At 37.8% G+C, this 71809-nt stretch overlaps 4 protein-coding genes and 1 pseudogene across 7 annotated transcripts; 3 read left to right on the top strand and 2 right to left on the bottom strand.

Moving 5' to 3' along the window:
• Window positions 1-13863: 13863 nt before the first annotated feature.
• On the top strand, window positions 13864-22497 carry LOC146141653 (ATP-binding cassette sub-family C member 12-like). Its single transcript, XM_083390446.1, has 15 exons — window positions 13864-14017; window positions 14848-15000; window positions 15364-15508; window positions 15765-15907; window positions 15973-16063; window positions 16313-16486; window positions 17095-17239; window positions 17570-17721; window positions 18270-18350; window positions 18847-18966; window positions 20040-20194; window positions 21306-21508; window positions 21734-21854; window positions 22009-22263; window positions 22395-22497. Exons 1-15 carry the CDS (start codon window positions 13917-13919, stop codon window positions 22495-22497), a joined length of 2142 nt encoding a protein of 713 aa, XP_083246572.1. The 5' UTR covers window positions 13864-13916.
• Window positions 22498-22658: 161 nt separating this feature from the next.
• Window positions 22659-37579, top strand: LOC146141651 (ATP-binding cassette sub-family C member 5-like). Of its 4 annotated transcripts, none has more exons than XR_014498746.1 (6): window positions 22659-22919; window positions 23138-23240; window positions 23489-23584; window positions 23857-24027; window positions 25116-25182; window positions 35822-35903. XR_014498746.1 is itself a non-coding variant. In XM_083390389.1 (6 exons), the coding sequence occupies exons 2-6, from the start codon at window positions 23972-23974 to the stop codon at window positions 36999-37001; spliced, it is 591 nt and encodes a 196-aa protein (XP_083246515.1). In that variant the 5' UTR covers window positions 23369-23584; window positions 23857-23971; the 3' UTR covers window positions 37002-37579. The 4 variants fall into 4 exon arrangements, 2 of the variants coding, with proteins under 2 accessions (XP_083246516.1, XP_083246515.1); XR_014498745.1 differs by having other exon boundaries at window positions 23123-23240; XM_083390389.1 differs by lacking the exons at window positions 22659-22919; window positions 23138-23240 and adding exons at window positions 36382-36468; window positions 36773-37579 and having other exon boundaries at window positions 23369-23584; window positions 35822-35973.
• Window positions 26294-27127, top strand: LOC146141652 (uncharacterized; annotated as a pseudogene).
• An 808-nt stretch (window positions 37580-38387) lies between the features above and the next one.
• On the bottom strand, window positions 38388-46073 carry LOC146141650 (uncharacterized). The gene is made up of 13 exons (XM_083390445.1): window positions 45244-46073; window positions 44686-44930; window positions 44016-44241; window positions 42920-43160; window positions 42119-42276; window positions 41664-41745; window positions 41284-41440; window positions 41049-41202; window positions 40099-40246; window positions 39836-40000; window positions 39425-39592; window positions 38972-39202; window positions 38388-38534 (listed from the first exon to the last, which is right to left on the bottom strand). The coding sequence occupies exons 1-13, from the start codon at window positions 46071-46073 to the stop codon at window positions 38388-38390; spliced, it is 2952 nt and encodes a 983-aa protein (XP_083246571.1).
• Window positions 46074-46206: 133 nt separating this feature from the next.
• Window positions 46207-64529, bottom strand: LOC146141649 (ketimine reductase mu-crystallin-like). Its single transcript, XM_083390444.1, has 9 exons — window positions 64375-64529; window positions 64089-64239; window positions 63775-63837; window positions 63530-63631; window positions 62684-62876; window positions 62041-62162; window positions 47832-47887; window positions 47202-47314; window positions 46207-46349 (listed from the first exon to the last, which is right to left on the bottom strand). The coding sequence occupies exons 1-9, from the start codon at window positions 64527-64529 to the stop codon at window positions 46207-46209; spliced, it is 1098 nt and encodes a 365-aa protein (XP_083246570.1).
• Between the last annotated feature and the right edge of the window lie 7280 nt (window positions 64530-71809).

Genomic DNA, 71809 nt, shown 5'->3' with positions numbered 1-71809 from the left:
TCCGGTTACGGCTCAGCATTTAGGTGAATTAATTAGAGACAGTTTGCCAGAGTTGCTTATACTTAAGTCTAGAAACCTGTGACCTTATGTCCTTAGCAACCTTACCCGCAGCGAGGAATATTATCCAACGAGAAAGTTTATGCTGTGATTGGTCCTGGTTTTGCTGGGGAAAGCAATTATCTGCCATCAGGTGCAACTGTGAACTTGTAATACGGTAATACCAACTATAACATAATGCTGCTACAACACATGTCTTTGACAAAGAACTTTTAGGCCGGATTGTATTTCACCTCATTGATATGAAGAAAATCGTTGTTGGACAAAATCCAGATATTAAGAAATATACCTTGATCTCAACTCAAAACAAATAAGTAATTATCACATTAGATTATAAGTATGTCGCTCTAATTCGTCGTAGTGTGCGTCAATGACCACCAACGTTATTTGCGAAAAGACCCGCAACTTAGCAAGGCTCTGTGGTACGTCCACGACAATATTCTTAGCCACGTTCATCGAAGAAGCAGACACAGTGAAAAAGAATCGGACGATGACGTAACAGGAGCTGTAGTGGAGTTGAAGAAAGATGGGATTACGGTGGGTGGTCGCCGGTATTTTATCAGTCTGGACGAAGTGCGGAGAGTCTATTAGTTGTCAGAAGTCGACAGGAAATTTATGTTCATATTTCTCATTAGCAAAAACTTGTAAACTTCCACGTTTAACATAAATGGCCCGAAAAATAACTATATATAAATCATCGCAAAGCAACGTTACAACGGCCATTCCACAAACTCGTTTTTTAAATGTGTAACTAACGGCTTCCATCTGACGCGATTCGTTTGTTTATTTACCTTGTCCCAATGATGAGGACGAATGATGTTTTAGTTTAAGAACGATCCAGCTTACAACAATTAACGATAGAATATTATAAAAAATTAAGGATGGAATATTTTTCCAGATACCTAATTCCTGCGTTAGTCAATCTCGACGACAAAAATTTCCTTTAATACAGGGGCTCTTAAACTGGGGTCCACGGACCATTTTTTTTGGAGAATTTCTTACCTTCCGGGGTCCATGCAAAACAAAAAAAAATTTTAGGGGTCCGCGGTAAAAAAAGTTTAAGAACCCCTGCTTTAATAGAATGTTATATACATTTATACATTCAACCGACTCATAGAAAATGAATTACTGTCGGTGGCAACATTTGACCTGTGTGATGCTATTGGCGTCACAGTCACACATAAAAACATAATTTGCACTTATTTTGGCATCGACGTAGTTAGTTTTAACGTAGGCATCAAAAATTGATAAAAAAACACATACATATGTATTTTGTGAATAAATATATCTTTTGAAACACCAATCAAGATGATTTACAACAGTGCACATAACGTCGATGACAATAATGCCTAGGATATATATGTGCTTACAAAGTTTTGTACATCTTCTATCAACTTTGCGGCACATCTATCTTTTGGTGAAGAACTAGACTACATAAGGGAGGAAACAATGGACATTTGTGCACCAAACAGATTCTTTACACCAGTCACTTCAGATAAAGACGTTTGTAACGCATTTTATCATTTTTTTGCTGTTCTGTAGACATATGCATACATGTCACATGTTTTCTTTGACATTGAAGCATGGAGAGTTTAAGTCTCGGAAATGACTTTGTTTTGAATTTTATCATAGTATATCTGCAAAATGTGCAAGATAGGATCTACATATATCCGCGTAAAACGTGGTTAAACTAAAGTGTTTAGCACAATTGAAAAATTAAATAACAAAACTACGTCGGGTTGATGCAAGGTAAATTTACCTGACATCTTCAGTAGAGCAACATATACACGAGCAGGCGGAATTAGCCTCGTAGGCCTAGTTCAGGGGTCGGCAACCCCTGGCACGCGTGCCACTTTTGGCACGCCGATACACACCAGCACTAACTTAATGGTTGCACACATTTTCCAGTTCTGCAGTGTTCGTGTCACAAATAAATGTATTCAATTGTTGTATTTAATATTATTTTCTGTTGGCTTAATTGTTGCTGACGACTTCACAATGCCCCGAAAGTGGCGTGATGTTTTTTACTAGAGATCAGTGGTTAATCATCAGGGCACTAATTAAAAGTAAGCACGTGTGCCGAAACTGATAACAGTTCGTTTTTTTCAGCAGGTTTAGGGTGTATTCACAGAATTCAACTTGTGAAATTAGGTTTAAAGGCGTTTCCCAAGATACATATATAAATTAGATTTCAGATCAAGTGGCATAGCTAGCCGAACATTTTGGGTGGCAAAAAGCTTGAACGTTTTTGTTTAGCTTTTGCCATTGTATGCACTGCGTAGCGAACACAAATAAATATACTAGCAAACCGTTTCGAGTAGCATCTGACTGAGTGTTTAACGCAATACTCAAAAAACATTTCGAGCAAAACTAAGATGACTAAAAAGTGGTAAAACTACATTATTACGTAAAGCAAACGTAATAATTAATACATCGTTTGTGACGTAACAGTGCATGACAACTGAAGGTGTGGCATACCCGTGATCGACTGTTGTGGACTGCTCATAAATGCCACAAAAAAAATTATTAAGAGTACAATATTTATCAATTTGGTGGGGCACGGCCCGTGTGGCCCCCCTTGCTACGCCTATGGTCAGATCACTCGTAAATTACAGCAGGGCTGCGGAGTCGGACTCAAAATTTGAGTAATACTATAGGTAAAACCACCCGAAGTGCGCATGTAAATTTTGAAACTCATAAGGCAGAATAATAGCACATGGTGACATGTTTTTGCCCTATTAGTGGATTGCTAAACTATCTTACTTTAGTTACCTGAAAGGATAACATGCAGGCTATAGAGTCGGGATCGAACATTTGGCCGGACTCGGACTCGGACTCGGGTTGTTTTTAACCAACTCCACAGTCCTGGTTGCCAATGCAAAACTAATCTAAATCGCAGAAAAATGTTTGGCACGCGAGTTGTTGGCACACTGCATACGAAAGGTTGCCGACCCCTGCCCAAGACCAACTCCTGGAGGTAGAGACCATCGGAAAGCCACCTCCAGAGAACGTACACAAAGATATTGGCTGGTCATCTCCAACGATACGTCACAATCAATCCTCGGCAGAAAGCCTTTCCCCCGGTTGAAGGATGTGCAGAAAATACTACCTCGTCGTGACTTTTCTTTCTTGTTTTTCTCGGGATTGAAGAAACACACCTCCCATCCCAATAGAAGAGACGTTCTAGATGAGTTGCCTCAAGACCAAGTAATACACCATTCAAGCTGTCAAAATAAATGTGACTACTACCTCGTCGTGACTTTTCTTGTTTTTCTCGGGATTGAAGAAACACACCTCCCATCCCAATAGAAGAGACGTTCTAGATGAGTTGCCTCAAGACCAAGTAATACACCATTCACGCTGTCAAAGTAAATGCTCTATCGGACAGACTTCAGAAGGAACACATGATTAACTCCTACATATATCACTCGGCAGAGGTGTTATTCGGCTCCCTCGGTAGAACTTTTTGTTTAGCAAAAAACGAGATTGTTCATTCTGGCTGAAAATCGTAGAATGGTATGGCGCAGAAGCCGAGATTCCAAACTCGGCACACTTCAGCAAAAACTCAAACAGACGCTCAAAACCCGAGAATCATTAACCAGACAAAGAGAAAAAGCTACTCCAAAATGCAGAAATTGCGGATTAACGAGACGCTGTCTCATTTACCACAGAACTGCGCAGAAATGGACTGTGAAACTTGAACGAATAATTTCCACTCCGTCAGGCAGCGCGCCCTAAAGCCGGATCTTTATTACACATAACATCTGGTATGCTGCTATTACAGCCAAGGGAAGTGAAGAAGTCCCTGTTTAGCTTGACTTTAGTCCGTCTGCAGGGATTTCTGGCTTGTGGCACCCAAGTCTTTTTCAACTTAAATATGTACTTTTTTCAATATAGCTTATGTAGATTTCAATTTTTTACCTTCGTATGTTTTTCACACAAATAACAAGTTTCTAATGAATTTTGTTTTATTCTAAATAACGCGTGCGTTTTAACATAAAGACTATCTTTTAAATAGGGCTTCTGTGTAGACTTCAACTTGTCACCGTTGAAGTTTCCAATGAACTGAACGTCAATTAAAGTTTTGTTTTATTTTCAATAACGCCCGGCACAACACACTAACGTTTAAATACAATGCTTCTTTTCCGGAGTCGAAGATAAATTTCCGGTTGGCTGGTTGCAAACAAGCTTTGGCTGCCCACTTGCGAAGATTCCTGTCGTCTTTGTGTAATAATTTCTCGCAACGACGGTCTCCGAGTAACTTGTGGTGACAAACCTGTAATCCTTGAACTGACGTCTTTTTGGGCAGCCTCAGAATACGACGACATATCTTTGTCATTCTTGAACTTGATTAGGTTGGGGTTGTCTTTGGATTGTTCCGCAACTGCAGGCAAGTTGCACAACATCGCCTTGCCAATCTTCATATGGATTCCCATGAGGTACAACGAAGCACCCACTTCAATCGCCTGGTTAATGTAGGCTTCGCTTGTTTCGCTTAAATTTGAAAATTCCCGCGAAATCGCCGTCAGTTCTTCGAATGCTTTGGTGACACTGAGATGATTTTCTTCACCTTTCCTGAAATGACTGCTATGCTTTATTAAAGCGCTGACCGACGTGCCTACCTCGGCAAGATTCTCTTCTTCGGATAGCAAAGTTAGGTCTTCTTGGATCCGTTTCCAATTTGTTTCGAGTGTTTCGTGCATTTCTGAAACGGCAATTCCTGGCCTAGCAAGCCACTCCGTTGTGAATGGCTTGATGTGGTTGAAAATGTATTCATCCGTCATGTTTATTGCTGGTATGGTTGCAATGCCGTATGGTTTAAGGAAGTCCTTAGGAAAATGACTAAAGTAATTAATTCCAGTTTGTTTTTTTGGTGAAGTAGTCATATTTAATTTTTTTAACAGCTTCTGTAAAAAGAAAATTTTCACTGTTGGTAAAACGGCACACATTAGTTACAGAATAACGGAAAGCCTTAAAACCTTTGTGCACGCTAGTTGATTTTCTAGACCAGGTTGGTCCAAGGTTGACAGCATCGCGGGCCACATAAAGTGCTACTTGCGTGCCAGGGGAGGATCAACCATTTTTGTTTGGTAGTGGTATGAAATATTTAAAGATGACGCCCTAAGCATCATCAAAAAGTAACGTCGAATAACATATAAGCTAAAAAACTGGTGCTCTCGTCGGGCTTTTGCACAAATGAAATCGCGAGTGATAACGAGACGGGCAAAAATGTGCGCGCGAAGCGCGAAAAATTTGCGTATTTAACAAAGTTTTTAATTTAGAATACTGCATTTTATAAGCATAGAATGTTTTTTTTAAACTAGATCAATTTTGTCAGGCGTTAGCCTTTAGTCTCAGTGAAAACCTGTATAATAATACTTTCTAGAAGGGCGATATATTTTATCGTTTGTTTACTTAAAGTTGCAAAAATAGTAATATGGTCGCACTTTTTATGTTATATTTAGTGGTCCATTGAAAAGACGGAAAACAAAACGCAGCTATAGCTAATAAGTTCGCAAATCAGCCATTTAAAACAAATTCCACATAGGATGTACTGCGACTTTCTTCAATCCGGGCTACAACATTCCAAAAATTAGGCATTCTTGACACGACCCTTAATCCGAACTTTAGCCAACCGCTGGATTAAACCCTTAAGGTACGTATTGCAATGGTTCAACAGTGCTCGCGGGAAACAAAAAATGATGTCGTGGGCCACATATGGCCAGCGGGCCTTACTGGCTTTTCCGCCAGATTTCACTTAGCCTGGTAGCTCAGTCGGTAGAGCAACGATTTCCGTTTGGCCATATTTGCACAAGAAAACCCTGGTTTGGCGACTAGTTTCAGTGAGCCTTCCGAAAACATAGTGTGTTTAAAAAAAGACCGTAATTTAAAAATATTGTCTGCTAATAGTATCTTTAGTCTCTGAATTCAGAAAATATTAGGTGAAACAGGCAAATATTGTCATAACTTATGACTTTGCATTAATCAATATAAAAACAAAATTGAGTTACCCAATACCCAAATAGAAAAAGTGACCGATTTACAACAACAACGTATAGTTTGGAGATGTGACATTATAGATATTACGCATTGCTTTTGTAAACTACTTACACTCTTTCTATTTGGAACTACACAAAGTCAATTAGTCTGGAAAAATACATTAAAAAATTCTCAATGTGTACGAAATCTCGACAAAACAGTCAAGTAAAAACGCTTCTCGATTGTTGGCAGCCAAAATGCAATATTACTTTTAAACGATAAATCAACAACGACTGGAGGTTCAATTTCTGCGTCCATGTAAACGATTTAACAGAGTCCTGGATTGCACGTTTTTTAGCCAATAAGTTGCTTGCTTTTCTAAAAAATTCAATTTGTGCAACAGCTGCAAATGCTCTGACTGTACCCTGTGTGCTTGTAAAATGATGAATCTGTCTTTTTAAAGATTTTAGTTGAACAATGACGATAATGCAGTTTTTAACGTATTTTTACTACACAATGATATCCAATAGAGTCGTTATGTTATCGCAGTCTGCAAGAGTGACCGATTTTCAACAATAGCGGCTGGCGCGGAAGTGATGTGATATCGTCGATAACACGCAGCACTTCCTTCTGTTTTGTCTGGCGTCTATCAGGAATCTCGTGATGTCCCAAATATCATCTGAATGAATTTAACTTTGAAATATAACACAAATGAGCATAGAGATTCGTTAAGTTTATTGATCGCAGTTATGAGACTTCCAGCGGTTCTATCGATATCAAATTATTTGCTATTGGTTTCTATGTTATGATCAAAAGCCAAATGTAACTTGTTGAATTTGAAAATGACTTAAATCTCAGTCAAGTCTTTTGAAATTTAGTCATTACAATTACAACACTGGGCTTTAACATTAAAACACTCTTTTGAGTAGGCTAATCTATTTCCAAATCGTAAGTGGCGTTCTGGATGCAGCGAATTCTGGCACACCAGCTAGTTTCCTGTCGAGTTGTTTTCGCCATTACTGTTGATTCCCATTTTTAAGGCGCAAAATAAAATTGTCAACACACGTGTGTGGTCGGGGTAAGAGCTGATAACAACGAATTCTGGCACACCGGTTAGTAGTCCTGTCGAATAGTAGGACGCCGAGTCGTGCTTTTCACTTCTAGTTTGACGAAATGTTGCCGTGTGTTTAATCCATTGTATTTTTAGGGTGTGGTTCTTTCAGGCGCAAACAAAGAAGTTGACAACACGCGTGTGGGATATTGCAGCGTTCGATAGGGTAAGACCTAATAACAAAGAATTCTGGCACACACCAGTGGACGCCGAGTCGTGCACTTCTAGTTTGACGAAATTTTGCTTTGTGTTTAATCCATTGTATTTTTAGGGCGTAGTTCTTTCAGGCGCGAACAAAGGAGTTGACAACACGCGTTTGGGATATATAGGGAAAGACGTGACGAATTCTGACACAACAGTTTCCTTTCGGGGTTATTTGCATGCTAAACAATAAGACGCCGAGTCGTTTTTTGCAATTACTGTTGATTGACAAATATTTGGCAACACTTGTGTAGTCAGTGCTTGCTTGGGAAACTTCAACGCCTCTTTATTTTGAATTTCAATTTACAAATTTTAGGTAAAACTTCGTCACGACACATAATATTTTTTGTAAACCGACAATTTGGCACATGCATATCCTCTCAACAGGGAAGTTATTTATTACAAAAGGCTTTATTTATTATACCCCCTCTTGTAATATAATAGGTCTACCGCAAATGCATAGCCTCGTAGAGGGAGTGAAGCGCAAGTTATCCTGAAGTAATAACCTCAGCCCTCAATAAAAATATTTTATGTTTTGAACTAAAAAGACAGGATTGCAATCTCGTGTTTAAATCAATGAGTAACTAAGAATTGTCACCAGGATACGGACAATGTTTATGGTAACAAGATAGATTGATGTAAACTATTTAAGTCTCATTGATATATTTAAGTCTCATTGATGAGTTCAACGGAGCCTAATAATTTGTTGCTTGATAAAAACTAAAGGGGTTACCGTTTATCTTAATGTTGTTTAACAACGAAGCTTTTGATGAACAACTTTTGTCAAATCCGACTTTGTTTATTATCATTGTTTATGGCCGGGTGGTCCAAGGTTGACTGCACCGCGGGCCACAATATTTATTGCATATCCTTTGCAGGCCACATGTGTGCCAGAAGCCGATCAACGATTTCCGTTTGAACGGGGCATAAAAAATTTAAAAATACGTCACAAAAGTAACTTAAAAGACATATAAGCTCAAGAAACTTGCTTCTACCGTCAAAGCTGTGCGCAAATGAAATCGAATGTAATGAAACTGGGGAAAATGGTTTGCGCGAAGCGCGAAAAATTTGCGTATTTAACAAACATTGTAATTTAGAAGACTGCATTTTATAAGCGTAAAATATTCGCGTAAACCGTGTGCGGCGTATCTTACTAAAAGGAGAGATGTTGCATACTTCACAATCGCTAAATTACATAGACGTTATCGTTTTGCGCAAAAAAGGTTTTATTAACCATTTCGATTTGGTTTAAATTGCATCTTGGAGAGGGTCAGGGCGTTCAGCCTAAAGTCACAGTGAAAACTTGTAAAACAAAACTTTCGAGCAGCGCGATATCTATAACTTATAAGTTCGCAAAAAAACACTTTCGAAAGGTTCATAGGACGCACTGCGGCTTCTCTCAAACCGGTCTAACACATACCAAAAATTAAGCGCTCTTGCCATACCCTGGATCGGAATTTGGTGAGCGATAGGAAACTGTTTTTTACATGGTATAACTGGAAAAATGTAATCATAACAAAACAATTGCAGTATGCTTACTTTTCGTTGGTTATAGCTTTCTTTAAATAACCCTAAACCAGACCTGGGCATAGGCCAAGCGAAAATCAGGACAAGTTTACGGATTTAGTCAAGGCCCACCAAATTCGATTTTTAGCCTGTTTTAAATACCAAAACGGAAATTCGTTTCGCGCTTAGCGCGAATTTCTTCGGTCTTTCTCGTGTGTTCCACGCGATTGTTGGCAACTTTACAGACAAATAGCGTCCTCTGCACTGTGGCACGCTCTCCAACGAAAGTTTAACAAACTTAACCTAATATTTGTACATTTTTGCGCGTCAAGTGTATTTCTACCGATCTATATCTTTCCAATATGGCCGTTATACTGCAAGTAACACATCGGTAAATTAAAGCTTTAAAAAAGAAGAAAAAAACATGTATATGCTTTTGTATGAAATTTTCACATATTTTCAACGCGCCCCACAACTTGACGCCAATATATCAAGCAATGTATATTTTGTGTCGGTGCTCTTCACGTCCCCTCTAAATCTAAATTAAAGTTTGCATTTTCAAACAAACATAGTCGCAAATTTTTCGCGCTTCGCTCGACGTTTAGTGGCTTTTTTTGAATTCGACTTAAATAGCACTTTTCCGCACAACTTTTTAAACGTAATAACAAATTCGTTAGCTTATTTGTTTTATACCGTTAGATTGAGTACGACGTTATATTGCGTGTATTTGAGATGCAATATTTGACCCGGCCCGCCACAACATTTTAGAGTTCTCATGCGGCCCGCGGCTAAAAATAATTGCCCACCCCTGCCCTAAACGGTACGCATTGCAATAATTCAACAGTGCTTCGCGGGCCACTAAAAATGATGTCGCGGGCCTGGGTTTGGACCACCCTGGTTTATGGAATGCCTGAAATGCCAATTTAATTAAAGAAACATATTTTATTTGCTGTGTGTATTTTGTCGATTGTTTTCTTTTGCCAAAATTGTCCCACTCCGAGATGGGAGGAGAAACGCCAACAAGCGGAAGAATGGATTTCAAGCAGAATGACCTCGAGAAAGCGAAAAATCATTAACAAGTGAATTACTGTTTACGCTGAACTTCGGTAAGGTGAAATATATAATAAGTACAATTTTAAATATTTGGTCCTCTTGTGGTGTGGAGATCACCACACACTAATTACAAAATTAATTTCCTTCCTCTCAGGTGCGCAAACTAAACAACGAAATTATTCCAGTTCCTATATGTGAATCTCAAGATGGAAACAGTTAGTAATTTTTAAAAGTGCATGTTTATATTAAAACAAATTAGGTATTTTTTTTCAGTTTCAACTCTGCTAGTGTAATACTAAACGAAAGTCATTTTAGTTTTCTTTAATGTTTATAAAAATTTTTTTTCTAAAGGTTTGTAGAAAAACTCGCCCAAGTCACTAAGTTTTCTTTAGTTATTAGAAAAATAATATTATGAATGTTGACTTTTTTACATAAAATTAATATTTAAATAACAGTATTTGACCGCTACAAAACTATTCCTATTGAATAGATTCTTAAAATACTCTTCTAAGGCGATGACAAGTCTTTTAATGTTTTTGTGTTGGACGAACTCAGAAGTTAACGAAACTACAACACCATCGTAGGCATGAATTACAGACCAAGCAATTCAGGTCATATAATACGAGGAAAATCTAAAAAAATGTTGTTTGGTGAACGCTTGCTGTCTGGTTAGCAACTCGTTGTGGTCCATAAAAAAAATATGTTTGGGCCAACCAACAATTGTGGCAAAGATAATATAAGAAATCAATCGTTAAACAAACATATTTGAAGGACAGCGCAGCACTACAAATGTCATGTAATTTTAGCGGCGATACGTGTTGAAAAGTGTGAACTTTGTATTAAACAAACAAATCTTATTACCTTATGATCCGTATTAAATTAATAATAACAAGCGTAAGTTGCGTAAACCTGATCTTGCAAAAAAATAGCTGCTGTAGTAAGGTTTTATAAAAAACGTTACGATGAGAAACTAATTTAATACTAAAGAACTACCTAACGATATTTAAAAAAAATGTAAAAAAATATTTGCATTATGCACAATATAAAAATATTTATTCTCTTAATTTCTCAGATTTCATTCTTCCATGACCATGTGGTTTTGATGCACAATTCTGCATGATATATCCCAACTGATTTTCCTTCCTCACGCAAAGGGAAAGACATATAATGACATTCGGGCTTACTTTAAATAAAATATATATTGTAATTAACCACGTGAACTGCAAGCATATACAATATGGAGAAAAAGAATGGAAATTCAAGTGTTCGACATTTTTAGCAAAATTATGTCAATGTTTGCGCTTCCTTTGTTACTGCTAAAACGGTCTGAATAATGCTTCAAGGGTCCTCGTTAAGTTTTATATTTTATTAAAAGCACAACTTATGTTTTATTAAATTTGTTGATCGCTGCCGTTTTCACTTTTTATTAGTGTAACATTGTGAAATTTAATCGCAATATTGGTAATGGAAAATTAAGAAAATAACAAATGTTAGATATACTTTAAATCTGTTTGTTTACGATCAGGTTACAGAACTATATTCGCCAGAATATTCTTCTAATATTTGATGGAATCTCAATAGTCGGAGTAAGGATTAAATGGCCTAAATAACGCATCAAACTGTAAAGGAGGGAACGGGACGTAGACGCTAGGGCGTCGATGTTTTGAAACCGGATTACTTGCCCCGGTTTGGGGCTGGCTAGTGGTAGGATAATGCGTGGGGTTAGAAATTGGGTTAACTTTGAAATAATTAGGGGTATAGTAGTGGGGTTTAATATTAGGTAAAAGTTGTATAGATCTTATTATGGCCATTTACGGCGGGTTAAGAACTTATATAAGGTATTATCGAGTAAACACAAAAAATAATTGATTTGTAGTAGTAAAACATCAAAAACAAGTGACTGACGACGACAAGACATGTAGGTAGTTCATAGGGCAGTGCGTTGTTTAAATGATTGTATTTATAATAGGTTACAATTTTGAAAAAAAAATCTATTTTTTACGTCAAAAATACTCGACCTATTCATTTGACCTAAATCTAGGGTCGGCAACCATTTTTTCAATGCGGGCCGGTTTAAAACTGAAATTTTGTCGCGGACCGGCGGCCGTGAAACAAAAACAAACGCTCAGTGAAGGAAATGTATTACAACTTTTGTCAATGCGAAGAACCTTTAGCTTGTTTTGCCGCAAAGAGATGTTCCCATTTGGGAATTATTGAAATTAATGAAACCCGCGGGCTACATCTGGCACACCAAGCTATTTAATTTAACCCAGCCTGCGGCCCATTTTAATAAAACTTTTATGCCTTTACGTTTTTTCTCAAATTACACTCGTATACCAATATTACATATTCTTACTCTCACCAGCTTGTCAAAATAAGGATATTTGAAGCATTCCTTTGTAAGAAGTCAGTCACACTTTGTACTATATATAATAATGTATTTCTGATCCCTTTTTTAACCATGTCCTACACGACACATTTTTTATAATACCCTTTAACCATAGAATAGAGTACCCTATATTTAAACAAAAGTTAATGTTTTTTAATCTAAAAATACATTTAATTGTTTTTGTATTTTTTTCGAGGTTTTTACGAATCTGGCAAACCGGTAGCAAATATGTACTCGATCGTATACTTTGTATGTTTTTGTACTTAATAGGCAAAAAAAGATTTCCTTTTTTGACAAAAGTGCTTTAATGACAAATTTAGCCAGTGTTTTTTACACTAGATCAGAGCTGGGTAAAATACAGACCCGCCAACCCGCAGCTCATTTTTATCGCATTCTGCACTGTGACACTTTTTCAAACGAAAGTTTGTCAAACTTAGCCTAATATTTATAAATGGAATTTTGCGCTTCTATTAAAAGTATTTTCCTTTCGTTTATAAAGTATGAACGAAAATTAGTATAATGGCCGTTCCCAACCTCTTAAACATTCTTAAACGCATTCACATTTTGTCTACCTAACGTTTTGCATTTTAAAGCAAATAGCCGCGATTTTTTCGCGTTTCACGCGATGACTTGTCCATTTTAAAACGACTTCAGCTCTCCAGATGTAAAAACAGTTTTTTCAGCTGAATTGTTTTATAGTGTCATAGTAAGAGGTAAGAGACAAAAAAACTATTTGCCAACTTCAACGAGAAGTTATGCCAAAGGCTACTCGTTTCAGTCTGATGCATATTTCGCGCTCGCTGCCACAAACTATTTCTATAGACTTGGTTAACTTACATCTCAGTTGTTTGACTAGCTTTGATGCAGAACCAGGTTACAGCTTAGCAAAAGTTTTCAATCAGTCGGTGAGTTTCGTACAGGTAGTCAGTGATTTTATTTGTGTTGGAAATGAAACACTTACTGTGTTCACTTATTTGTAAGATATGATACTTCGTTTGTTGGGACAATGAGAATTCGTACTGTTAATAAACGCTAAAGGTTCGAATGATTAGCACCTTTGCAAATTAATGTTTAGTTTGTGAAGAGAATATTATTACCTGTTAAACGTAACTAGTATAAGGTTTGTTTGAAACTTATTTAGTTAAAGCGATTTTAAGAAGTAGACAACACGTTATGTAAGTTGGCCCAATCTTTCAATCTAAGCAGTAAGGTTTCTGCGATCTAGATTCTAGATATACCTTTTTTGTAACACAATAAAAATGTTGGTTTTCAAACATTTTTTATACTTTTTCTTTAGAATGATTATATTATCTAAAATCAGAATTTGTTTTATCACTTAACTTAAAACTATTCAAATTTAATGCGCTGTCGTACAGGATGTTTAATTGTTTATAAGCGTGCTATTGCTTAGTCAAATTGGCAGACAACGCCAATCAAATCTGAAAAACACAAGTTTTGGGCTCTTGCATACTTCGCACAATACATCATTATTTCATTGTTGAGTTTCACTGCGCACTTTTTCAAGCAAAATAAATCGAATGATATTTGTTCCTTTTAAGGAGTCGCGACAAGATGGTGGAAACCACTGTTTTTTTGTAACTATAGTTTGACGGAAGAGACATGGATGGATCAAGCGAGTTTTATAATTCCTCCTATGAGGAAAACAAATCACAAAGATACAAACCAGCATTGAAGACCTTCAAACCATTTCGAAGAAAAGGGTAAACACAGGCGTTTTGCATTTTTTTTTATGGAGAACATACAAACACAGAACAATCTATATAGTGCTATAGTATCATAAATAGGCAGTATTATCTATGAAAAAGAAGATCTCAAATCAACACTTAAATTCATCAGCCTAAGGCCCAAGTAGACAGGATAACGCCTGAAACTGTAGAGAAATAGTATGGGACGACCGGGGACTTTTTTTCGGTGTCGGCCTTTGGGTACTCTAGTTTGAACGTCAATTTTGACACCGGATTGTTTGCCCCTGTTAGGGGTAAGTGCTCGGAAATGGTTGGGTTTACAAAATGGGTTTGGGTTTAAATTAGTAGGGGTGTTACTGGTGACGTTAGGACGGATGGATGGACTTATTCCGATTTATATATCATTACGTCTACTATATATTAGTCCTATTTTGGTCTTATTCAGAACTGTTTATTTCCAACGTTGATGTTGTTCTAGTCTCGATCTGTCATGTCTGGAGTCCAAGATAACACCATAATTTGATCCGGCATTTATTAATAGAAGGACGCTCTTCCATTTGTAAAGTACTGTAAACTGCTCTACTTTGGTTTGCCGTCAGTAGGATAAATTTCCGTACATTGATCATTTTTTTAAATCCCCCTTTTAAGCTACGAGTTCAAACGTCATGCTACTTGTCCACTGCTGCTGGAGGTTATTTTTTCTCATACATTAGACCTTCCAAGCACCTTTTTTAGTTAATTCTAATGTTTGAAATTTTCTATATTCCGTATAGAATTATTTTCAAAACCTTGATTTATATCGTATGTATTTATGTAGTGGCTTTAAACATGTTCGTACGTTTCAGCGGTGACAATGCTCCCATCGACAATGCTGGGCTGTTCTCATACGTGACTATATCTTGGCTAAGCAGTGCTATTTACAAAGCAAAGAACAATTTGTGCTTTAATGACCTACCAGCTTTATCCAACTTTGACTCTGTTGGGCTTACTGGACCAAGGTGAAAAACTATTCAAAGGCATGATTTTGATCTCTAGAAAAGAGATACGAAAGCTCTTAGTTTAGGTGCATACATTTGTTTGTTTAGTAAACAGTGCTAATATTTGTAGGTGTTTAGTGCTTGAGCCTCGAAGGTGTTCAGTTGCATTATTGCACACTAGTTCGTCTGAGAATATCATGCTTCTTAGGATTACTTAAATACGACGTAACTTATGGTGACATAGCTCGAAATTATTGTTATGGCCAACCCCCAAACAAAAATCCAACATACGCTCCTGGTCATGAGGCCATGCATAAATCGAGTAAATGCAGAGGAAACAGGTGGATAATCTTTTGTGACATTAAATCTATTTCTCTTTCATAGATTTCACCTAATTTACACAGAGGAGCGAAATAAGCAAGGACACAGCGCAGTAGTTGGGAGGGCTCTATTCCGATTTATCCGATCGCGTTTCTGGTTCGCCGTCCTTCTTAGCTCATTGTCCTTCGTCGCAGCTTTAGTGGGACCGGTTTGTAATACCAATATGTTGTTCTGTAGAGACTACCCTAAATATTATTATTTGACTTAAAATTAATTTTCCGTTATTCCGCAAATTATGCTCGTCTTTGATTCTACTATATTAATGAAATTAAACGTTAAATATAGTATGAATCATGCACTTATGTTTGTAATTAGCAAAACTTTAGTGGACTTAATGTGTGTATCAAATACCTGGAAATCCCTTTTCAAAACTTTCACCATAAACTATCACTGGTATTTAATAGCCGATCGTGGTCAACCGACTGGTGTCGTATGCAACGGATGATGGATTGTCGGTCTGGTACGGTGTCGGCTTGTGCTTCGCTTTGCTTGCAACAGACATTTCGAGGCTACTTTTGTACAGCGCATCGTTTGCTGTTTCAATTAGGTAACAAGTCACGAGTCAACATTCGAAACTTAAAGTTACGTTTTCGAACCCAAATTTTGTTTCAGAACGCTTGTCCGAGCACGTAGCGGTTTAGCTCATCTCATTTACTGGAAACTGATTCGAATTAGGAACTTTAAGCAGAAATCAGCGGGCGAGGTATGGTTTATGAATTCGTTTAAAAGGTTATTCATGAGTTTCATTTTCTAATAATTTATTAGCGTCAAGATTGCTCTTCGCCCCAAGTCGCTTGTTTAACGTATTTATTAGCCTAATCTCGAAAAGGAAGGTAAGGCCGTCGCGGTTGTAACAGGAAATATCATTCTATCTATAACGATAAACACAGCAAAGTACACTATCCACTTAGCAAACACAAAACCAGAAGAAAAAAATTACATCGGATTTCAGATGACCAACTGGCTGGTCAATGACCTTCAGCGCGTCAATGACATGCTCCTATTTTCATCTTTCGCGTGCGGCGCACCACTGGGCATCATAGCTGGGACTGTGTACGCCTGGTTTATTCTCGGTTGGACGGCTGCAATTGCTCTCGTCAGCTACATTTTGCTGGTCCCTCTACAGGTATGCCAACTTCCACTCATTCGTTTGTCTTCTCATCAGTTTGAGAGATAAGGTAAACGAAACTTTGTTATTTCAAACAAAGGTGTGATTTTGCTTATTTTACCACTAAAAAAATACTATCGGTCTAGAAAGCAGGTGTGCCCTTCAAAGGGCGAGTCAAAATTCACCTGATAAATGCCATCTTTTATGCAGTGTACAAAAAAGAATTTTACGAATTTCAAACGAATAGATTCAGTCTTTTCGCGGTTTGCACGACCATTGCACACCTTCAGTTTTACATTTTTTCCTAAAATCACCTGTTTATGACGCAACGTTGCGACGTAACTTTGTTACCGTCTTCAACATTTTCATATTTAATCCAAAATAAAAATCCTAAATTAGACCCTCAATTTCCACTCTTAAATGCTTAAACTCAAAATATCTAGTTACCATACAATACAAAGCACGTGAAAAATCGATTTATTTTTTGCTTTTGTGATGATGCATGTTTAATATATGAGGAGTGCAAGGCAAATGACAATAACAGAAGATAAGTTTGATGTGCAACGGTTATTGCAATTTGCTAAAACACAAAGATTTTTTCGCGTACCATCTTGTGTGTTTTTTAGGTATTCCTGGCGAGGTTTGGAGTTTCATTTCGCAAAAAATCGATTAATTTGACCGACCAAAGAGTCTGCGTAATTACGGAGGTGCTAAGATCCATCAAGACGATCAAGTTGTGCGTCTTGGAACAATCTTTTATTAACAAAATAGGTGCGTTTATTTTTTAACCATTGCAATTTTTGCATTGGCCATTGAATGATTATTTTATGATAAGGGTTCTCAAACTCTTTTTAGCTGCACACCCTTAAAATAATGAATCGAAAATACAAAGGTTGTGTTTTCAGGGTTATCCACAACGTTGCAAAACCGAACGTTTGTTACCTCAATATAGCCTACTTTGTTCGATTTTATGAGACTAAATTTAGAAGTAGCTTTTTGGTAAAAGTAAATTTGATATGGTGCAAAGCCACGCATACGCTTAGATTTGAAAGCCTTAATGAAAGGTAAGCTATCCATAATCAATTTTGTTGCTTGCTATAGGTAACTTACGAAAAAGCGAAGTGCGTTGGTTGTTTAAAAGCGGAGCCTTTCAAATCCTGCTTTCCGGAATTACCCCATCGATTCCAGTTTACGTGACAGTTGTTACACTGCTTGTACACACTGGACTTGGTTATTCACTTACGGCCGATCAAGTAAGCAATATACCTTTTATAATTAGGTACACTATGTACGGATGTAGCTTGATAATAAATTGCAAAGCCAATAAGGTCGAGTAGATCGACATCATCTTTAGTTAATGTCGACATTCGTATCGCAACGTCTTATTAATCAAGATGTGTCGATCTACTAGACCTATTTGGCTAAGCTACTTTTTACAGATGTTTTAAAATATGGTAAAAAGCGAAAGCATTTTATTAGGACCACTGATTAGATAAATGTCTTGAGATTAGCTTGGCCAACGCACCACGGTGACTTTAAACAGTTAGATATTTTGTGCTACCATTAAATACAAACAAAACCATCCAACTTGCACCTGCGCAAGCGTAATTTGCCACACATTTTGGAACTTACAAAACCGGGTATTGAAATAACGGTTTGTAAAATTATTGTGCTTGATATGGAAGAATGACCTACACTTCAATGGCTGATTTTGTTTGTTTTTTAAACGTATTTTTTTAAATAACATTTTACAATTGTATTATGAATTATAAATAACAAAAATTTTAATATATTTGTCTAGGCTTATACAGCTATAGTGATATTCACTTCCATGCGTCTTGCTGTTGGACTATTGCCAAATGCTCTCAAGGCCTTTGTTGAGGTAGTGTTGTATTAGTATTTAAAGTATAAGTTTTTAATCTCCACCCTCAATGTCGTAATATGCTTTGCTAGATAAAATTGCCTGTAAGACGAACGTCATTGGCCATTTATAAAACGCTTAAGCTGCAAAATTTAACTATACACGTAAATACCCAGAGGCGTTATTCACTACCTGCGTCCTGCTTAACAGACGTCTTTGCGGTTTAACGCTAATTCAATGTGCAGCAGATAACGGTTTCTATGCAGATAGACTTCTATGGACACAAAACGAGTCATACTTGTAAATTAGTTAGATGATTATTTTTTCTACACAAAATATTCTGGAAATCCAAGTATTCAAAACACTAAAAACAAATGTTCGGTGATTTGTCTGTTGGACTTTAGTCAAAAGTGTCAATCAAACTTTTACATTTAACAATTTTAAAACACTGTTGTCGGTGGAAATAACGAAACAACAAAAACGCGCATTTCTTTAATAAAACCTATCGTTTCTACAGTCTCTGGTGGCTATAAGGCGCTACAATGAACTGATGTGCATGGAAGAACTGGACGAATATGTGGTACCAACCGCAGATGACAAAAACGCAATTGAACTAAGGCACCTTACCGCTTCAACAGCAAGTTTTATGTGTATTTGTAATGTGATGAAATGCATATAGCAAGTTTTTAATGCAGGTTTACAAGACAAGGAATCTGACAGTTATAGTAACCAGCACATAACAATTGCGATACGTGTATTGATATTTGCTTTTTTGCGCCTGCGGCGCTTATGGAGTAGTTATTTAAAAATACTGTCTTAAGTGGGTGGATTTGCTACTTTTTGACACGTATTTGAAAGGCAAAATTTGTGTAACAAATCTCAGCATTTTTGTCGTTTAAAAACGTTTATGTAAGTGCCCATTCCACTGCATGCTTTAAGCTAGTGCAGATTCAATATAATTGATTCCCGCTGACGTTCAAGTATCTCGCCCTGACTACAGTTAAACTTGAATTTGCAACTCCTGCCATAGTAGTATGGACAGCGCATATGGGTAGGATGAATTTCTCTAACAGCGCGCAAAAAATTGATTTAACTAGCTCAGTTAGGAAAAACATAGTTGTTTTAAGGGATATGTTCCCGTATAAACCTATAGGCCGTTACATCTACTGCAACTTAGGAAGTTACATCCGTTGTAAAGAAAGTTATTCTGGAAGGTAGGTAACAAAGCAGATTTAAGGGTAACTGTGCTAGTCTTTCAAAATTTTACTTCTTGTCCAATTTTGCTACATTTAACTTTACTAGCAACCATGTTTTGGCAAGATGTCAATCGGGAAGTTAATGAGAACCATGAATTTGCGAACGACAATTACATCAAGCGATATTCAGTCGCATATCAACGGAATCAATGTCGATATTAAACGAATACTGGTGTTTACTTGTTGTTTCAGATAGTAATTTACTTTTTTAATGCGATTGTTAGCTTCAAATAAGCTATGTAGTAATATTTCAAAGGACGTTATTGTCGAACCCCTGTAACAACTCCGTCGAATCCAGGTTAATAAGTACTACGTTATGAGTAACGTGATAGGTTATTATTAATGGTATACAATCAAATCGATAAAGTTAGAAAACATTTAGAAAGCCACTTTCGATATGAAAAGTGTGCAATACACAAACCAAATTTGGAATCCAAATGTATTTTTATTCCAGGTGATCCTTGCTGAAACACATGAAACGCTGGAGGATGTAAAACAGAAACAACGCTCAAACGATACACAACAAAACAAGATGAACGAAAATGATGGCAATTATCCTAATGAGGTCAACCGTATCCACGATATTTCGTTGAATCTTCCAAAAGGAAGGTGTGTCTAATGTTTTGAATAGATTTTATTTTTTTATAGCAAACAATGCAAAATATTTTCTAATTATAGACAGGGACTCTTAGATTTTTACTTTGCTTTACTTTTATACATCGAAGTCTAGACCAAATTTGTTAATCAAATAGGGTTGCGTAATTTAGCCAAAGACAGTTGTTATCCCTTAGTATTGGTTTAGTTCAGTGTTTCTCGAATTTATATACCAGCGGTTCTTAACCGGGGGGGCGCCAAGAAATTCTAAGGGGGGCGCGAGCTCGACTTCAATATTTTAACTTTTTGCAGTGATTTTAATGGTTTCGTTTGGGTTAGGCATAATTCTTACATACAAACTCTGTTTTTTGCCAACTTTAACATTAAAACTGCAAAAATTTTTCGCGCTTCGCGCCAATCTTATATTTCCCTTTCAGAAAATCCACAGTATCACCGCCCTATAAAATTAACTTATAGATAAACGATAAAAGCTATCGCCCTTTCCGACTATTTTTTATCCATATTTTATATATGATAACAGGCTATAGCAACAGGGGGAGTCGAATTTTTTTTGCGTGAAACTATATTGATATTGTTTTTGCAATATTGCCGTTGTATTGTGTGTCGTTACATCTTTTGAAACACGATAACGCAATGTTTAATATTTGCGCTTGACATTTTTTGCGCTCGACACCATACAACTCTTACAACTGTGGAGTCAATGTCCTCGCAACACGTTTGTCAAAATCAATGTGTCGAGCTCGCGCAATTTGTTGTGTGCCCAATGCGAAACGCCTCTTCGGTTGCAGTTTAGCCAATTCGACCAAATAAAATTCAAAATTTTTCGCGCGACCAACAACACCCTTCACTATTTTCCTGTTTTCTCAGTGATATTTAATTGCAAAATGTCGAAATATTTTCATAGGGGGGCGCAAGGCATGAGAAAATTACCAAAGGGGGGCGCGGCTAAAAAAAGGTTAAGAACCACTGTTATATACTATTGCCCCCTTACACTAATAATAAAATACCAAAATTGCCCTGATTTAGTGTATGTGCTATCGCCCGTTAAGGTTGTCGCCCCCCCCAATATCGCCCACGTTGAGAACCACTGCTTCATATGTTTCAGTTTAACTGGTATTTGCGGATCGGTGGGAAGCGGCAAGAGTTCCCTAATCTCCACCATCCTGGGTCACTTACGGGTCAACTTGGGGTCAGTGGCCATCAATGGAAATTTGGCCTACGTGCCTCAACAGGCCTGGATTTTTCATGCAAGCCTACGTGACAACGTGTTGTTCGGAAAGGATTTTGACCGCGAAAAGTACGAGAGAGGTAGGTGCATCCGGAAATGACTTACGTCCAAGCACCAACGAAAATCGAAAGGCAATAACCTTGAGAATAGTAAATGCTTGCCTTGTTTTAAATATATCAAAACCTTGTTTTTCGGATTTTAGACCACGCCCAATAGGTCAATAAGTTTATAATGAAGGTAAAAATTAAGACCAGTATATATAACAAGCATAACAATATCATTAATCTGCTAGTTATGTTGTCCAGTGATCGAGACGTGTGCTCTGCAACCTGACATTGACATCTTTCCCAACGGCGATCAAACCGAGATCGGAGAACGAGGAATCACGCTTTCTGGGGGACAGAAGCAACGCATAAGTCTTGCAAGGTAAGCAACCTTAATCCACGAGAACTGACACTGCGGTTTTAAGTACTAATATTACGCACAATAGTTAGGTCATCACTCGATTATACTGAGCAGTAAACTAGCGACACACGAAACATCCTATCCAAATTACGTTATAAAAACACCTTTCATTCAGGGCGGTTTACAGCGAGCGTGATATCTTACTGCTTGACGACCCATTGTCAGCGGTAGACTCCCAAGTTAGCAACCACATCTTCTGGAGTTGCATCAAGCAAGAGCTGAGAGGTAAGACCGTGCTCTTGGTCACCCACCAGCTTGAGTACTTGGAGCACTGCGACGAGGTGGTGGTGATGAAGGAGGGTAGATTAACAGAGAAGGGAACTCATGAGCAACTCATGGCCGATGATTCTACGTACGCTCAACTCATGAGGTGAACCTTCATCACGACTATAGTTAAAAACATCTTTTCTCTTAGGTGTAATATAGAAAAGAGATCAGAAACACTTCCAACCAATCTATGAAAACAGGTTACATTAAATTGTTTTTTTTCTACAATTTCAGACAGTTTAAGACGGAAGAAAACAAAAAGCACCATCAAAAAGTCAAACGCGAATTGGTCATAAAGGACGATAAATCACCTAGTGAGCGAACTGAAATTAAGTAGTAAATTTTATTTATTTATTTCATTATTTTTTTTCATTTGGAAACATTTAAAAATGGTATCGGATGGTTAGGCGATATAGATGCGTAGTTAAAGTTATATTTATTAAAAGTTTATAAAAAGTGTGTAGGCCTATGATATAAACTAGTCGTCAAGAATTTTGATTAGAAAGTGTTAAAACAGAGGTGGGTAATTATTTTTGACAAGGAGCCGCATGACATTAAAAATATCTAATATCTACTTGATTTGAAAACTAAGCTATTGGAATATTTTAGTAATGTAATGATAAACTTAACAGTCGACCAGGACAAGACATTATTCAACAACGAAAAAAAACCGCAAACGTCGCTAATGATAAAAGAAGCGCATATGTTCGGTTCGGTCGGTTGGAAAACTTATAAGGTCTACATCAAAGCGATGGGAGGGTAAGATGATTCTTGTAACTATGTTTTATCGAACAGCTCAACTTAACACAAAAAAGAACTACTAACCAATACTTTGTTTGAGTACATTCAATCGATTAGGCAATAAATTATATTATAACATGAAGGCTACAAACTAAATACTGTGTATTTTGACGACTAAATATAAAGAATTGGAAGCATATTTGTGAACGAAACTTCTTTAGCAATTGTTATTGCAGTTACCTCGTATTATTTGCGTTGTTCTTCTCTGCGTTGCTGCATATTTTTGCCACAAATGCAACTTCATATTGGATTACAATCTGGATTAATCAAGGAGGGATGGTAAGTGGTGCCGGTTAAATGTGCTGTTTTTGTGTTGCGGTAAAGTGGTATATATTCTTTATGAAAGCATGTGACGTAAACGAAAAATGATAACAATACAGTATTTTGGAAAAACCAGGAAGCTAAAATAAAGCTGTGACGAATCTGGACCTCAGTTATTCGATTGTTCCTTTTCCAGGTCTAGCACAAATAAGCTATACCGTCTTGTTGTACACAAAACTTCTTCGAATTTGTTTTCATTAATTTAGTTAAACTGCCTCAATAAAACCGCTGCACAACTGAATGAGACGGATTGTACGAGAGATCCAAACATAGTCACCAACCCACAGCGAGCATTTTACCAGGTATCTATAACTTTTTGATTTCCATCTGTGGACGTGATTGGCATAATCTCACCAAATGGTGCGCTTACTAAGAATTAAAGCAATTCTAAACGTTAGTTTTGTTTCATCTTTTTAATGCCTCGTTTTGCAAATATCAATTTACGTAAAAGTGCTTATTTCAAAACGACAAGCTATATATTCTAGTAAACTTTTAACATGCAATAAAAAATATATAATTTTAATTATAGATAATATGACTAAATAAGTTTACTCGACACAAATTTGCATTCCAGCTTGTTTATGGCTGCCTTCTGCTCGCATCACCTGTTCTGCTGCTCTTCCGCACAGCCACCTTTCCACGCGCTGTGTTGCGCGCCTCATCACTTCTCCACCAGAGGCTTCTGACGAATGCGGAGTCCGATGTCATTATTCGATCAAACACCGATCGGACAACTCCTCAACAGGTGTGAAGCGTGATTGACTCGTTAAGAATTAGTATTAAAAAAATATCTCCAAAAGAATACGGCTCACTTTCGAGACACTGTTTGTTTTTATTATAGCTATAGGAGTTGTACCATTCTACATTTAAAAGGGGTATCGAGCCTAAACAAAACTTGCAATGGAAAAACTGAACAAATCAGTAAAAGGTTGTCTAGCAATAAATCATTGTATAACAAAGATCAGCAAATCGCCTATAGTCTACCGCTGTTTGTTAAGGTGTTTGGCTTACATTTAATATTTTAAATACTATGGATTTCTCTTTCGAAATTAGGCAAGGGCTTAATAAACTAAACTGTTTTAAGAAACGAGTTACTAACTGTTACGTGCTTAATTAGCACTACAAAATTATCACCGGTTGCTAATTACGCCGACTGTAAATTCTAACATTCATTATTAATTTAGCGCCTTTGTTCCTAAATGTAGCGCTAGGAATTAGGTTTTCGCATTTCGAGACATGTATAATTGTATATTAATGTAATATTTTTGTGCGCTCTGGTGTTCGCCGTTAATTGGACTCTAGACATGTTTTTTCCTGTCTCCAAACATTTCTGCAAATCTCACGATCATTTATCGCTTGTTTTCCGGCGCGGTTTAACTTCTCACGAAAAGGTCCGCCCAATGTTATCTTTCCACGAAACGGCCGCCCTGTAAGGCGGGCCTGGGGTTTCCGGGAGCGCGTCGGTTCCCGTGAAAAGGAGTTTTGTTTTAGCGTATATTACGAGCGGATGACCCCTACAGCTCAATAGACGTCTGGGTGTAGCCTTGTGAAATTATCGGGTAAAACATTAAGTGTCATTATGCTCTGTCTGTCGGTTTTTTGTAAGTAATTGTGTGTGTCTAAGTGTCATTATTGTTTGTGGTGTGGTAATATTCTACTCTTGCAACCAATACATCTGTACATTGGGTTTTCTTGTTGTGGTCTTTAATATAAGTTCTCTTTGGTAGGTTATTTAATGCCAGAAAATAAGAACTCACAGCGACTTTACAGGAGGCCTAGGTAATTTTCTAGAATTACTAGTAAAGTCGTAACACTAACATTTCCTTACTCTAGGTTTTCACGTGATATAGACGAGCTGGATACAAGACTATTAACTACTTTAAATTCGATTTTGCAAGCGGTAAGTATATGCTTACAGAGTTATGTCCCGATTTTCATTCATTAGACTTTTTTGTACTTAAACTTTTAGTACTCAAACTTTAGAGTGAAATACTTGTCGTGTTGCAGACTGTGCTGTACATATGTTTGCTTTATAATTCCAAATATACATTAAATGCAACGAAAAAAATCTAAATGCAACGAAATTTTGATGTAAAAATAATAGTCCGGGAGCTAGCAGAGATTTAAATAGCATGTCGAGTAAAAAACGTTTGACTGTTTAGAGCAGGGGCGTGCAACCTTTTGTACTGCCGGGCCAAATATGTGTATTCGGATTGGACCACGGGCCACTTGCATGTCTCGTCGTCTAACTGTTAGTGCAGTGGCCGGAAAACTTTTTGTTGCGGCCCAAAGTACTCTTTTCAGAGCTACTTAAAGGCCATGTATGTGAAACCACTACGAAAACAGTGGCGCATGTTCGGGCTATAATATAAAACCTTATATAAAAAAAGAATATACGCGCGAAGCGCGAAAAATTTGCGTTTACATAGAGTTAAAGTTTGAAAAAAATATAGTTTTACAGGCTCACAATACCACATTTCGCACGTGAGTCTTTCCAAGCTGAGCCAATTTAAAATATTATATGCCACATCAATTAACATGGACCCCCAAAAGGCCGGTCTGAAGTTATGAATTTGGTGCGTTTAGAAAGGGGGGCTGTTGAAAAAAAAACAAAATTTCGGTTTAAATATCATGTCGAGTACATCGATCAAACCTACATTAAATGTTGCGCCACATATCAGTGGTCAATAAATGGCCGATCTTAAGTGCGGGAAATGGTGCAAAAAACCATTTAAGACCAACCTATATGGGGTCACCATGTAACGTTTAAATATCATTTAGAGTACATTAATGAAACTGGGTGAAAATAAACTTTATATTCTACTGTAACAGGAATGGTAAGTCTTAAGTTGAGGTTTTGGTGCAGAATACATTTAAGACCGGGTCAAATGTAGCACATGTACCTTCTCATAAATGCCGATGGAGGGCGCTATGTTTATTTTTGATAGCGTTAAATATAGGAATCAAACACAAGATTTTCCACTATAGACACTCGGGGAGTGCACATCTAAATGGAGAAGGCTAGTACGAGCTATGCGCAAGCGGCAGTAAAAAGCGCAGGGAGTGCGCTGAAAAGGCCAAACTGTCTAAGTTTTAAATCTGAAAGAATGCTTAAACGAGACGAGCAGTTATTGAAAAAGGCTGATTTTCCTATCAGTAAAGTACTTGGAATTGCAGAAATGAAAGGAACACAGGTGGATGTGACCTGCACAAGTCGACAAAACGTCTTAGAATTACAAAGTAAGCTGGCTGGTATCCTACATTAAAAACTTTATGAGAGTGACCTTATCAACGTGGGAATTGGCTGGGTTCCAATACCGTTTCAAAATGACATAATCGCAGAAACATTGAGTCAACATTATGGAGAAGTTAAAAAAATGATACACAAAAAAGACAAGGTTGGATTGCTCTCGGGAATGCGTAAAGCCACTATGAACAAGACAGATTTGTCGGAAAACCCAATTCAAAGCTACATAAGAGTTAATAGCTTTGAATTTTACGTAACTTATTATGGACAACAATTTACTTGCAAGTATTGTGGTGACGCTGGACACAAGCAAGCGAATTGGGAAAGGAAAAATGATTTTCCAGAACTACAAACAAACAATGGCGGAAGAGTGGAAAATGAAAACAGACTGCGCAACCGCTCCAGACTACGCAACCAGCTACTACTGATAAGAAGTTGCCAAGCAATGAAAGAGAAGCGGGGAGAAATAAAACAAACAAGCAGGATACCCCAAGCAACATTGAAATTCCAGAAAACAACTCCGACAACGAAAATGCACTGTCCACATGGTTTTCACTGGGCCCTTCTAGCATTGAACATACGGGTAAACCAATCATGAATAATCATGAAATAGTCCAATAGCTCATGTAAATATAAATTAATCAACTGTAGTTGCGGGATATTTACGGGCCAAAAAATGATAAACCAGCCTTTTTTGACAACTTTTTTGCAGACCTTATCAAAGCTACTGACGGCGACATGGTTGTAGGAGGTGATTTTAATATCATTCTTAATGCGAGTTTGGATAAAAGTTATGGACCCCCGCATACAAACAAAAGATCACAGGCCACTGTGCAGGCTTACATGAATTCACTCGAATTGTATGATGCTTTCCGCCATGTGCATGGGGTAAAAAGAAAGTACTCGAGAATTCAAACAAAACCAATGGCAGCGTCTCGTATAGATTTTTTTCTAACCTCAAAATCACTATTGACCAACATTATAGACACCAACATTGTCACAGGTATCATGCTGACCATAAAATCGTAACGTTGACTTTAAAGCTACCTCCAAATGAACACGGTAAGGGATACTGGAAGTTCAACACGCGCTTGTTAAATACCAAACAATATACTGACCTAATTAAAAAAAAACTATTAACAATTACATAATAACCAAACGGCAAATCACGTCAATCCCCACGTTAGATGGGATGCCCTTAAAGCTGTCCTTCGCGGCGTTTCGATTGAATTTAGTGCTAGATTGAAAATAGAAAACACTGCTCGCCAGAATGAACTGGAGAGAAATATTGAAGCGCTCGAACACGAAATAAGTCGTGCCAACAGCCCTGCTGACCCGAGGCTTGCAGTTAAATTAAAACAATATAAATGTAGATTGGATCAACTATAGTAGAAAACCAAACAAAAGGGGCGATAATTAAAGCAGAGCGCGTTGGGCCGAAAAGGGTGAAAAAAAAACACAAAATATTTTCTTAATTTAGAAAAACGTCATGCGGTTAAAAAATCGATCAACCTCTTAAAATGGGTGACCACGTCTATACAGACCAAAAAGCAATATTAACAGATTTATCACGCTTTTTTGTAGACCTATACAAAAGACGCAATACGAAATGCGTCTAATCACAAATCGACCTGAACCTGTCAAACCTGAACCTTCCGAAATTAAATACTTCCCAGCTAAAAAAGACCGAAAAGCCTATCTCAACGGCCGAAATTAAGTCTGCAATTAACACAATGCCAAAAAATAAGTCACCGGGTCTCGACGGACACTGCCAGTTGAATTTTACCAAACGTTTTGGCCAGATATAAAATATCTGCTTTGCGAAGCTTGGGTCTACACTGAGAATATCGGTCAATTTAGCCAGAGTCAGGCACAAGGTGTCGTGACCTTAATACCGAAACCACAGAACGATCCCTTATTTACAACCAATTACCGTCCTATTTCGTTATTAAACGCTGATTATAAAATAATGTCCAAAGTTATTAACAGCAGAATTAAAACATATATTGAACTCTTGATTAATCAAGGCCAAAATGGTTTTATGAAGGGGAGGTACATAGGCGATAATCTCCGTATCCTTTTTGACATCATGGACTACTGCGGTTTTTATGAAATTCCAGGAGCGGTACTTAGCTTGGACGTTTACAAAGCGTTTGATACAGTAAGTTGGGATTTTATTTATTCTGCGCTAAACGCGTTTGGGAATAAATTAATAAACTGGATAAAATGTTGCTACTCTCGTCCAACTTTGCACACTTTTTTATCAGAAGAGATTATAATAGAACGAGGGGTCAGACAGGGTGATCCCCTATCACCAACACTGTTTTTACTATGTATAGAATGTCTGGCAAAACCTTAAATGGGCAGCTAAATTTTTGGATGTTAACTACACAGCCCCTTGGAAACTTTTAGAACAAAATAAGTTATCTATAATGCAGCTAGAGTGCTGGGTTCGAGGCAACCTGGGAATAAACTCAAAACAAAGCGAAAAAATTGTCCCCCTGCGAACAATACGAAAAATAATATTTTACCTCAGAGCCATAATCCAAATTGTCCATTCAACTAAAATGCGCAGCAGGTCACTGTGGGTGTCAAGGAACGTTAAATTTAAAAGCCAAACATTTTACTTGAAGCCTCTCATCGATGCGGGAATACACGGACACTCAGACTTACTCGATTCGGAGGGAGAATACCTTAAGTATGACCAATTGGCAATAAAATACGACTATAAACCGAATAACGAAGACTTCAAATCCTTCATTGAAACGATTGCTGCCTTACCACCCGAATGGGACCATACTGACGACATTTCGAAAACTAAAGTATGTTTAGGAACTGTTTCAAATATGTGACACTCCCAAGGCTCTTTGCAATAAAATAAAGCAGTATGCATCGGTTCCCCCGGTAAAGCAACAAAAAAATTGGGAGCGGGACTTATGCCTTTCTCCACATAAGTTTGATTTGAAAAGAGCGTAGCTTGGTTTCAATTGTTGAATTATAGACATTACAATACAGTTTTTGCCAACTCCTTGGTCTCTTTTCAAATCAAACTTATGTGGAGAAAGGCATAAGTCCCGCTCCCAATTTTTTTGTTGCTTTACCGGGGGAACCGATGCATACTGCTTTATTTTATTGTAAAGAGCCTTTGGGCTCCTTGGCAAAAACTGTATTGTAATGTCTATAATTCAACAATTGAAACCAAGCTACGCTCTTTTCAAATCAAACTTAACCTACGTGCGATAGCAACAAACGAAGCATTACACTCCTTTGGGAAAACTGACTCCGGCCAATGTGTTTTCTGTCGAAATGCCCCTGAAACTATTTCGCACATATTTTATTATTGTCTTCATGTTGAAAGCTCTTGGGAAGAAATAACATCTTGGATTTCTTCAAAATTTTTAATTTTCTTGCACGACCCTGTAACTCTCCTGTTTGGAACTGGTGTTGACAATGATTTGTTGAATTGCTTATTATTATGTGCGTGCTTCGTTATATACCGTTCTAAGTATGCAAATACATTACCGACGCTTTCCATGTTTGTTTTTATGATCAAGTCTGTAAAACATTCTGAGTATATCATTGCTTTAAATTCAGAAAATCTCGCAATTCATAAAGTTAAGTGGGCTGGCCGTTAGCCCAACCTGTCGCTTTTGATAGGTGCTATTTTTTATCCTCGTCCGTCTTTCTATTACGTTGTTTCAGCGTAATAAAAAAATGTTTCAAGGAATCAAACACAAAAAACAGTCAGATAAATATCATGTACATTCCGATCACTATCTAGTAGTATACATATAATACATAAGTTTATCTGAAGTTATCAATAACCGCATAGTAATTGTCACAAACTGCGTTATACCTGTAAAACTACTTTACAATCCCAAACTTTGCGTTACTCTGCCATCTGTCATTGACCATTGTGACGTGATATTCCTATTGTGACATCTTATGGTGCGACCAGCTGATCTGCAGTAACCTGTTGTTTTGACGTAAATTTGTGGCAAGGCGTGGCGTAGGATTCTACATAAACTAAGCAGAGGAAAACATCCGCAGTTTTTACTGTACCAGTTTTAGGTTTGTCATCACAGAAAAGTAACTTTAGGATATCTGAACTAAAAGTTCGTTACAATTGGGGGCTCGTCCGGGATCTATTCTACTGAACTGTGTTGGCTGTTGACCTAGTTTTATAAGGTGGTGAAGCAAAAAAACGAGATGTAAACGATTGCTGAAGTTGGCAAGCAACTGTGCTTGACTGGAGCCGATTTCGCGAAGTTCATGAAAGAAAAGCAAAGGAAACTCGAGGCGCGAGACAGGGAATAACAGGACGAGTTGGGTAGCTATCTGCTACGCTTTGATCGCTTTGCTGTAACCTGCTGGTGGGATGAGTTAGTGTGGACGAAGCTAAGCGTTAGTGTGGGCGACGCTAAGCGCCCTTCTGCATGATCGAGCATCGGTTGTATACTAAAGAATTCCATACGCTGACGCTGTGGACTACGATCAGCTCAAGCAAGTTTTAGTGAACTGTTACGATTTAAACGAAGAAGTAACCGTAGTAAGTTTCGCAGTTCAAAACCCGAAAAGGGTGAGAGAGTCCTTCCCAGTTTGCGGTGCGTCTCAGAATTACATGCAAAAGTGGGTAAAGCTATCGGGCGCAACTTTCAACTGGGTCGATGTGAGTGAGCTATTCGTCAAAAAGCAATTTCTAAAGTCGTGTCCTAAAGAGTTGTCGACTTACCGAAAGGAACAGCCACCGAAGTCCTTGGAGTCTCTATAGTTATACCCAGTGTTGCTGAGCAGTTCCAGGCGGCACACAACCGTGAGTTGGCCCACGACGTGTGTCAGTGTGAAAATTGTCAAAGGTATAATACTGACAACAGACCTACGAGAAGGTGCTTTATATGCGATAAGATAGGGCATCTAGCCAAGGATTGCAATTCGAGCGCAATGCCGCCGAGGCCGACAAGAATTTTAAACTCGACCACATGCGCACCGAGGAATGTTACACAGGCGGATCACAGGTATAACTTGCCTCTGTCGAAAGGTTTAGTTTGCGATAAAACGGTGACTGTATCAAGAGACCCGGTTGAACAGGCATTCTGGTTGATAGAAAATTTGTTCGAGATGACCAAATTATGAAACCGCTAGTGGTGCCAAAATTTGATGAATGGCCTGTGACGGACAAGACCGAATTCGAAAGGGCACAGAGAGAACACACGTCAATTGTTAAACTAAAGGAGGCAGCGGACGTAGTGGTTAAGAGGGAACAAGCAACCAAATTTGTAGAAGAAGACGGACTGCCTATACGAATATTTCAATACCCGAAACACAGCAGAGGAGAATGGATGAAACAACTTGTTGTGCGAATATAATCTAAAAGAAAGTGTTATTAATGTTGCCCATGATTCCATTATTAACAGGCATATGGGTATTACAAAACATTCGATAGTATCTGGAGGAACTTCTTTTGAAAAGCGATTTTGTCGATCGTGCTACATTTGTCAGAGGACGGCGGAAAAAAGGCAGTGTGATGATGGTCTCTCTGCATCCGGCGAGTTGCTGTGGATCTCATTGACTCTATGCATCCTCCCAGTGAATAGGGACACAGATACATATTTACGTTGGTGGATTACGCGACGCGATACCCGGAGGCGAAAGCGTTGAGGAATAAAAAACGGCTGAAACCGTGGCAGAGGCACTGGTTGATATGTATAGTCGATTGAGAATTCCTGACGAAGTGTTGAGCGACTTAGGGACTCAATTTGTTTCGAAATGTATGCAAGAAGTGAACCGTCTTCTAATGATTAAGCATCTAACGACAGGTCCCTATCAGCCTATGTGTTTATCGGGTTGTAGAAAAATTTAACGGGACTCTAAAGAAAATGCTCAAAAGGCTGTGTTGTGACCAGCCAAAAAATTAAACAGATTTATAGGTGCTTTGTTGTTTGTATATCGCGAAGTTCCTCAAGAATCACCGGGATTTTCACCCATTTAACTACTTTACGGGAGGACGGTTCGCGGTTCAATGACCGTTCTAAAGGAAATGTGCTAACCCAGACACGGATACGAAAGGGAGGTCAAGCTACCAGTATGTTATTGAGCTAGGAAAAAAGATTGAGACGACTCTATCACTGGCCAAAGAAGAGCTCAAGAGAGAGATACAAGAGGTATTATAACAAAAAGGCCAAACCACGACGGATGGAAGTAGGCGATAAAGCTCTACTGCTGCTGAACAAGTTGCTTGTCCAGTGGAATGGCCCATTGGGCCCACACAGTTGTGGAGAAACGAGGACAGTGTGATTATGTTCTGAATGTTAATGGAAAAAATCGTGTTTCCATTCAAACATTTTTAAAAAGTATGTCTCTAGAATGCCTACCACCGGCAACCAAGATATATATCACTGGTCCACCAGGGTTGTACGGCTGTGAGTGAAGATAACACAACCATGATGACGTCATTATAGTCTATCCAGTTTGGCGAAGAGTTGATGGCGAAACAGAGGGGGGAGGCGTTAGCGGTTGCAAATACTTATGTGGACATTTTTAGCGATTAACCGGGGAATGTTGGTTTTCTCGAACATCGTATTCAGCTCAAGGATGATTGTCCGGTGCGGTCGAAACCGGATACCGTTCCTTACCACATGAGGAACGAATTAAAGCGCGAGATCGACGAGATGTTACAACTGGGAATAATACGACGATCCCGCTCAGCATACGCATCGCCTGTGGTTGTCGTGAAGAAAAAATATGGTCGTAATCGGATATGTATCGGCTATAGAAAGTTGAACAATATATCCCTGTTCGATCCGGAACCGATGCTAACAGCTGAAGAGGCTTTCCAAAGACTGTCCAGCAAATACTTACTAAACTGGATCTTACGAAACTGCCCGTTGCTAAGGAGGACATTCACAAAACGGCTTTCGTTACGCACTGCGGTACGTACGAATTTTTTTTAAATGTCATTCGGGGTGGTTAATTCGGGATCAACTTTCGTTCGCGCTATGCGCTCTTTATTGAAAGGACTAAGCGACGTTGAATGCTATATTGACGAACAAATTAATGTATAAAGAGATAAAATGAATAATATTGCTATTAATATTCAAAATTAACATTTTAAACAGGTTACCAGTCAAACGAATATATAATGTTCAAATAAAATTATGTTATATCATGGCATGTTGATCAGACAGATTTCTTCTTTTTGTATTTGTTCAGATTCTCCTTAATTGGCATTTCATTCCTCTTTCTTTACCATGACAATAAAGTTATGTATATGTGTAATCGTTCTTAACACATTTTTTCATCAAAAGAACGGCAAAAAAACAACAACATTCCAGTTTATGGGGAAATCTGAATTAATACAAAAATAAACATAGCGCCCTCTATCGGCATTTATGAGAAGGTACATGAGCTACATTTGACCCGGTCTTAAATGTATTTTGCACCAAAACCTTAACTTAAGACTTACCATTCCTGTTACAGTAGGATCTAAAGTTTCTTTTCACCCAGTTTCATTAATGTACTCGAGATGATATTTAAACGTGACATGGTGACCCCATGAAGGGTGTTCTTAAATGGGTTTTGCACCATTTCCCGCACTTAAGAGGGCCATTTATTGAACACTGATATGTGGCGCAACATTTAATGTAGGTTTGATCAATGTATTCGACATGATATTTAAACCGAATTTTTTTTTTTTTAGCAGACTCCCCCCTAGGGGGCGCCAAGGAATTCTAAGGGGGGCGCGAGCTCGACTTCAATATTTTAACTTTTTGCAGTGATTTTCATGGTTTTGTTTGGCTTAGGCATAATTCCTACATACAAACTCTGGTTTTTGCCAACTTTAACATTTAAACTGCAAAAAATTTCGCGCTGCGCGCAAATCTTCTAATTCCCTTTTAGAAAATCCACGGTATCACCGCCCTATTAGATTAACTTATAGATCAGGGGTGGGCAACTTCTTTAGTCGGCGGGCCGGATTTCAGAATCGATACATTAATCGTATTGCCATAGCCTGCATGTTTTGTCCACAAACACGTTAACACTTTCATTGCACAGCAAACATACTGCTTTCTTGTCGAATTGATTGAAATCCGTGTTAAGTTTGCGACACTCTTTGTCAACTTTACGTTTCATGGCAAAATCCGAAAATATTGATGTAGGCGAAATTCTAAATCTAATTTGGGAACACACAACAAAGACCCAAAAAGTAAGAATATCTAAGCAGAAAAATCAATAGTACCATAGTATTAACACCAACGACATAATAAAGCCAAATAGGCCTACGCAGTAATATACCCACGAGTCACGACACAATAAAAACTTCGTCTGAATAACCGTAGGAAGAGCGTATGAGAAGATTAGGGCCCGGCATTGGCCGTTTTGGTGTCAAATTTTCGGCCTAGTTTGAAGGGCGCCGTCAGGGCGCGGCTGTTTTGGCACCTGTTTTTTGGCCCTGTTCCGGGTTAGGTGGGCAATGGGCGGGGTTAGAAAATGGGTTAGGGTTGGTTAGTGTTGTAGACCACCTGATTCTGGTCATTTAGGTCTTGTAATAAGACTATTAGGTATTAGTCCTATTTTTGCCCTACTCCAAGGTTGATGTTGTTCTTATTTCGATTTTACGGCTGAAGCCCTCTAATTTTACCCAAAAATTAATAACTGAAGAATAACTAAGAATCACTGTTATTTGACTTAGTAAGCAAGTAGTGGGGGATTGCGGCAGACTGTTGCCGCGGGCCACATTATTATGTAAAACCAGAAACTGTCTGCGGGCCGCCGTATGTTGCCCGCGCCTGATATAGATAAACGATAAAAGCCTTTCGGACTATTTTTCATCCATATTTTATATATGATAACAGGCTATAGCATCAGGGGGAGTCGAACTTTTTTTGCGCGAAACTATATTGTTTTTGCAATATTGCCGTTGTATTGTGTGTCGTTACATCTTTTGAAACACGATAACGCAATGTTTAATATTTGCGCTTGACATTTTTTGCGCTCGACATCATAACTCTTGCAACTGTGGAGTAAATGCCCTCGCAACACGTTTGTCAAAATCAGCTCGATAAAATCAATGTGTCGAGCTCGCGCAATTTGTTGTGTGCCCAATGCGAAACGCCTGTTCGGTTGCAGTTTAGCCAATTCGACTAAATAAAAGGGGAGGGGGGGGCGCGGCTGAAAAAAGGTTAAGAACCAATGCTCTAAATAGTCAAACCTTTTGTACTCGACATGCTATTTAAATCTCTGCTAGGTTAAATGTTTTTTTTTACCAAGCATATTCGTCTTGTCATTTTCTCAGTTTTGCCTCACGATAATGTCGCTCACCACCATCAGCTTGATATTACCCCCCTTTCTCATTGCTTGTGTCTTCTTCATTATTTTCTTCTACTTCCTTTTCGCCTCATACAAAAGCGGAGTCCGGGAGTTCAAGAGATTTGCCAACGTTCTCAGGTAGAACAAAATCTTGTTTTTGATTTCATGAATATTCAAAAATTACCCAATACCCGTTCTACCTTTGTTATTTAATTTAAATCGACTTCAGAACCAGTTTATATGACTGGATGCTGAATTTCCTGATTACTTTTTATAATATTTTTTTGTTGAATGGAACACCTTGAAATGTATCAATACTGTAGCTTTATTTTTCTTTAAACCAATTAGTACGCCATTTTAGTATATACTGTTGGTAAATACTCAAATTAAAAAAAAAGTTTATTTTGTGATGCGCTTTCATCGCTTGTTTATCTAGTTTTTACGAGATGTTGCTATATGCTATTTACTCGATTCTATTATTTTATCTAAGCGTTGTTTTAAGTTTAATTATTCAACATTAAACCTTACCAATATTTAACTTCGCAGGTCACCTTTGCTATCTCACATCGCGGCAACCACCCATGGATTACAATCAATTCATGCATATCAAAAAGAGGAAGAATTTCTACAAACGTAAATCCGTTGTGAAGTTTTGGATGTTATAAAATTAATATTCTGTTTTATTTCAAAAATCTTATTCTAAAGTAATTAAGACACCTCACATTTAATTATCAATGAACAAAATTGCGTAAATTAATTTACCGGGATCAAACGGTATGGATTGGTAATTGATCATTAAGCGCATATCACTTAGGTATTTGTGTGACAATTTGTAGGCTCATGCGAATTGTAACACAACGGAGTCTAGTGTCCCTAAAAACCTAAATTTTAAAAACTACCTTTTTATCTATTTTTAAAAAAATTGTAAAATTTTTAGATTTTCAAAACATATCGACAAGCACTCCGTTCCTTTCACCGCTCACATGAACTCGGTGCAATGGGTTGTTGTTCGGTTTGACGCCATATCTGGTGGCGTAAACGTCTGTGTTGCCACGATAGTCGTCATCGCCAAGTCCTATCCTCAGATATTCGGTGTCGTTGGTGGAGCCGCGTCGGCTGGTTTGGCACTCATGTTTGCCATTCAGGTTTCATTTAAACGCGTCTAATATCGGTGGATATAGTGGTCGCAACATTATTTGTTTCGTTGCAGAGATTTAAAGTTTCACCGCGTCCCTCTAGTTTTACAATTTTAATTTACCTGAGAGTATCCCTTTTTTTACTTTGTCTGGGTTAAAATAGAAACAAGTATTAACATTGTGTCATTTCGACCATATATCAATCTAAAAAAAGTTCCGTTTCATCTGTCCTGGGAAAATATATATAAAGTCGGAATATCTAAATTTGAAAACCTGCTGAATCGTGGTTGTTTAAGTCTAATTTTATAATATTATTTCAGATTAGTAATTTTCGCGGTTACCTCGTGTTTGGTATTGATTTTTTACTAGGTCTGGTTCGTATTTCGTTTCGTTTAAAATATGGGTTAATGGCCGATGTAGTAACCTGGATATGTTTTCTTGCGTCTGCCGATAGAACTACTAAAGTTCGCGATCCACAGGTGACCGAAAACTCAATTGTTACTGATATTTAAAGATGTTTCAAAACAATACTTTTTATTAACCCATTTTTTATAGCTATAGCCAGTTTGGTATAGATCCAATATAATTTTTTAGCTTATTCAATCTAATACATACCTTAAATTTGGATATTTATTTTGGGGTTTGTATTATTTTCAAATAAAAATGTTTTTTATGCTTGTTTCTTTTACTTGATAAGTTTACAGGATTTGCTGAGGCGTTTGCCCAGTTAAATAGTATTTACCAGTTTATTTGTGACTGGTAAAAAAATAATTACACCTACAATAACCATGATAATGTACGAAGTCTACCTGCTTTTTTCTACCAAAGATTTCAATTCTTTTTCTCCGTAAATTCACATTAGTTTTTGCATTTGGTTAAAACAGTGAGTGTATAAACATGAAAAATTAACGTATTTAAGCTTGTTGTAACCAATCATCTAAATCAAACTTTGATGTGATTTGCGCACAATTCTATATGACTTGACTGACATTTCTAAAAAAACAGCAGAGGAAAAAAGTTTTCACTATTAAGCTAAATAAAGTAAATGAATCTTGATTGGTCAAACTATTAGTAATAATCCAAAAGATGCACATTGCAAAAAGGAGGAATTACGCGCTTGGCTGGCATTTAGTGACTGCGTGCTAACTTTTGGAAAATGCAAATTGCATTATTTTTCGGTGCATTTTCTGCACTCGTATTTAAACTGCCGGAATTTAGATGATTCACATTAATCATCAATTAAAATAATTCCCTCTAAAAAAATTATGACGTAATGAAAGTGTTGTTAAACGACAATAGTCAAATTAAAAAAAAATGCACAACTTGTTTCAATAGCAAATTATATTTTGGCACAATTTAAACAAAATGTTTAAAATGAATAAAAAACACGGAAAGGAACCCGACATGAAACTCGCGCTAATTGATATTGCCGCTAGTGGCGCTCGCTAGCATCTGCCAGAACTTTTTCCAAGCTTTGTCGCCACCCAGCGGCACCGCTATCCCGGGATTTATTGAGAATAAAGTCGCGAGATTTTCAATCACGTCCGGGTCGTATGAAATATCCTGGAATTAAGTAGCGTGAAACTTGAGCACATGAGGTTTTTGTATAATGTGACAGAGTATGCAACTAAAAATTAAAAAACGAAATCATCTGAAACATGAATTTATCCCAAACGGCTCGGCAGCGATCTGCTTGCGTTTTTTGCCGCAGAACTTTCTCACATTTCTGTGATTTATATTTCCTAACATCCAATAGCCTTTGTTTATTTTGCAAGGGTTGCAAAAGAATTATATTTAACTATTTGTCTTGATTTTAGTGAAAATATAAAAAAAAACATTATTTGTGTTTTTACGTTATTTTAAAGGCAACATGTTGTTCTTAACTTTATCCAAAATTAAAAAACATGTTTTGAAAATAGTTTACCTTTATTGACTAAGCTTCAAATTTCCCATTTGTAACACATCTCTTGTTAAGTCACAATACACAACAATTGTCTCACCTCTATGACAACAGGAATGATGACGCCCTTGTCCCTCGTGGTGTTTGACCTTGCCAAGGCCACCGACACCTCGTATTTGCACCAATCAGATCGCGCGAAGGCACGTGACACGATGAAGATGACGTGACGCGACGCCGATATTTTTTCGACGATATTATCGGCGATATTTACTCCGACCTGGAAATCGCGCTCGTGAAAGCACAGCGCCCTCCCGTGGTTCTCCTCCAGTTCCTAATATAATATTATTTTTTCAACTGGAGAGCGATATTAAATTGCTAACTTTGGTGAAGTTTAATTGAAATAAACTTAAAATAAGCTAGTAAAAAAATGACCAATTTAACTTCTTTTGTGACGTCATTGCCATCAGCTTTGCAGTGAGATAACGACGTCATACCCCGATTAACTGAATGGCGAATACGTCATTAGCTTTGCAGTAAGATAATGACGTCATACCCCGATTAGCTGAAAGGCGAATACGTCATCAGATTTGCAGTAGGACACAAAAGCGTGGTACTGGTATCGATCCGGGGGCTTTCCCAGCTTCTTTATTCTTTCGTCTTCTTGATTTTGGCGCCAAAGTAAATCCTGGAGCACCAACTCGTCACGTGACGCGATCGCGCGCTGGAAGACAATGGTAGGTATTATGACGTGAATAGAGGTGCGCCACTATAGAATTTATTTCAGGTGCTGCGTTTTGTTAATACAACATACGACACATAAAAGCTTAAAATATTTATCGGCAACAAGTTTAAGGTATTTTTATTGCTAAAACCGAAAGAACTTGGAGTTCACCTTTTACCTTTTCAAACAATTGGAAGCAATTGCCATTAAGTTGAAGAAACATAAAACCAGTTTGAATCTCACCTTCCTGACTCTCCAGCTGACAATTACCACAACGAGAAACAGAACTAAAGTTCCACAAACTGCCGCAACCACAAGCCTTCTCATATCCGCTGGGGGGCAGTATTCAGCCTCTTCCATTTTAAACAAAACGAGAGAAGACCCTGACGACCCGGAACAAGTCACGTTCTAATAAAAACAAAACGTGAATACACTGCGACGTAATAAAGCAAATACACTTTGTCGTCATAAAACAAAATGATGGGATTTCCCTACAATGACGTCACCTTTAGGTTTTTGTTGTTCTCCGTGCGATTGTTCGAGTTCAACCAAACAATGAAACTCCGCAACTGGCAGTTGCACTCGAGGGGGTTTCCCACCAGCGATACGTGGTTGATCCGCGTGAAAAATGTGACATCATCAATCGTAAACGTTCTGCAACATCATCAATTACGTGAAGATGTTTTTTGTGACTAACTAAATCAGAGTGGTCCAAGGTTGACTTCATCGCGGGCCACAATATTTATTGCATATTCTTTGCGGGCCACACAAAGTAGGCTACATGTGTGCCAGGAGCGGATCAATGATTTCCGTTTGGCCGGGGCGCAAAAAAAAAAAAATGACGTCACAAAATAACTTTGAAAGAAATATAAGCTCAAGAAACTTGCTTCTATCGTCCAAGTTGTGCGCAAACGAAATGGAATATTATGAGACTCGGGAAAATGGTGCGCGCGAAGCGAGACGGGAATGCGAACATTTTTTGCACAATTCAAAAATGTGCACGCCAAAATGTGCAAGAAATGTGCGCACATTTTAAACTGCCTTCAAAAGAACTGTCTTTAAAAAATATGCGCACATTTTTAGGTTAGAGTTAGAGTTAGTTAGGATTAGACTTAGAGTACAGAGTTTAGTTAAATCTTGCTCTTGCTCTTGCTCTTGCTCTTGCTTTCTTCGAATAAACCCTCAATGGTACGCATTGCAATAATTCAACAGTGCTTCGCGGGCCACGCACAATGGTGTCCACATGTGGCCCACGGGCCTGGGTTTGGACCACCCTGAACTAAATGTTGGTTTGATTACTGACTAGTTAACTAATTTTATCATAATTATAATTTTTGGAGCAAAAATAAAATATTTCTCTAAGATGAGTTTTGAGTCTTATTTAAAATAACAATATTTTGTTTTCAGACAAAACTCTTATTTTCTTAAAAGCATTAAAAAAGAAACATTTTCTCACTTGAAATTATTCCAACGAATATCCAGGTTCTCAAGCGCGGGAAGAAACCACGTCATGTTGCGTGACGTAATCAATGACGTCATGCTGTTTCTGGAAACGCGTAAGTCGCGAAGCGTTGGAGGAAGTTTAAGCGGAAGTGACGTCAAGCGGTTACCTAGTTGATAATGTCACACGAAAAAGTTTGGATTGTTTGTTTTATGGGCAAAACTTCAAACTGTTACATTAAATCTCTCACCCGTCAAATCTAGTGACGTCAGTCGACTGAGGTTACGTAGGTCGATGACGTCAATGGTTAAGTTGAGGTTAAGTAAGGTTAGTGACCTCCAGTACGAGCTGCGAGGAATGTATGGCGGCTTCGTGATGTCATAGTCCGGTGTTCGCGTCTTGGTTGTCTGAAAAATCAAAGTAAAAACAAAATAACAACTTACTTTCAGATAAATAGATTATCAAAATATTTACAAAATAAATTAAAGTGTTTTTTTTTATAGTTTCACACCATTTGATCCTGTGTCTGTCTTGTAATCAGTTTGTTAATATTGTTGTTATTATTCTGATCATTGTAAAAAATATATTTTATGTTTTTATGTAGTTGCTGTATTTTTCTTAACCTCTTACCATTTGAGTGTGCAGTGAGCAATCCAGAAAAGCCAAACTTCTGTTCCATTCGCACTTTTCGGGAATACATTGGTAGTGGTAGCTGCATACATACGTGATATTAATGCTACTTATTTATACAATAAATACAGCTGCTGCAAAACCTACAACCAATCTTGTCAGGTTCAATTAAGACACCATCTATAAATACTAAGTAATACTGCTGTGAAGCTAATGTGTTGTGACGTAGTAAGGTACTGTGACGTCGTGATTATACTACTGTCACCTAGTAAGGAAATTATTGCGTAGTATTTTGTGATGACGTAGTAAGGCAATGGTGATCTAGTAATATTTAAATGCGACGTAAATAACGTTGCTGTGACGAAGCAATGGTATTGTGGCATAAAAATGGTGTTTTACGTAGTAATAGTGCTATGACGTAAAGGTAGTTATGACGTAGTAGTAGTACTACTGACTCGAAAAGCCCGGTGAGTTGAGTGATGGGGCGTTTCCTTGCAATTGTGGGCGTGGCACATCTCGGCACCTCGTGGAATTCATCGAGAATATTACCTCTTCGTGTTCTCAACACATCATGGAAATAAATCACCAGGGACTGGATCGAACAATCGCAACGCTGAAATAAAATAACTCCAACAGAAACTTCATTGTGGTAAGTAAACAATTCGTCACGATTTAACCAAATATGGCACGGCTGTAGATCCATATAAATATTATATATAACAGGGGTTGTGTAAATGTTAGAAATAAAACCCTGCTAAGTTCTATTGATTTGTGAGATGTTTTCAATAATTGTCGTTCTGTATTTGTGTAATAAATTTATAAACCTTTTTTATTTTTAACGATTTGGTCGCGATTCAAAATTGTGTGGCCGTTCAATTTAATTTTTTTGGCCGACGACCGCAGTAGTTTATGTGGTTAGATTTATTAAGATTGGTTCTGAGCGAGATTGCTTCGAACATTAGGAAAAATTGCAGAAGCTATACGAAGATATGGCTTGTAATTATTAAATTCGAACTCATTTATGCTAATAATTTATGAGTTGTTCTCTTAATAATCAGTGACCATAATTAGACACCTAAGCTTGGAACTTCTCTAACGCTTAACATTTTTAGGTCGCCGCAAAAAAAGGTTGAGAAACAATAAAGGCGAAGCGTTAAATTGTCAATCTGCATCGAACTTATTTCTAAGAATATAATGAAGTAATCAAAACCCTTTTCAAACCATATATTTCTGACACAACAGCTAGATTTACTAACCAGCGGGTTGCCTTGGAGACCGACCCACTTTAGTGACGTCATCGGCAACAGTTGATAATTGTAGATCATTGTGATGTCATTATCGGTAAGGAATAGCTTTCTTAGGTTGACCAATCGGTTTAAAGTTGGTTGTACCGACGCCGATATCTCCTTTATTCGATTGTGACGTAATGAAAGAACTTCGAGCGACGCGGGTAATTCCCGGGGAAAGTCGGCGATCGAATTGTGGTCGAGGAAAAGTCTGGAAGGAATTTGTTGGTCAAATAAAAGTGGAATTGCTTGAACTGAGAATTAAATACACTCAGGTGTTGTTTGTTTGTATGGATACAAGATTTGCATTCACATTAATTGAAGATGATAAAAGCTCGTATTTAAAGTATTATTCAAGATGATGTCGATTTATTCGATCTTTTTGGCTTTGCAATTCATTGTCAGGATAAACGATTTTAGTAATAAGTGGGAGTTTGTAGGTTAGATACTATTCACAAAACCAGAGAATACCGTTAATTTTCCATTAAAGTGCCTAATTTATTTTCGTTTAAATGTTTAAAGTCATAAAAATTATATGCCTTTTAATATCTCTGGGTAAACTTTCGCGAAAAATATTAAATAATAAAAAATTGGTGTTTTTTTGCATTCTGTTTTTTTTTAAAGAATTAATTTTTTTTTAATGAACCACATTTGAAGATGCTTTAATCAAAATTTACTACAACATTTGATTTTAATCAGCCAAATAAAATTGTTCGCCCGCAAGCAGTTGGTCTCACTAATGAAATTTAAAAAATATTTACCAAAATAAAATATACCCTTTATCTGATGTATAACTAGGGATGAATGCTACTGAGTAGTGATTCAATCTTGGTAGAATATACTTTTTACAGCTGGAAGTAATTTGACATCTTATTACTAAAGATATTTTTTGTCTAATAAACAGGTAAAAGATGTATTTCAACTTTTAATTGCATCTGTTCTGCTTGTTTGAGCATAGTGATGACGTCATTTGATATCGGATCGGATCGCGATACATTTTGCTCAAAATATCGGTATCGCAATTGAAAACGGAGTATCGTTATTTACAACATTTAAACAGACTCACAGTAACATTTGATTTTGATTGACGAACGCGTCATCCGGGACCCACGTGATGTTACGGTTGAATGAAACTTCGTAACGCTTTACTGACACCGGCGGGCTCGGCGGGAAAGCCTCCATGCCATTGTTGACGCAATAAAGGTCTGTGACGTTGAACACGCAGGTCGGCTCTGATTGGCTGAGATTTCGCTGGTAGGCGTACAGCTTGGAAACATCTCCTAAACTGAAACCTGGCGACATTTTAAAGGTAAATAAATTAACTAAAATTTAAATACAATTTTGTTCATAGAATAAAAAACAGCATAAAGGATATTTTTAAGTGCTTTGCTTTATTTAATTAAAACCTCTAAAATATTAGAGTGAAATTTTAGTTTTATAACATTTCGAGATATCGACCAAACTACATTACTCCTTAACCCTATTGTATAAGAGCGCATATCCGGCTTGTAATATTAGAATCGATATTTTTTACCTAATTGCGCTTTAATTTTGCAAGAAATTTAATTTTACTTTTTTTGGTAAACAATGCCCCAAAATGGCGTTTTTATTATATTTTTCTTTAGTCAATAGATCAAAAATGTCGACTTAACTACATCATTAAACATATTGTACAACAGCGCATCGAGGGCTTTTAGTACAATCGATTGCCCCGAAATGGCGTCCAAACAGCTTACCTCCTTGTAGCATCTTGCACCTTTCCTTTAGTAGTTGAGTTTGTGAAAGAAGTTTATGTTCGGTGAGCCAGACCAGGAACTTGAGAAACTGTTTGTTGCACACCCAAGGATTCGCATCAACATTGAACGAGTTACAATTGGCGCAGTAATCGTATTCCGACGCTGATCGTATAGTCTCAATACGATTGTTGTTCACACTCACCGTTCGCACAGTGGGGGAAACACCAGACGGCAGGTTAAGCAATCTGCACAATTTATTAATTTTTTTATATCGGGTAAAAATTGAAAGCCGATATTTTGTGATCGTATCGCTACTTGTTCAATACCAGGAGGTCATCATTGCCAAGTTTAGCCAAGATTTTTTATTTGTCACGCTATGACGTAATTTGGTATCGGATCGCGATACTTTTTCCCAAAATATCGCTATCGAAAAGTGTCATACTTTCATAGTATCTCATGTCAAAGTGTTAGTTTGTAAACTTATTTTAGTGAAATTATCATTTTCCTATGTGGGAAAGCCCCTTCGCCCACCTGTTAAGGGAAAGCCACTTTACCCACCTGCTATGGAAAAGTCCCTTCACCCACTTGTTGAGGGAAAGCCCCTTCACCCACCTGTTGTGTGTAATGGAGAGTCTGTCGAGTTTTACAAGGCGCACAAAGGTCAAGGGGTCAATGTACTCCACTTTATTGTAATTCAACTCTAGACTCAGTAGGGAAGGGGGGAAGTCCATGGGGATTCCTCGCAGCTCGTTGTGGGAAATCCCCAGATGCGAGAGGTTTGTAAGCCTTTCCCACTGGATGTCGCTGGCGAGCTGGATTTTGTTGTAGTTTAGTCTCAAGTTTTTAAGCTGGGGGGGCAAGTTGGGGGGTACACGATTCAAATTGTTGGCCAACAGGTCAAGGGTGCACAGTGACGTCATTTGGTCGAACCTGACGTCAGCGTTCACGTCACAATAGGATAGCTTTAGCGTGGTGACGTTTAGGTTTGCGGGAATTCTTTGAAGCGGAACCTTGCATTTGTGGATCCAGATTATGGTCAGTCGAGCGAAACGGAACACGTGACTGCCGATTATCGAGAAGTTTCCTCCCTGGATTTTGAGGATCTTTAAGTTTCGCGGCCACGTCATCGCTGCTGAAGTAGCGAGTTGAGTCATCGGAACTTTGTTCAACGACATCGTCCTTATTGTTTGGGGGAGACATCCAGGGTATTTCCCGCCCGTGTAATATAGTTTCGTCACATTGAGCGAAGGTCTGACGTCACAGTGGTTGGGAGAGTGCGGGTGGTCGGGGGAGGCCACAAAGCGATGGAGTCCTTTTGTTTGTCGGAACCTCACTTTCCTGCAGGAATCTCCAATAAACAAATAGCGACATCTGGTGGTAGCTCTCATTGTGGCTCTATAACCACTAGGTAACGGCAGTTAGTTTTTAGTTCACATGAAAGAAAATGCAATTGGAATTGCCTAAATTAAGAAATACAACTTTAAAACACATCATCCCCAAACGGAATAAAAAAAGCAATTTTCAAAAGGTGGGGTGACAGACAGACTCACCAGGCAGCCAGTCCCAGTTGAACACATCCCTTCCGTTGTTGTAAATATATAAAGTCTCCATCTTGGTCATCTTGCGCATTATTCGGAGTCGGTTCGGGAAGCTTAAGTTGAAGTCTGGATAAATTAATTTTAACTAAGTTAGATGAATAAGTTGGATAAATAGGTTGCATTAAGTCGGATAAGTAAGTTGGAATAAATTGGATGAGTAGTTTGGACTAAGTTAGATAAATAAGTTGGATTATTTGGGATAAATAAATTTGATTAAATTGCATAAATAAGTTGGATTAGGTTGGATAAGTAAGTTGGAATAAATTGGATGAGTAATTTGGATTAAGTTGGATAAATAAGTTGAATGAATTCATTTGATTAAGTTGCATAAATAAGTTGGGATAATTTGGATGAGTAATTTGGACTAAGTTAGATAAATAAGTTGAATGAATTCATTTGATTAAGTTGCATAAATAAGTTGGAATAATTTGAATTGATGTGCATGGAGCAACCCGCCTCACTAGTTCTCAATGACTTCTTTCAGGATGAGATTTAGTTTCATGCCTAAATTTCTGTAACGCCCAAATTATAGCAGTGTTTCAACAGTTTTTGCGGATACCCAAATTTTGATCGTAAGTATATAACATCATAGCAAATGGACTCCACTAAACATTTAATAAGTGACAAAACATTAGATTTATATGAACCATGTATTCGTATTCGGAACCACTATATAAGCCAGCATGAATTATTTAAAGTTTTACAAACTATTTAGCTAGTGCTACTTTTACTTAAAATATTTTTTCATATGACGAATTACACTTTTTCCCAGGTTACATTGATAACGTTTGTTAATAATAAGGGTTTTTGACGATAAATGTGGCCCTAAGCACAGTTCACCATACCATACATGTTTATAACATTACACTATACATGTTTATTACGTTAAGCTGTGCACGTTTATTACGTTACACTTACTACGTATGCTGAAGTATGTGATGTTGCTTAAGGGTAGTTCCCCCAAGCTGAGATCGTCGCCCGAACATTGAACACTCAATTCGTCCTGGGGAGCTTTGAAAGCTCGATTGCACCTGCAGTTACCATGGTTACATTCCACATTGAAAAGTAAATTATTTTACAACTTGAGGTAACTAACTGTTTTACGTTAAAGCAAATGTTAGTCTGATAATATGGGGAAAATATCTTTGGACTAGGGATGTCCGATAATATCGAGTTGGGGCCGATGCTTTCGATACTAGGCTGGTATCGGTGCCGATCCAATACTCAATTATTATAGGAATTCAGCCATGTATTGCGATACAATGCAGCAATTCTATCTCAAAGTTAGCAACTGGAAGTAACTCAACTTCTTAATATTAATGTAAGTTTAAACCTAATAACCTGGAAAATAAAGGTGCTATACGTTTTAACTTTATATATTTTTCTTGCTTTAGTAATGACGTCATTTCTTATCGGATTGGTTCGAGGTATTTTGTTTCAATCCTGGAATAAAGTGAAGTATCGGACTTATCCAGTTGCGACTAACATCTACGACGTAACTATCCACTGTATTCAGTTATTGCTAATTGCTATAGTAACGCTACTTACTGACACCCAGCGGTCGTTGGACAATGGTCGGTTTTTTTCTTGAACACAACTTTTCCCTGGATAGTAACAATAAATAACAGAAAAACCGCTAGAAGCGCCATTGCCTTGTTGTGATAATCCAAGTGCGTTGTCACGAAACTAACGACAAGCGTTGCTATGCAGCAAACAACACGTGTTGCCAGGTAACAAACAACAAGAGTTGCTAGGCAGGAAACCACAAGTGTTGCTAGGTAGCTAATAACAAGCGTTGCTAAGCAACAAACAGCTGAACTTGTTTCCGTTTAAATCCGTTTCTACAGAGTACATAACTTCAGACATCTTACAAACTTGTTTCTTAAATGACTTAAAGCTTTATTTCAGCGTATTTTATAAATATTCTAATTTTAAATAAAACCTGCCGGAAACAAAGTACTTTACAAAGAATCAACCAATGGTTAATGGGCCGGCCCTTTGCTCACGTTTTAGAAAAGTGCTTCTTTAATAAACGTCACAAGGCAGGAATCTAACGTCATAATTAAAACCACAAATCCGAGTTTAACGGACCAAATAAATAATATTTGATCTAGTTCAGTGTTTCTCGACCCATGGTTCGCGATCCACAAATTAAGTCTATACACACTTTACAAACAACTCCTTTTGCATCCATTCACACACACTTTACAAACAACTCCTTTTGCATCCATACACACACACTTTACAAACAACTGCCTTTACTTCTACGCACACTTTTCAAACAACTCCACCACTCCCTTTACGTGCTAAAGTTTCAATTACTTCTGCTGCTTCTAAAAGGCCTGCCAAAGTGGGAATTCCCCGTTAGCACTGTAAATTTTGAGCAGAGTTCGAAATGATCAACTTTAACTCGAATTTGAATTGAACGTAATTACAAGTTACAGCTGTGGTATTTTTTTGCAGTTACCTTCGACTATTTATTTTTGACGAGTGTTATTTCGTCCTGGATTGCTGATCGGGGGCAGTTTCCCGACTGGCGAGTGCAAACGTTTTTCAGTATAGTACTTTTCAGCTGAGCAAATTTTAAGAAATTACGACCGCGCATTCTTAAGCTGCTTATCGTGAAATTTACACCAAATCCCAACGCCTGGACACATCCCAACGCCTGAACACAAGCAATTTTATGTATACTTTGTTGCCGAAGATCATGAGTTCGAACCTCACTGCAGGCTAGTTGCTTGCCAAACCTGGCTTGCTTGCGTCATTTATTGAGAGATTCGTTGAGTCTGCAATGGCTTTCGGTGTACTCATGATTTAAGCGGTAATCGTTGGTGAAAAATCAGCTTTAGAAGGGCTAGATCACAGTTGTTGAACATATTTGTGCGTGTATCTCTTACTCTGTAGGGCAGGGGTCGGCAACCTTTTTCTAGTCGCTGGCCAAAACCAAACTCAGAAAAGTCTCTGCGGGCCGCACAAAATTTTAACTAATAATTGTGTTATTAACATGTTAGAAATGTGAATCAGGCGGGCCTCGGACCGTTTTTGCACTTGAAAACGTGTTTAATTACATTTAAAGAGGCAGTGAAGTGTTGACGCAAGGCGAAAAAAAGAGTTTGTTTGGTTTAAAATTAGAGTTCACACTTCGTCATGCGTGCATTGAATGAAAAGTGTAATAAAACTACTTTGTTTGTTAACCCTTTCAAGTCAGGGTACACCTAGCGAGCGAAGCGAGTGCAATTTGTTTTTGTATACGTTCATTTCTTTTAAATTTTTAAAAAGTTTTTATTACATTGCCGAAAATGAAAAATAAATAAAATGTTAAAAAGTCCAATATTTTAGAATAAGTACGTTTTTCGTTTTTCCGCGACGCACTAGGCAACGTTCCACGGCGCAACGGTAATAAAGAGCTAATCTATTCAAAAGACAGCATCAAAACGTAAACAAACCGGACGCAGAAATGGAAGTTTTTTCGCGCTTACGTAGTTAAAATAGAATAGAAGTAGGTGAAATGGACTCGTTCTAATTTATCAGAGGCGGCGGGCCGGATGAATTACATCGGCGGGCCGTAGGTTGCCGACCCCTGCTGCAGGGTATATAGACTGTGATATTTGCAAGAAGGTTTTTTCAATTGAGAAGGATTCAAATTGCGTTTTTATTGTCATATTACATGCATTATTGTCATATTACACGCAAGCCTAACTTTTTTTAAGAAGTCAAGCTCAACCTTTTACAAGTCAAGATCAGTTTTATATGCAAAGCATGGAAGTTGGTATTGACTTCAATTGCGACGTGTTTAACAGCTGTACTTCAATGACTTGCTTTTTGATGGTATTTACGTTATAACTTTACATGATATCTGTGGAAATCAGATCGTGGGGATTAATCATTTTACCAGTGTTTTAAAAAGTTGTTTTGAAGAGACTTGGGTCCACGCCAGGTTGTTTTTGAAAAACCCAAGTCCCAGTCAAGTCATTGTCATTAAAATTAAAATATCAAACTTATCTGATTATGAGCCTCAACTAAAAATAACAAAAAACGCAAAACATAGCAAGAAAGTGGTTTGATGTGCAAAAATTAAGATAAATAACTTAATTTTTATAACTTAAAAAAACATTTGAAAGCAGTGGCCTAAGTGCACTCAAGTCAAGACATCGACTTCGTTACAACATCGCGCAACTTGTTGCAAAAGTGGTAAATAACCGAAAACAGACAATACACTCTCTCCAGCGTTGTACAGTAAGTTAGCTGCAAGCTTTTCCGTTTTCCAAAATGAACTGCGATAAGAATGGTGACGTCTAATATATATACACAGGCACATGCTCGCAAAAGCGCGTTACTGACGCAAAAAACAATTATACCACGAGGTACGCTGGGTGTCGTAAAGCGCGCTATAAGGTGTAGTGTGACATAAAGCCCAAGTCTCGATTGAGCCCGACATTGATGGCATCGAACTGTTTAATTATGTTTTGTTCGACTGTGAGCCTTGCCTGGGTGCCGTTTCTTACTTTTTTGATCACCGACGCCCACAACCAAGAAGGACAACAACCGGACCCCCATAGTTCTAACGTACAAATCCTCCAACACCTGAACCGCATAATCGCCGACCTGCAGCCAATACTGGATAACAATTCAATAATCGCATCAATATTTCCTTTAAAGACACTTATAAGTTATCGGCAACCGCGCAACATGCGCAACATAGTCGTCACCAGCAAATTTAAAGAGGAAAAACAAAAATTATGTACCCTGCCCTGCAGGAAAAGTCGTTGTGAACTGTGCTCACATATCCATAGAAGTCACATCATTGAAGGACCGAACGGCAGCAGCGTTGAAGTCGGCGGTAATGATAACTGCGATACCACCAATGCGGTTTACGCAATCACATGCGTAAAATGTCCCCGAACCATATACATTGGTGAAACTGGACAAACCATCAGAAAGCGCATGAATGGACATAAAAGTGACATAAGGTATGGACATATGGAGAAACCTGTTGGCGAACATTTTAACCAAGGATCACACAGTATAAAATACCTTAGAGTTTCGGTGATCAAAAAAGTAAGGAACGGCACCCATAGCGAGGCTCACAGTCGAAAAAAACATAATTAAACAGTTCAATGCCATCAATGTCAAACTCAATCGAGATTTGGGCTTTATGTCACACTACACCTCATAGCACGCTTTACCACACCCAGAGTACCTTGAAGCGCAGGCCTCATCGTATAATTGTATTTGCGTCAGTAACACGCTTTTGCGAGCATGTGCCTGTGTATATATCTTAGACGTCACCATTCTTATCGCCTTTTACTTGCGCTTGTGCTTTTACTTGCATTTTAATTGTTTTCATTTACACTTTGACCTGATGAAGCACGGTTGTGCGAAAGCTTGTCGAGAATCCAATACAATTTGTCTTTATACAGTGCCAACTGATTCCTCTATTTAGAATGGGACAAATACGGCCATATACAAAGATTGATAATTCTAGTTAACAAAGTTATAGCTAAATCCTTGTTCAATCTAGTTTCTGTTTAGAAGCGGAACCCTTTAAATCTAATATAAATTGTAAAAAGCTAAAAAATTCTAAATGTTAAAGTTGTTCAAAAACCATGGTCACAAAAATACCAGCGTCTTAACAGATAAGATTAAAATACTTCTTATAGTTTTTGTTTGGTGGCCACACTTATTATTTTTACTTATAATTAAAATAAGCTGCGTCGAAAGTGAGCAATATCACGCTACGCTATTTATAAAATTTATTCGACGTCAGAATTGCATCTTTAATTACTTGTTTCCTTACAATTAACATTTATTCAAACGATCAGGGTTTATTGCAATTATAACAAGTTTGGTTTTCTTGAACTCAATTTATTTGTTTTAAATAAAAAAATACATTTTCCAGCAGTGATATAAATATATTTTCGCTGAATTATATTTTTTGGATGGATTTTTTATTGATTAATTCCGCTCTTTATATTTGTCTTGTTGTGTTTATATGAGCCATATGAATCTTTTTACTGAACTTTTTGTAAGGCAACCAAACTAAAGACAATAGAATAAAAATGGTCCGTGTCTTCGTATTGCCTCCTAATTTTAAAAAAATCTCTGGAGAAATCTTTCTTAGAACCAATCTTAATAAATCTAACAACGTAAAATACTGCAGTTGGTGAACCAACCAAATCATACCGGGACACATTTTGGGGTCGCCACCAATTGCTGAGAAATACTGCCAAAAATAACCCCCAAGTTAAAACTTGACTTTATTTACAACCAGTCGTTCTGTATAAACTAAACTAACCATAATTGTACCATAATGCTGTTGGTTTAATTTCTACTTTCAGTGGTTAGTCACTGCGAAAAATTAAATTCACTGCTTAAATTAAATTCACTGCGTTTAATTCACTGCTTAACGATGCTGCTGTTTTTAGCTGTTTAAAAAGCACTTGTCTAGAATCGTGATACAGTTTCGTTCGGGGGGTTATATTCCTAACAAATTTTGGGTCATGCGAGTTTGGGCTTGGGTGGGTCAAGTATTTTTATTATATTTATTGTTCATATAATTCTTCAGGTTTGCAATTTCAATTTTGACAACTCGTTTTGTTACTGTCAAAAAAGTTGGTAGGATTCTAGAACAGCGCCCTGCTTTACTTCATGAGAGAAACTTATACTATTATTAACTCTCTTCTACGCATGATTACACCATCCAGCCATTACCTTAAGATTTATTCGAAAACGTTTACAAAATGCTTACAATTTCTATACAGGCTTTGAGATACCCATTAACTAACTAAAACCTCTAACCATTATGCTCCTCCAAATAGTATATTTATTCTACTTTCCTGTCCTCTCCTGTATTTATTCTAAAAAAAAAAGAAAACAGCTACAACCATGTTCAGCAACTGCTTCAAGCTGCTTCGTGACTCCTTAAGAAAACCGCTTATTGATCACGTCCCACTTCCTATTGTGACGCCACACAGTGTCTGTTGCGTAATAAACGTGACAATAATATTGTGTGACGTCACAGGCAACCGAGCGCGAGTCTCGCATGTGCTTTTGTTCCGTCACAAGCGAGGTTATTTACAAAACAGTGCAACGATTTAAAACACGCAAAAAATCTTGAATAACTTTACGGACTCGGTAAAAGTTGTTAAAACCGAGTTTGTGCAAATTTGTGGTTAATTACGTCACTAGAGGGACGTTCGATAATATCGTATCAAATCCCATCCCCGATGCCAAGTGGTAATTTCGCTTCCCGTCCGATACTAGGGTCGTATCGAGGACGATCGGATATACTCAACTAATATAGAGATTTCAGCAATGATTTGTGGTCCAACAGAGCGAATTTAACCTTAAAAAGCAAATTTATCTTGCCGTAAATATAAAATAAGTTTTGCAGCTTGTCGGCCCCGAAGTTACAAGGGGCGACCGGCTTGGTCGTTTCCCTGAAATGTACAGGGTGGGCAGCATTGTCGAGCTCGATCTCCAAAGCGGCGGTGGTAAAAGCAAATCTCTTTACTTTGTTAATCAGGTTTCTGCAACGTTTGACGGCGAGATGGCTTTTTAATATCTGTTTCAAAAACAACGCGCATATTTTCTGGCATTTTTTTTAGAAAAATGTAATCAAAAGGAAAACATTTTGTATGACATCCAAGCAAACTTGGCATGTCATCCATTATAGCGGATGGCTTGCGGTCGCCGTTTTCAATGTGGAATATAACCATGGTAACTGTACAGGTGCACTCGAGCTTTCAAAGCTCCGGACGAAATTGAGTGTTCACTGTTCGGGCGAAGATATCAGCTTGGGGGAACTACCCTTAAGCAACATCACGTACTTCAACATACGTAGTAAATGTGACGTAATAAACATGTATAATGTGACGTAATAAGCGTGCATAGCTTAACGTAATATGCATGTTTGCTGTAACGCAGGGGCGGGCAACTTCTTCAGTCGGCGGGCCTAATATGGGAAATGAAATACTTGGCGGGCCGGATTCCTAAATCTATATATTATTCGTGTATTTATCAACCTATACAACGAATAAATCATATTTAATGTAACATTTAAGTCGAAAGCATATTATAGACCAAACACAGTATTTAATGAATTTATTAACGAAATACACTTCAATAGCAAATACATTTCTGGCCGATCGAAGTTGTCCACAAGTTCTTTGAACTCTGACTGCATGTCAGATGTACAAACCCTCGGTAAAGACTATACATGGTCATCTGTCAGATTAGAACGCAGCTTTGTCTTATTAATGTTCATGGTCGAAAATGTTTGCTCGCAAATGTATGTAGACCCAAACAGAACAAGTAGATTCATGGCCAGCTTTCCCAGGTTGGCAAACTTGGTCTTATTAAGTGACGCACAAAATTTGTCAATGCTTTCAGATTGGAATTTCGCTTTCAGCGTAGAGTCACACTGCAGAACAATCAATTCCAGCTGTAGAGCATCCGGCACCTTTTCAAAGTCAGTTGTGAAGGGTGATGACAAGATGCAGAAAGTTTTTGGAAGTTCGCAAAACGACGACCAAATTCATTGTCTAGTGCTGATATTATATTGTTGCACTCAGTTGTAATCATCTTGGGAGCCATAGTTTCGAGTGTTGGAAAGTGTGTTGTGATATTCTGACTGAGCTGGCGAGAAAACAGTTTTAGCTTCACCCTGAATGCCTTCACTGTTGAGTACATTTCGTGAGCAAAAGTGCACTTACCTTGAAGTTTTGTGTTCAATTCATTCATATGTTCAAAGATATCAACTAAAAACGCGAGATTTGAAAGCCACTCGGAGTTTCTTAGTTGAGGATGTTCTTTATCCTTTTATTTCCAAAACAGCAATATTTCCGTTTTCAAGCTCCAGACACGTCTTAGAACTTTCCCCAAACTCAAACATCGTACAGCAGTATGATACAAAAATATCACTGTGATTCGAGCCGCAATCTTCGAGAAGCCGCAATCTTTCGAGAAGTGACAAACTGTCTGTAATTTAGACCTCAACCGGTTCCACAACATGTTTCATGTTAAGGACACTTTTACAAAGAACTTCCTGGTGTATTATGCAATGCAGAAATATTAGCTTCCTGGAGCAATCCACCCCTGCAACACGGTCACCCAGTCTCTTCAGTAGACCAACATTCTTTCTTGTCAAAGATGGACAACCATCAGTAGTCACTAGTTGCATTGTTTGCATGACATTTTTCACACATTCAAAATAATCTTTCCCGGTAGTAGTGCCTTTCATTGATTCCATTGAGAGCAATTCCTCTGTGATTTCATTTTTTTTGTTTAGCAATGTTGTATGGCATGCGACCACAAATCTGGCATAAGTAGCAGTTTTCTGGGCTGTTTTGGCTTTTACGAATACATTCTGCTGCTTTACAAGTTTTTTGTCCAGTTCTGTTGCTCTTGTTTGCCGTTCCGCTGCTGATAAAGTACTGCCATAGCCCGGATGTTTTGTCGCATAATGTCGGCTGATGTTATATTCTTTAAATACGGCAGCACTTTCATTGCACAATAAACACACAGCTTTCATGCTAACTTAAGTAAAAAAGTACTTGGACATCCAATCCATATTAAATTCGCGACACTCCTTGTCAACTTTTCGTTTCTTGGCAAAATCCATTGGAAACAAAATATTTATACTAAATTCTAAAAAGTAAAATTAAACTCACCAATTATTTTTGCGACGCAGGTCTATTCAATTAACATTAAGTTTGTCATAGAATATGCTTATTTGTTTAAGTTTTGCCAAACACAAATTCGAATAATTAGTTATTTAGGCAAGATACAGCACAGCTTACCTCTCAACCGTATTTAGCAAACACAGCTATTGAGGAAACAAATCCAATTCCAAAACCATTGTTCCGTCAGTTTATTGTTACGTAGGATAGTAAACAAAACATTCGTACTGTAAAGTGAACGTGGAGATGTAAGACAAAAAAACTAAAGAATAAATAGCAATCACTATTATTTAACGTAGTAAGTAAGTAGTGTGAGATTGTGGCCGCGGACCACATTATCATGTAAAACGGATCCTACCCGCGGGACGTATGTGGCCCGCCACTGGTGTAACGTAATAAACATGTATAGTATGGCGTAACTGTGCTTAGGGGCACATGTATCGTCAAGAACCCTTATTATTAACAAACGTTATCAATGTAACCTGGGAAAAGTGTAATTCGTCATATGAAAAAGTAAAAGTAGCACTAGCTAAATATTCTACAAAACTTTGAATAGTTCATGCTTGCTTCTATAGCGGTTCCTTAAATTATTTTATGCCCTCATAATTATTAGGCTAAAAAACCCTAAAGTTTTTTTAGACTGAGCCTATAACCAACTTTAAGTTTTTCTCCTTTCACTATAGTTTTCGGTCTTGCGCGCGCGTAAGGCGCGACGCATCGCTTAAGCACAATCATTCAATTAGGCCAGTAGTGCGCGCCTTCCACGTTAAGAATGTAATTAGCTAAGCCTTTGGGGACAATTTAGTTCCTGTATAAAGCTCTTGTTTTTGGTGCGTGGTGCAGTCGGCACCAGCAACAATACGAAGAGACTATACACGCCTGACATCAAAGTTTGGTATGTTTTATTTTTCGCAACCTTTTTATTTGTATATGAAGTATTGTGCGCTAAACATGAAAACAAATATGGTAAGCGACCCCAGAAAAATTTTAGGTGACCCCACTGGTGGTCGTGCCGTAGTTCTTACAACAGTAAAAAATGAATATTTTTAAAGGCCAAAATAATTATAGTGGCAGTTCTGTTGACTGATACTTGTTTAAAGCCATTGTACCAACGTCAAGGTTCCACTCAATCGCAATGGGGTTCATTTTAAACAGATGAAAACTTTGCCAGGTTACAGAACAAAACCAAGCAAAGCAAACTAACTGTGCTTTTGTTTCACAAAATTCAGTTATATCAGCATGTGTGTTTTTTCTTGTTATTTCAAACGATAAATGTTATTTCACACAGGCAAATTAAATATGAACAATGATTAAGTGGCAGTATACTTTTTAAAGAAAACGACAGTGAGAGAGCCCAAGCTACTGTAGGAAAGTAAAATGATTTAGCGTTTTGAAGTAATGAACTTTTTTACCAAAGAATCACCATTGTAATAAAACTGTGCATTTAATTTGTGGGTATTTTTCAAATCACTAAAACGCTGATATTAAACCAGGGGTTAAACTAAACCCTACAGGGGTCGGCAACCTACGGCCCGCGGGCCGGATCGGCCCTTCGATGTAACTCATCCGGCCCGCCACCTCTTTGACAAACTAGACTCGAGCCAATTTCACATACTTTTTGACTATTTTAACTACGTAAGTGCCAAAAATTGTTTACGTATTGCTGCTGTTTTTTTTACCAAGATCAACGCTACCGTTGCGCCGTGGAAGGCCGCTAAGTGCGTCACGGAAAACGTATTCGAAATGTTGGATATATATTTTTTTAACATTTTGTATTTCGGCAATGCAATAAAAACTTGCAAGAAATTTAAAAGAAATGCCAGAATACCCTAAAATAAACGCGATCGCTTCGCTCGCCAGGTGGGTCTTGACTTCAAAACTAACAAACACCGTCCTAGATTAAATTTAAATGTTATTTTTATTACACTTTTATTAGTAGTATCGATGACGACGTGTGAACTCGAATTTCAAACCAAAACCAACGCTTTTTTTCGTGCTTCGCGCCAACACTTTACTGCCCCCGTAAACGTAATTAAACACATTTTAAGGGCAAAAACGATCCGAGGCCCGGCTGATTCACAGTTTTTGTAACATTTCAATAACACAATTCTTAGTTATCATTTTGTGCGGCCTGCAGAGACCTTTCTAAGTTTGGTTTTGGCCCGCGACTAGAAAAAGGTTGCCGATCCCTGGCCCTAAGATAATTTAACACTTTTAAATGATATCTCCATTGGAGTTGTTATCAATATATTTAATTAGTTAATATTTGTATATTTTACCCATGAAGTTTTAACTAGGAGTAGCCAACCATTTCCTAGTCGCCCGCAAGGCCATAGTAAGAATAAGAAGGAAAATGGCCTTACCAAGTTTTAAAGAGGTGGCGGACATGATCAAACATGCAAGTCATAAATTGTCGAACCTGTTTTAACTCTTCTAAGATTAGCCTGGATTTGTTTTCAACCGACTTCGGAGGTTGCTAGTGCAAAACCAAACATAGAAAAATGTTTGGCACGCGATTTGTTAATATTGTGACATTATTCATAAACTGGCACACTACACTGACATAGACCATAAAAGCTTGTATCATCGATCAATAAAGCATTTAGTTGGTATCAGCGTCGAGTAGAACTTTTTTTAAAGCGAAATTAAGAGATTCTGGAATTACAAATCGTCTGGTTTCTACTCGTCACGCATTATTGCATATCGTCATGCTACGGAATGCGTCCACATATAAAAATAATCTACTAATATCTAGTGTTGCAAACAAATACTTTTGAAAAGACTTAATTCAAGTTTATCGTTTTAGTTCTGAAATCAAGGTCATTACGCCAAACGACCTCAATACCCTCAGATTGCGGAATACTTGTATGTGCGCCCCCCACCGGACAGAAACGAAATTGAGCGGCGCGCGTTTAAATGGGTCATGGCGATGACCAGAGTCGTTAAAAGTTAAAACGACTGATTCTATGTTTCTTTGTTGTTAGTTATCATTCCGCGATCCTTAAAATTTGTGTCTTGAAATGTTTTTATCACAAATGCACTTTTAGGAGAAGATTTTTTAGGAGAAGGTCCTCCGAGGTCGCACAAAAATGTCCAAATGTCCGTTTTTTCGCATTTTGAGTTAGTCTAAGTTAATATTTAATTTTTGCAATGATTCCAATGGTTTCGCTGTGTTGTACACCACTCCTACAGCGCTGTACAAACTCTGTTTTTGCCAACTTTAACATGTAAACGGCAAAAAATTTTCACGTTCTGCGCGAATCTTTTCTACTTAGATGTTAACTTTTTTTAGCACAAAGTCTCTTTGAGTGCCATTGCATGTTTTCATCTATTTAAAATTTTGCTAACTTACAGATAAACGATAAAATTCATCCACCGTTCGAACTATTTTTTATCCACGTTTTATTTAATTGGATAACAGGCTAGCAAAAGGGGACAATGTTTTGGCAATATTGCTGCTGTTTTTGTGTGTTGTCACGTCTTTTGAAACACGATAACACAAAGTTTAATTTTTGCGCTTACATTTTTATTTGCGCTGACATCGCAGCCTTACAACTGTGGAGTGAATGCCCTCACGACACGTTTGTCAAAATCATCTCGTGCACGAGCAGCAATTTATTGTGTGTCCAATGCTAAAATCCTCCTGAATTTACAGTTTAGCGCCAATTAAACCTATTTTTTTCGCGCTGTGCGCAACCGACGACAAACTTCACTATTTTCAAGTTGTCTCAGTAATATTTAATTAAAAATGCCGAAATGCTTATCGTAGAGAGGGGGGCGCAAGGCATGGAAAATTACCAAGGGGGTGTTACGTGTTCACTTACACATTAAACACCTAAATTAATTAATTGCCATAAGCCAAATCTTAGAGTTCATATTAATATTAAGTTATATTACGATTTGATAAATAGGGTTTTAGTATACGTGTTACAGCTTTCGTTTGCCAAAGATTTTCTTCAGTTACATAATACCATTTTTGATGATGCAATGTTTCATTATTGTTGTGCGGTTAAAGCAATCCGTCGATTTAATTACAAATTCCTGTTTTTCGTGTGTCCGTTCCCCACGTCATTTAACCTTTATTCTCTCAATCTATAAACAGTCCGTCGTGCGGGCGGTGATAAACACGCCTTACGTTCGCCGCTAATTGGCCTCAAGGCCAAATATGACATGTAACTTTCTCGCTTTTTATGTCGTGTCTAAGCGGTATTTTCGCGCACTCTTAGCGCACTCTTTGGCGCAGTGTTGAGCCGACAGTGGCGGCAATAGGCCGTGGCTGTCACAGTAACTTTGAAACAATATGCGTTCATTAATGCCTTTTGATAACGTTTTAATTCACTTTGTAATAATATACTTTTGATTGGTATTCTAGTTGTGGTATAACAGGTAGCATATCTGACCAGAAACCTTTGCAAACAACAAGAACTTACGCGGTTGCGTCCTGCCGGACAGCTGTTTAGGGTTTGGCGTCAACCCCAATACACAGGTCGCGGCGGGGCGTAACACGTTTTTGGTGCCCCGAGTGAGAATGAATTTTTTTAGGCGGGAGGGATGTAGCGTATTTTTGTTGTCATTTTGTCGACTGCGAATTCTAACTTTAATTATTAATTTGCGCCTTATAGATTAGGGTTTAGGGATTTTGGGTTTTGCATTTCGAAATGTATTTCATTGCATAACGCTTTATTCTTTATTTCAGTTGGTATGTGTTTTTAAGAGTTATCTGTAGTGCACACGGCACAGGGGGACACGGCTGAAAAAGATTAAGAACCACTTGTGTGGCATCAGGTGGTTCTCAGCAGACGCTTTCTTTAAATTTAGACACAATAAAGAAAAATATAAGCTATACATTATAATGCTGAAAAGGAAATCTCTGTTTACTGATGAGCTACGCCAGAAGTGTTTCAGAAAAGGACGTGTTGATTTCGAAGCTGAATGCAATACTTGGATACAATTGCCACACACTATGTTTTCACTGCTACTCATAAACGCTTTCTGATTTTTCCAAGCGTATTGTGCAAGAGTAAAGTGGAAATATACGCGAGATTAAAGTTATGGAGGAGAAAAAAAGCAACTTTAATAGGTTGGGGTGCGATGATAAATTAGCAAGTGTAGGCAAACTGCGGCTCGAAGGGTGTTTAGTGTTTTACGTCTTTGTTGAGAATAGTTTAACTAAAGTAGTATTATATCCCAATTAGCAACACACTCACTTAATAGCAACATTTGTATATAGCCGTATATAATAGCAACAAACTCACTTACATAAAATAAAAAAAGCGGAAAGAGCGAAATATGATTATTAACTAATTAAAGGCAAGCGGTGAAATGAAATATTAGATATACGATAGTTCTGAATAACTGCGGAAAATTGAGGTTGCCAACAAAAACCTTTAAGGTAAACCTGGGTACATAATCGCAACGCAAGTAATTAAGCTTTTCTACCACATTTTATAATGGTCGTCACAGGCGTTTTGTGACATTATTGCCCTGTTGACAAAACAACGTACAAGGTAAACAAAGAGGATGCCGTATAACAAAAGTGGTCGAAGTAAAGTATGTCGTTATAATACCATTATAAATCGTACGGAGGTGACACAACGCCGCAATCATATCAAGCATTATAAACATTCTGTTATGTAAATATACATTTGCGGGCGACAGGACAATTGGAGGATAGAGCAGCAGGTCGTTACGTCACCGGTAATATAATGGGACGTACTTTTGATACAAACCCCCTTTCCCCGTAAAACTACTACAACAATCCAACGAGCTAGCTTGCCTTAGATTCGTCAACAACCATGCCATCCTTAAACTTCTGCCACACAAGCGATGCGGCCGCGACGTCCCATGCAGCCATTCCTACATTTGTTTTAGGTCTGTTAACAGTTTTTAATTTTTACCGGACCCGTGTAAAACGTGTTAGTACCACTGTTACAAAAGACGTATTGCAGTTATAAGGGATAGGATATGCGCCACAATAGATTAGTTTTCGTATATCAATGAAGAAGGTAGTAAGTAACGGCGGGCAATTAAAAACATTCCAACATACTTGGATTGGTTTTATTCTAGTAATGAATTACCTTGGACAAAATAATGTCGCCCGACTCGGCTTTCGATCCCTCGTAGCTGTCCACGTAAACGTCACACATATTCATGCAATCGTCGTCCATCTCCCGCCAGTTTGGCCTGCAAGCGCCGACGCCTGTAAATTTCAAATTGATCAGAATTCCTTAAACTATTTGCCAGTTTTTGTTGTTCTTTTGCTGAAAACTAATCCCCGCATATCAGTGGCTCCTTAAACGGGGCACGCCATTTCTCAAATTCTAAAACATCTGTGTGTACGATTAAAGTGCAGTTATATTTACCAATCTTATATAAAGGTAATGTGTGTTTTCCAGTTCCGTTAATGATGACATTATAGTAAACCACAAAAATTTGGGTTTTTAGGGTTGACACAATCAATTTGTTATTTCTGAGGGTGGCCGCAAGAACGGTTAAGAGCCACCGCCATCTACAAACTTTGTGAATACAACGAAGACCTAAATTATGAAAAAAGGGTACAAAGTTGACTTGTGTTTCGAAAACGGTTGTTTTACATGGAGTAAAGCAATCGGGCAGTTAAAAGCCTTTTTTGTTTGAACACGACTCTTGTACGTTCTCACAAACCTTAGATGCTAAATGGACCTTTACCTGGCAGGGGTTATATAAAAAGCGTTACTCAACTGTTTATATGAACGCCTTCCTTCAGCCATGCTCCTTGCAGAATAGGTTCGTACGCGGTTGTGACTGTTGTTACAACGTCGGCGTCAGAAACGGCCTCCCTGACTGTTGAGCAAAAGCGAACTGTTGGCGCGAGATGCTGGACTTCTTCCACCAACTTTCGACCTCTATCCTCCGTACGATTCCAAATAAAAATCTAGTCAAAAAGCAGTTTCGCGGCCAATGTTAAGGTAGCCCCTTATATTAAGATGTTGATGTAACCAAGGCTTCTTCAGCTTAGCCAGATTCTCTTAAAAGGTGGTCTAGTTTTGACTTTCGTGCGTGTTTTGGAGTCTCCATTTGTATGAAATAATATTTACTGCAAAAATTATTCTTAAAAAGCATATTGCAATATCATAAGATTAAGTATGCAATTGACTTTATTTAGCCTTGCCACGTACACGGAAACTGGGCTTCTAATAGCGTCAATATGAATGTACGGAAATATAGCACCCTTATTTCGCTGTCTTCTTGGTTTAGGTCGTAACTAAGGTTACGATTGCACACAAAGAGATTTCGCAGCTGGCGCCTGGTACCAGATGCACATGATCGCTTTACGTCTAAAGGTTCGCTTTTTACTAGGCTGTTTATGTTAAACGTTTCTCCTATTTTCCGACGTGATTATTAACATCAGACGGAAACTAAGGTAACATAGCTGTTGACAATTTGGGAAAAATCCACTTTTCGGATTTTTTGATACGACCCTGGGCGTAATTAAAATCTTACAAGAAATCTTTGCTGTTTTTACAGGCAAGGTGTTTAAAGCATTTTAGCTAGACACATCTTAAAATATTACAATTCATGACTAACCTTTTCATAGTTCGCCAAAGCGGTCAAAGCATATAAATGGCTCCGGGCTTGGTCCCCTGCCCCAAGGATTGCCAAGATTTTGGAGTTTGCTGGTGCCAAATACTACAGAAAATCAAATTTCAATATTTTACAGCTAACGTCACATATATCCACATAAATATATATAAAAAACATATATATTATTAAAAAAAGTATTATTTTATTTATACACAAGATTTTTTGCAGTCTATAGAGTCTGAATTCACCTTGGTAGCAACAGCCGATGCTGCTGCAGTCCTGTAATGAGTTAGGGTTTCTGCTTCGATTATCTAACACACAAAAACATATGAGTCACATAAACAAAAAGTGATAAGTTTTATATTAGAATTGGTCGACACAAGGAACACAAGGATCATAGATTGCGATCATGTATATTATGGCTTACGGCAATATAAATTTGGCGAATAATGATTGAAAATATAGCGAACAAAATAAATGAATAAATTATAATCCTTTTGTTTGGTTATACATATATTTTTTTGCAAGTCTACATTCAAACAATGTACAGACAAATTCTCACTGCAAGCAACATCCCAGTAGCTGCTTCAAAATGCAAAACTCTACATTTGCGCAATGGAAATCCCTTTAGGTCGTTGTCAGGATAGAGAGAAATTAACTTTAGTGACATGGAGTCGGTTTCCTCATCAAAAGCACACATCGACATCAAAAACCTAAAAATGGAAGGCAATAATATTCTGAAACTATAAAAAAAACTCGTCATGGTTTACGATTTACAGAAAAAAACACAAACCATTAACCTTAGGTACACATTAGCCAACCAATCAAACTTATACAAATTATATTACCCATTGTGCTTTTTCAATGTTGTTGTTTGTCTTAAAGGTTGAACTATTTTGCCTTGCGAAAAAACGACAAGAGCTTGCTCAATGGCTGGAATTAATTCGGAGTAGTTCAATGCTTTTGAAACCATAGGTTCGGTGATTATTGGAATGTTAGACATTGTTGTAAAACTGTATTAAACACTAAACAAAGTTATTCTATTGTGTTTACTTCAGGAGTTTCTAAACAAAGCAAAATATATTTTGTGTTTTTACAGTTTGCAATTCTTACCAAAAGTCGAAATTGCCAAATTGTTGTGTCACTAGCCTATGCATTAGACTACGTTTGCGATCGAAATTTAACAAATGACACTTGACACAGCGATAACATTTTTCAGTAAGCCTAACCTAAATTTCATTATGCTTATACATTTCTAAATAACTGGAAAAAGTGGTATACGCTACAGCCTGCAACAGCGCTAAAATGATGGAAAAGTAATAATTCATTAAGTAAAACGTTTTTTAGTGATTTCAATAACGAACTGATTAAAGTACGAGTTATAAATTTGTAAATATTCTATAAATTTTTATTGTTAGGTTTAACGTATTAAACTCGAAACGGGGCTTTATGAACCGGCTTTGAAATAATTATGGTAGAACAGGATACTTAACCGAAACTTTTAAATTGCTTCGAACCGGCACCGAAACTGAACAGAATTCTGAAAAAAACACTTGAATTCCCCCTCCTTTGAGCCGGAAATGCAAACAGTTATTTGGGACTATTACGTCTCTTTCTGATTCTTGTCAGAGGTAGCTAACATCAACCCAACACTCCCTAATACTAACTTAAGCTTATCTAGCACTTAAATGGCTTGCACCACCCAGTGCAGTCGGTCTCGTCTTACGATACTGAAATTGCGCAAAGCAAGCGAGAGAAAAAGGAGGCATATATGACGTTACATAGATAGGGAAGGAAAAAAGCAACGATAGATATCGCAAGGAGGAAAACGATTTTGTGTAAGTACAAAGGTACACGTGAATTATGGAATACCGTCAAAATTCCTGTCTTGGTGTGCTTTTTTGGTGATTATTCAACAAATTACAAAACTTTTCTTTACAATGACGTTTTTACATGTTGTATTTTTGTTTAACCACTGACCATTTTTTAGACATTTGTTGATTTATTTCACGGATTAAAAAACCTAATCACTGCAATATACGCGTTGCGGCTGTAACTATAAAAAAATTGGCAAAAAAATATAGATTCCGTTTTGCAACAATCGCCAAAGAACATAGCAAAGCAAACAGTTTCATTCTGCTCACAGCTGATTGTATACTTCTTCTTCCAAAAAAACACAGCAGAATACTTTCAGCTCTAATGCTGCATCTAAGTATTGGGTGGGCGATTATTTTTAACCGCGAGTCGCATGAGAAACTTACAATGCTGTGGCGGGCCGGGTCCATGCAAACTTTAATTTAGATTCAGAGGGAGACGTGATGCATTGAGGCATATTGCATAAACGATATAAATCAAGAGAAACACACACAACACGGCATTAACTAAATTAGATTGACAAAATGTGAATCGTTATATTAGAAAACGGTCGGTATTTCGTTCTTATTTTGAAGACGGAATACTTGCGACGCGCAAAAAAATTATATAAATATTAGGCTAAGTTTGTTAAACTTTCGTTGGAAAAAGTGCCAAGTTGCCAAAAAATGGCGTTGAACATACGAGAAAGACAGAAAAGATTCGGGGGAACCGCGAAAACAACTTTCCGCTAAAAATAGAATTTGGCGGGGTCATGAAATCCTCCGTCCCTGGAAAAAGTGTTCACGATACAACCAAACATGTACAAACTCGCCCTTGCTTTCCCTTAGCTTATGTATAAGGAAAATAAGCCGCGGGCCGAATTAAATTGCTTGCTGGGACGGCCCGCGGGCCGATGTTGCCCAGGTTTGATCTAAGTAATTCGGAAGCGTGGGTGTAAAACTGACCCCCCATATAGGTAAACTACTGGGCACCCTACGGTCCGCCGTTCATATTTACAATTGGTGAGCAACGTGAGCCCTTTGCAAATTTTACTTATATATTGGAGAAGCTTTTGAATAAATTATTCCTGTAAGAAAAGATTTATTTTAATAATGATCCACTTTTAGCCTATTTCACTTCTTTAAGTTGTTTTACAGGTGAGGGAAAAGTGTGGATTGCACACAGCAACTGGTAAAAAACTTACAAATTAAACTTTGAAATGTATAGGTCAACTAGGTTTTGCAATTCAAAATAAAGCCTGGGGTCCATAAACCTAAAGACCAATACCGTTATTTTAACCACGCTTTTTTTACTGTTTGGCAGTTTTCAATAGCCGTTTCTAAACGGGACATATTTATAAGAAAATGATTTTCGCATAAAAGTTTGCCAAAATAGTTTCAATATTTTTTTTTATTGCTTTTAATGTTTTAAAGCTATTTTATGCTGTTCCTTAAGTGAATTTATTGTAGTATGGGCATAAAACCTGGTTGATGATTGCGGCAGAACATCTTGTTTATATAGTGCTTTCCAAAATAGGCATCTGACTATATGGTGCATTTTAAATGCTGTTTTAGATCAGATTAGACTAAACGTTCATTTAATTGCTGTACAAACGACGATATTTTTTTAATAGTAATTATCAACAAATGGTATTGTCTTTAACTAAACAATACGCGGGTTTTCTTTGTAATTGGTATCGTGGTTGCGGATCTAGTAATTTCCCCGTAAATCGTCAAACTGTAAACATAACTGAAGAGCATTTAATGCGAAACAAGAAAACTAGGAGAGGATGTGTGCGAGAGCTAAAAAACAGCAGCAGTAAGTAAAAATATGCATGTTTTGTGTGTCACAAGTAAGGCCAAATAAACATGTATTACATGGAAGCACTTTAGATACTAATAAGCCAAATAATTGCAATAAAAATAATTGAATATTGCAACTTTTGTTTATCATAAAGACTATCTTTTTTGCCATAAATACCATAGACCAGGGGTGGCCAACCAATCAGATACCAAGAGCCGCATTTGTTACTTGATTAACCACAAAGAGCCACACACACATGAAACGTAAAGAAAACAACTCCATTTCTTATTCACTCCCACAAAGCGATCGCACGAAGCGGGATAAAAGTGCATTTGTTTCGTTAAATATACAAAATTTTGATTTAAAAGCAGACGCTCGATATAGTGTTATTTATCAATACTATATTTGGGTATAGTTTTTGCGTATAAAAAGTGTTACTAAAATACAATAGCCTTAAGGCAAACAGTCCGAGTCGGAACCGGCAATAATCCATAAAATTCGAAACATTCTAAAAAATCATAAGTGCAACAGTAACGTAAGAGCCGCACATAACTGGGTGAAAAGCCGCGTGTTGGCCACCCCTGCCATAGACAGTTTCGTTTTCAATGTTCTTTATACAGCTGAATGACGAATGGGTTAACGAGATATCGTAAATAAAATAATGTAGTACGTTTTGTGCACATTCACAAATACACTTTATTAACTCTGAGTCGGCGGTTTCTATAACAGACTTAATTATATGTGGTTTTCCCCGGGCTAAAAAAATCAGTGTGTCTGCATTACGTCTATAATTTATTGTGACATTTTACACTTGTTTTTTTGGAATGTAAACCAACTGCTGCTCTCTTTTAAATATATTTGTCCTTCGACGTTGTTCATCCGGTACACTCTGCTTGAAATCAAACATCAAATAACCGTGTGGCTTCGATGTAGCGCATTTCTAAATGCTTCCTGGATTAAACTTACGTGAGAGGGAAGCACTTGCTTCGCTAAGTGTGTAATTTGTGACGAATCTCTTGGGTTTTTGAAAACAATAAGGTAATGTGCATTTAGGCTAATAGTACGATGTTTTTTTGATTTATCGAAAACATTTTGAACTATATAAAAATACTACTGTTTCGGTGATGTGACCCTTTTGTAAAAAGATTGGATACACGTTTGTCACACGATTCAATCAAATCATCTAAAATCAACAAACTATTCTCCATTGAATCAATATCCAACGAAAATCCATTGACGAAATTAACGTTTTTCATTTGTTTGTAGGAGTCCTGCCACTCAGAATAGAACCATACTATATTTTGTGGCTTGGGTTTAATCAATTCTTCTTCGATAACACGCTTCACAAACTGTGTTTTGCCACAACCCGTTGGACCAGCTACGACACAAGTGAAGGGGTGAATGAAATTCATTAAATTCAAGGTTTCCGAACAACATAGATTTTAATTTACCTAAAAAATAAAATTAGCAACTCAACGCTGTCAATAGTAACCCACTATTTAAGCTATAATTAGGATACCAGTCTTGATAGTGAAACAATGTTTCCTCTCATTGAACATATATGTTTTTTGTGTGTGTGTCAATAATAAAATCCACCATATTCAAATTAGATTTCCAAACGACTCAAGTTTTAATTAACTGAAAAATAAAATTAGAAACTCCATACTCTATACCAGTGTTTCTTAATCTTTTTTACTTGGGGGCGCACCTAGAGACGTATGAAACGTGGCGGCGCACCTTGCGAGCGCGAAATTTTCTAGGTGTACCGGTATTTCTCTTAAATTGCCTGCAATTTCTTATTATATAGGTTTATAGTTGCATATATTTAAAGGGGATCCAGCCTTTGAGACTGAAAACGTTATTTTGTCCATTTAAGTCTTATTCTCATTAATTTTGGACTTATTTCGACATGTGTCTTATGAAGTCTATTTTAGATCATAATCTGTCGTGGTTATTACTGCGAATATGGCGTTATTTTGTCGGTGGTCTTAAAAGGCCTACTATGGTAGCCTATTATAGATTAATTATCTGATTTAGATATTGTTGCTTTGTAGGCTTATTTCGTTTTTACTTGAAATTCTTATCTAATCAAAGAGCTAAGCTTAAAAGGAAAGTAAAAAATATATATGTTTTATATAATAGAACCAACATTATTTTTTTCCTTTTGCTCGCGGCGCACCTGGCAGCCTTCCATGGCGCACCGGTTGAGAAACGCTGCTCTATACGTCAATAGAAAACCAATACAAGCTATAATTAGGAAACCACTCGCGCAAAACATGATTTTTGACATTGGCACACCTCGCGCAAAAGCAGATTTTTGACTGTTCTAAAAAAATTGCAAAAATATTTGGGACAAATAGAAACGTTACATCATACAGAACTACCTAACCTTGCCTTATCACACTTTTTGTCACTTCCACCTTCACTTCCGATCACTTTTCAAAACCATTTTTTTCCCAAATACACTTTTTGTTACTTTTCATCACTTTTAGATTTCACTTTTGTCACATTTTCACACAATTTCACACCTAAAATGTCGGATATCCGGGAACACTTCGCGCCACTATTACACTACTGATGTGACTCCGTCGTACAGCCCACTTCCAGCCGTCGCATGAAGTGCCAGATGTCCAACCGAACGAGCAAGCCGATCCATTGGCTGAACAGGTCCTGGAACTTCGAGGGGCCTCCGGTGCTGTGTAGAGAAGCCGGGGATGGTCGACGCCGGCGTCGGCAAACCGCTTGGTGAGACCGTCGGCCATCTCCTGGAGAGTAGCCTTGCTCTCAGAGGTCGTGACGACGCACTGAACGATCTCACCCTTTTCGTTGCCGACGCTTGTCACCCAATTTGCCGTGCCTAATAAAGAAAGCAATCAATTGTAAAAAAAAAAAAAAAAACGCGAGGCAATCTAGGCAAAACAAATGCTTACCGGCAAATTTCCCTTGAAGTTTTCGAAGCACGTTTTTAGTAGAATCCACCTTGAGCACGCTGCCGTACACCGATGTGACACTGGCCTTCACAATCTCCAGCCGGTCGTAGACGTCCATGGCGTGCGCCACAGCCGGCTTTCGCTATATTCGTAAGATGTGCGGCTTCTTTGTAGGGCGCAGCTTGTTGGTTGGCGTGGCGCTGACAGTCACTCATGTAGGTGGCCACAACGGCCTTGCCGCAGCCGTATCTGTAAAACACGAAATGATGTGAACGCGGATGCTCTTAAAAGGTAGAGTGTCCACAGCAGTCGTTCTTACTTGTAAGTCAGCACGGCAGCTAGGGAACAAGCAGCGCACTCCGTAGGGAAGCTGGTCAAGGATTACCCTATCAAAGGCCCTGTACGACTCTCTGCAGTACTTGCAGTAGAGGCACAGCCAATGTAGTAATAATCCTTGACGTCCAATATCATTCGGACCGTCTTGTATAGGCCTTGGAGGTAAGGTCATTTGCATCCTTGCAGCCAATGCATTTGAAGTTGACCTTCCACATGGCGTGCGGCATCCACAGAAAAAAACTCCTCAGGAAATATCTTTCCGGCCGTGGCCTGCTTGGGTCCGAGGGCATTGGTGACGCGGGCGGAAAGTTCCAGCAGGCAAGGTTGGCACAAAACTTACCCTTGCCTGAAAACAAACTCTTTCCTATCCACCGGGCGTCTTCCTTGGCGTCCCACTTATTGACAAGCAGGTCGTACCAAGGTTTCGGCAGCCGCAGTGAACGTCTGTGGTCTGTCTTGTCTGTGACAAAATCACAACAGTCAAGACATCACACAACAGCAAAGCTAATTATTTCTATAGGTCGGTTCTCTAACCTTGGAAATTTCGCTGCTAGTCGATTGCAAAGGTTCCAACTCCTGTCTCGATGTGGATGGCGTGTCAGCCTCCATATGTAGGTGTAACAAAATAGTACATAAAAACAGTGCTTTATCGCATATTTAATTCAGTTAGCGCTAAAAACTTACAGATTTAGTCATTGGGCTTGGCTGAGTTGCCGCGGAGGGAAGGTATACTGCCGGTGTGGTTTGTGTGGCTGTAGGCATCTGGCATGCAAAAAAAGCAAGCGACTTTAAAAAAATACAGGATAGAAGTATCATAAGTACATTTTTATTTGATACCGATACTATAACAAAATAGATTAAATTGCAACTTTTTTAGTTAAACAGGCAAGTGAAAAAGTTTATTCACTTTAGTCAACCTAACATAATTTAAAAAATTGGCCGTTTGAGGTAAAAGAACACAAATAATGGTCGAAAAGCTATTTAAAGAATGTTACTTGACTTACCGCAACTTCTAAAGGCTCGTCACTTGGTGGTGGCAATTCTTTGGTGGTTGTCGTGACCAGTTCCTCTTTAATTTGGGTGGTGTCGACAATGTTTTTTGCAGAGACAGCCTAAATGTTGAGCACAAATACATATTTATTTATTTTGGGGGGGAGGTTTGAAATAATTGGCCCACGAAAAACAAAATGGCGCTTTGCAAAATGAAGTGTTGCTAGGGTTGCATTATCGTAGTATAACAAAATGTTTAAATGAAATAGAGTGGCAAAGACAATCAGCAATAAACCAAACAACAGAGTTAAACAGGAGTGGTGAAAGAACCTAAGGTTTTGGTTAAACATGGGATTGGGTCAATTTTAGC

Source organism: Ascidiella aspersa, chromosome 5 (assembly GCF_963924565.1).
Source record: "Ascidiella aspersa chromosome 5, kaAscAspe10.2, whole genome shotgun sequence".
In the NCBI taxonomy this organism is placed as follows: Eukaryota; Metazoa; Chordata; class Ascidiacea; order Phlebobranchia; family Ascidiidae; genus Ascidiella; species Ascidiella aspersa.
The sequence above is the reverse complement of the archived record's forward strand: the minus strand, read 5'-3'. Positions and strand labels throughout refer to the sequence as shown.

Coding starts and splice junctions, on each gene's coding strand:
- LOC146141653 (XM_083390446.1), top strand. CDS start 13,917: ATGGATGGATCAAGCGAGTTTTATAATTCCTCCTATGAGGAAAACAAA. Junction 16,064..16,312: donor AGCAGAAATCAGCGGGCGAG/GTATGGTTTATG, acceptor ATCGGATTTCAG/ATGACCAACTGGCTGGTCAA. Junction 18,351..18,846: donor CTCTCAAGGCCTTTGTTGAG/GTAGTGTTGTAT, acceptor TCGTTTCTACAG/TCTCTGGTGGCTATAAGGCG.
- LOC146141651 (XM_083390389.1), top strand. CDS start 23,972: ATGCGGAGTCCGATGTCATTATTCGATCAAACACCGATCGGACAACTC. Junction 25,183..35,821: donor TAAATTCGATTTTGCAAGCG/GTAAGTATATGC, acceptor TCATTTTCTCAG/TTTTGCCTCACGATAATGTC. Junction 35,974..36,381: donor AGATTTGCCAACGTTCTCAG/GTAGAACAAAAT, acceptor TTAACTTCGCAG/GTCACCTTTGCTATCTCACA.
- LOC146141650 (XM_083390445.1), bottom strand. CDS start 46,073: ATGAGAGCTACCACCAGATGTCGCTATTTGTTTATTGGAGATTCCTGC. Junction 43,161..44,015: donor AATCAAAATCAAATGTTACT/GTGAGTCTGTTT, acceptor AATTCCTTCCAG/ACTTTTCCTCGACCACAATT. Junction 42,277..42,919: donor GTCTCCAAGGCAACCCGCTG/GTTAGTAAATCT, acceptor ATTTTATTTCAG/CGTTGCGATTGTTCGATCCA.
- LOC146141649 (XM_083390444.1), bottom strand. CDS start 64,529: ATGTCTAACATTCCAATAATCACCGAACCTATGGTTTCAAAAGCATTG. Junction 63,632..63,774: donor CATCGGCTGTTGCTACCAAG/GTGAATTCAGAC, acceptor GATTTTCTGTAG/TATTTGGCACCAGCAAACTC. Junction 62,877..63,529: donor CTTTGGCGAACTATGAAAAG/GTTAGTCATGAA, acceptor CTTTTTGACTAG/ATTTTTATTTGGAATCGTAC.